The sequence below is a fragment of the Rhododendron vialii genome, chromosome 2a (assembly GCF_030253575.1).
Source record: "Rhododendron vialii isolate Sample 1 chromosome 2a, ASM3025357v1".
Taxonomy (NCBI): Eukaryota; Viridiplantae; Streptophyta; class Magnoliopsida; order Ericales; family Ericaceae; genus Rhododendron; species Rhododendron vialii.
In genome coordinates, this window is record NC_080558.1 from 5,523,286 (window position 1) to 5,583,286 (window position 60,001).

General features: G+C 39.3%; 2 protein-coding genes across 3 annotated transcripts; both read left to right on the forward strand.

Moving 5' to 3' along the window:
- The first annotated feature begins 576 nt into the window (after nt 1–576).
- Nucleotides 577–3,477, forward strand: LOC131316994 (uncharacterized). The gene is made up of 3 exons (XM_058346577.1): nt 577–1,050; nt 2,135–2,215; nt 3,379–3,477. The coding sequence occupies exons 1-3, from the start codon at nt 577–579 to the stop codon at nt 3,475–3,477; spliced, it is 654 nt and encodes a 217-aa protein (XP_058202560.1).
- A 15,458-nt stretch (nt 3,478–18,935) lies between these two features.
- On the forward strand, nt 18,936–50,648 carry LOC131317616 (uncharacterized). 2 transcript variants are annotated; one of them, XM_058347149.1, is made up of 4 exons: nt 46,454–46,614; nt 47,494–47,974; nt 48,865–48,942; nt 50,159–50,648. In XM_058347149.1, the coding sequence occupies exons 2-4, from the start codon at nt 47,663–47,665 to the stop codon at nt 50,267–50,269; spliced, it is 501 nt and encodes a 166-aa protein (XP_058203132.1). In that variant the 5' UTR covers nt 46,454–46,614; nt 47,494–47,662; the 3' UTR covers nt 50,270–50,648. The 2 variants fall into 2 exon arrangements, with proteins under 2 accessions (XP_058203131.1, XP_058203132.1); XM_058347148.1 differs by lacking the exons at nt 46,454–46,614; nt 47,494–47,974 and adding an exon at nt 18,936–19,742.
- Nucleotides 50,649–60,001: the final 9,353 nt, after the last annotated feature.

Consider the following 60,001-nt stretch of genomic DNA (forward strand, 5'->3'; position numbering starts at 1 on the left):
TTAGCCTGGTGATCAAAGTCTGTGACTTTAGAAATTTGCTCATACTAGCCTGTTTTGATCAATATATTACGCGCATTGGCATGAGAAGCAAGTTCAATCAAAATGTCAAATGTTTATGTATTATTTGACATCCTATCTCTCATGTCAAATCTGACATTGATGTCAAAATTTATCTTTGATTAATTTACTCTCCAAAACTTCCGGAAATAAAAAATTTGACATTTTGGTTGAAGTCGGCATCTTGAAGATGCCAAATTCAACATGTCAAATTGTCACATAATCTTCAAAAAATATTGGCATCATCAAATTTGAAGCTAAAGTTGGAGATGCTCTAAAGTCTCAGATACAAAACTTATCATTTTCTATTAGCTTCTATAGGGCTGATTTATTCGGGCCCGACTCTGATTAATTAAGCCTCCTCCTCCTGGATGGCTGGATAGGACTCCTGAAATTAATTGGCGCCTGGAATATATTGATCAAAACAGCCTTTGAATAATTGAGATATCCAAAAAAAAAAAAAAACTCTTCAAAATAATCGGAGCTGAATTTTGTTTCTCATTTTTTGTTTAGGCCATAATGGAGGATTTGGTCAAGACTGCTAGACTCTACTACAGTAAAAGCTCACCAGACATCAAACAAGCAGCACACAATTTTTTCAATTCACTCGACAACAACAACGACGGGAAGGTGAGTCTCCATGAATTTCTATGGTTTATGCGGCAGGAAGGCCACACGAAAATGAGCAATCGCCATTTCTTCAACGAACTGGACAAAGACGGGAGTGGAAACCTAGAATTCATGGAAGTTATGGCTCTTTACTACGTAATCAAAAGTGGGAGGCCATTTTGTAGTGGGTGCGATAAGTTTATTCCGGGAATGTATTTCGCTTGCAAAAAATGCTTCGAAAATGGCCACAACTCGTTTTGCGTTTGTCCAGAGTGTTACGATGATGAACTTTTTCTTCATGAGCATGTCCAGTTCTTGGATAACTATGCTTTGTTGGAAGCCAGGAGAATGCAAGGGATTGCTACTTATTCGAACCAGCACAAGGTAATATTTGAAGCAAGGAATTAAAGGTTAATTATTCAATAGTACTGCCCCATCGAGTATCCTGTGGCAATGTTGTTCGCAAATCACGTAACGAACATTTGTAGGCGAGAAACAATTAATAACCCTTTTGTGATGAAATTAAGTAGAAGCATGGGCGGAGCCAGAATTTATGAAAATTTATGGACAATGGGATCAACAAACTGCTTGTAACCGGAGGGAGTCCCTGACACGTATGGTCGAGTTTAATATAGATAAGAAAAATGCTAGAAACACATCAATGTGTCATACCTCATAATTTTGATGGGTTCTTAAGAGAAATTTCAGATATTTTATGTGGTTAACTATGTCAAAAATCAATACTCACTCCGTCCTATTTTCATTGTCAATTATTCTGTTTGTCTCTTTTATATATTTTGTCTATATATTTTAGTGTGCATTTTGAAAAATATGCAATATGAATCTTCTTTAATAGATATCGATGAGTTTATATAATACAAAGTTTTTAAAATTATAAAAAATATTATAGATTAAAAAATATATAAATAATAAAAGAATGGGATGGAGGGGGTAAAATCTTTGGACATTTTAAGCAATTTTTCAATTTAATAGGGTCAAAGACTCAAGTGGCCCACTTTAGAGTACCTACTGCCTGTATCCTTCCGTGAAAGAATAGGAGTGATTCCAGAGGCGGCTCTGGACTCAAAAAATACACTAAAATTTGGTAGTATTTTTTTTTACATACAAAAATCATGGTGATTCACATTTTGCATGCTATCATGCTATGGTTTTTCATCTACCGGGGGTTACCACAAATATAGTAGGAGTAGTATTTCTGGACTACTCAAATAACTTTCCAGAAATTAAAACACATATCTAATGCTCCATTCAGAAAGTCGAAATTTCTTTTTTTTTTTTTCTTAATGTCTTGTTATTTTTCTAATGGTTTTCTCATTATTGGAGCCAAATAATGAATTTGTAGATCTATTAAATTTTGTATTTCATTATGTCAATGTATCTGTGTATATATAGCTTTGTTCAGGGATTTTGGCCTTTACAGTGGTTGTTTGATTGTGTTTTGTTGCAGCCAAGCTCATCTGTTACCATTACTGAACTTGATCCAACATCCACAACAAATGCTGTTGTTCGTTATGAACGACCCAAACCAGTGAGTACCCTTTTGCCAACTCGGAGTGTTTTTCCTTTTGGGCTTGTTAATTTGGCTTAGGCCCTGAACATTACATTGTACCAATGTTCTGAATAAGTACCGTACTAGTAAAAGTACCGTTTCTTTTATTGGTACAGTATGCTTCGGTACCGGAATAATCCCGGGTACTGTTTCGGATCTTGCGTTATAAGCATGAGTGTTATACTAGTAGAAACCTGACGCGTCACTGATTTTATAACAATTTATATCACCTTATTTACTAACGAATGGTGTTAAAACACTACGCCATTCTCAAAATATTATACACGACACTTTAAATGACAAGATGTCTTCAATACTATTTTTACAATAACTTTTTTTTTTTTTAAATCTAAATTCTACAATAACTTTGACAATACTCTTTTTTTTTTTTTTTTTGCACTATATAATGCGTTTAGGAGTAGAATTTCGATTATTGAAGTTGGCGCTACTTGAATGTAACGATAATGCCAACTCTATCTTGTACGGGTTAAGAGAAATTGCTTTGATAATTGAACAATAGAGAGCGAAAATCTGAAGGGTGCAATGGTCTTTGATGAATTTGATCTCAGTTTCTTTCTTGTTCTTATTGCTGCCATCAGCTATTCTGCTTAGGATGTGATTTCCTGATGATCGGGCTGGATGTGGCAGATGGTGTCTGTACATTTTAGCTTTGTTTCCTTGCTGTTTTTCCTGTGGTCTATGTATACTTTGTGCAGCTTATGTTTTTCACTTTTTCCTTTGTGTTGGCCCCTTCGTAACCTCTTTATCTCTAGGACAGGGCTGGCACACATGTGAATGTTCGAGGCTTAGGTGCATGCCGACCTAGTCGGGATGTTTGCCTTGGGCAGTTGTGATGCCATTAATTGTTGTCTTTGTTCTCGTTATATTTGTTCCTGTTTCGTTCTATTATTAACCAAAACTCATCTTCACTTTTCCAAATATATGAAAGAGAAATTGTCCAAATTGTTAGTTTAAAAGTCATGGCTCCTATTTTTCATGCATTAATGGCACATTAATACGTTCATTTGTGAAATTTCCGCTGGTGTATTTTTCAAAAAAAATCTGGTCTCAAGCTTCATATTCATTGTTGCAATTTCTTGCAGTGTTGCATGTTCGTAATGCTTATGTGATTATATTTTCAGAAATTGGGGCATTTTGCGTACAAAGCGGCTGAAATGGGGTTGAACCTGTTTAACACTGCATTGAACGCATCTTCACGGCTCAGCTGTACCATTATGTGACAAGAAGTGCCGGGTGTTAGAATGGTAAACTTGATTGGAGCATAGATGAGTTCGAAGTCATTCGAAATACTCAAATCTAAAGAATTAATGCATCATAGAACTCACGTGTATGGGACAAATTCGGATTCTTCGGTATCCAATTATTTGCATTCCGAGGAATTATTTTTATAGGAATTATTTATATTTGAGAGAAGACATCGACTCCACCGCCGAAGCCATTCACTCAGTGCCAAAGTTTATTGTCTTCAACCTCGATAATTTGAACTTTTAAGACTGTTATAATAAAATGATATGTAGTACGATTGTATGCCACGTGTCCCGAGCGTGTTAATTTGGTGTGCAAAAGAAGGATCCTATAGGGATTTAAAAATTGACTGCTACATAACGTAATATGTCGGATACGTAACAGTTTTTGCCTTCCAATACCGTTACATCCAGATGTGCTCATGGAAGGAAAATAAGCATACATGCATATGAGCTCGTTCAGATTACCTATCGGTCTCTTCATTCCTTAATGTTAGTTCTTGTCACGCTCTAAATTTTCAAAAAAAAAAAAGAAAGATAACATTTCTAAATGAAAATTCATCGCGAATATATATCATAATACCCCAAAAGCTTTTCTATAATACACTAAGAGTACGATCAAGTTTAAAAGTATACAATAATGGCACTCAGGCCCCAAATTCTTAGATAATAGTTCAAAGGGAGTAAGTTTAGAGATTGCATGTTCACAAGTCAAAAGAATATAATTGAAATTACGATTACATCTTCAAAAAGATTTTACAAAAGATGTCATGATAATTCTTTCGTGTTAGTTTTCAAAAGTATGGTCAAATGCGCATGCTCAGTAGAGAAATCTATGCTCAAGCTATGTATAAATGGGATGATAGAAACACCGGAAAGAACATAAGCAATGACAAATTTCCCACAAGGACAAGAGCAAGAATATAAGATCTTGAAACCAACACTGTTCATATACAAATAGCTTAACAATCTCTAACGTTCTTCAATTTCATTATGTCGTGTGTTTCGATCTCATTTCCGGACATTAAGGATCCCGTGCATCCGTATTCATTTCGGCATCAAACTTTAAAGTGAATCCATGCCTTTCTAGTGCACTTCTGAGCATTAGGTACCCTGTGCGTCCCATTTCCAGCATCACACCGTAAGGTGGATCCGTGGCTTTCTTTATATCGTTCTCAATCATGCTATCCGTTTCACATTTCCTAATAACATCATGCTCCACATACAACTAGTTCATAACATTCATCATAACATGCCACAATGTCCACATAAACGTTTACATGCAAAGACGATGGACGGACACCACACACACACATTGAATTCGACACGTTTCTTTATTACAATGAGGGCCAAAGGAGATGGAAATGATCAATGAGTCCTTTAAGTACGAGCAATCAAGTATAAAGGTGGTTTGAAGACGTATGAAAGTGTTAGAAGTAATTGGGAATCAAAACAATCGAAGTGGGAACAACGTGGGCAAAACTGTCCCATAAGCTCCTGGTATCGATACAACAAAAAAGTTGTATTGACACAGCAATCAAATCAAAACTTTTGATGCTACTGGATTCAGGATAAGGAAATGGTATCGATACAACGAAAAAGCTTGTATCGATGCGGTGACATTACGAGCAGCGATTTTTTCAGATTTTCAAGGATCAACCCAACAACAAAACACAACAATCTAGGGCACAAACAAGGCACAAAATCATCACAGAAACACATAGATAAGGCAAGAAATCTCTACCTCAACTTAGAGAACAAAACCGAACGAGATTGATCAAGCCCTAGCTTTTGAATTCGAAATCCTCCAAGAATACTCCTCTCCGAGCTCTATCCAATGAACCATAAGCTTGAAATCACATCTAGAGAGTGGAATGGAGGTTGATTGCCATGAGTTTTGAGCTTTAAGGGTGGGTTTTGGTATATGAGAGAGTGAGAGAGATAGAGGTGCCGAGAGAGAGGGAGAGGCGTCGGGAGAGAGAGAGAGATAGGAGATGGGAGATTTATCTCCTACAACACACATACACACCCTGTAACGCCCCAAGCAGACCGCTGGCCCAGTACCTTGATTTTGATCCACAGGCCATACCACATGGCCCAAAAGCTTAAGCACAAAGTACTAGTAGTAGCCTACAAGGTTTGTTATATGCCCAAGATCATCCATGTAGACTTCCAATGTGGGATGGGGTGTTACAATGGCCACACCACATGACCCAAAAACTTAAGCACAAGGTACTAGTAGTAGCCCACAAGGTTTGTTATATGCCCAAGATCATCCATGTAGACTTCCGATGTGGGACGGGGTGTTACACACCCCTTATATACTAGCTTATATGTCAATTGCACAAATACTCCTTCAAATAACAATCCTAACACATTAACCCCAAATCAATTAATTCAATAAATCTCTCATTTATTTCATATTCCAACATTAATGAAACCTTTAAACAAATTTTGAAAATACGGGTCTCTACATCCTACCTTCCTTAAAGAAATTTCTTCCTTGAAATTTGATAGTCATAATCAATCAAAATATGCATCACATAAACATGTCCAAGTCACAACAACAATAATTATGCAATAACGATAATGACTTAAAAGTTTAAACTTAGACACTCACATTGGTTTCTACGCCGGAAACAAGTGCAAATATTTCTCTCTAACCTCGTCTTCTCGGTCCCAAGTCGACTCTAGCTTACCTTAGTTACTCCACAAGACACGCATTAATGGTATTGTCTTACCCCTCAACGCTTGATTGCGCGAATCTAGGATACGTATCGGTTCTTCCCCATAAGATGCGTCAGCTTCCAACTCTAGTTCGGGCCCCTCTAAGACATGAGATGGATTCGGTTCGTATTTCCTCAACATCGACACGTGGAACACATCATGCACTCCCGAAAGTTTTGGTGGCAAAGCCAAGCGATACGCGACTTTCCTAATCTTCTCGATGATGTCAAACGGCCCAATATAATGCGGTAAAAGCTTCCCCTTTTTTCCAAAATAAGATAAGCCCCGACACGGTGATACCTTAAGAAAAATGTGAACCCCTTCTTCAAACGATAACGATCGGCGACGATGATCGGCATAATTTTTTTGCCTACTTTGCGCGGTCAACAATCTTCGGCGAATCACTTTAACTTGTTCGATTGTTCTCTCTTGAGCTTGATAAGTGCCAAAATATACATATTTTGGCCCTTCAATCTACATTTATTAGTCCTTTATTTTTGTTAACTGTTTTTTTATTATGTGTTTTTATGTTTATAGGTTGCTCGAGTCCGTTATCTAAGACTTTGGCTAAAAAGAAGATTTTAAAGAAGTTTGGGATTCAAATGCGAAGTGATTCAAAACTGAATGGTTCATATGTTATTTTATGAAATCCAAAGGACCTTTGTGTGATTTAAATCCTCAATCCCTTTATAAGCAATTGACCTACTGCTTCAGTAGGTAGCAGCCCGTGGAGAAAAAAAGGAAAAAAAGCGGTCTTCTGGCAGAAAAGAAAAGCTGCGCATGAAGCAGTGGCGGTACGACAGCAGTTTCGGTTTTTACTTGACAGCTTTAGATTTCTGTTCTTCTTTTCAGAGCTCTTTTTTTACCTTAAGTCTTGAAGCTTTATTCAAATTACTCGCACTTTGGTAATTAATTTTAATTTTCGTTCTTCATTAAAGTTATTCGATTGTTTTTGTTTGGTTTGGATCTCCTGTTTATTTTTCATTTCGAGTAATTGAAGCATGTCTCAAATTAGGGTTTCTTTTGTTTCTTTTTTTAATAATGAGTGAGTAGACATATGGGTAGGGTTGCGGGGTGATTAGCACACCATAGCCAGTTCGGACACTGCTTCTATTTTCAAACAATGTAAAAATGATTTAACATAGGAGAAATACTTCCCGCGGACGAACTCGGGCATTGTCGGAGCCTATGTGAACGGGAGAATGGGGGTCCAAAACTCATTCTCCGTTGCGCATGGATAAACGGCGACCATAGGGTTTCGCATCTTGCGGGGTATCTTTTCTAATCTTAAATTGAACATTTTTAAGAACATCGAATGGAGCAGGTTATTCTGGACTGGTTGCGAGTGCTATGAACCCTACAACCGTACCTTTCTTTTAATTATTTGAAAAGTACAATCAATTTTTAGATTTTTGTAATCTCAATCAAATCAACAAGGGGTGGCTACCTGAGAGCCTATTTAAATTATAACAACCCGAATTTTTAGTCAGCACACATTACCGTCTTTGTGGATTCGACTCCGGACTTACCGGATATTATGCTGCATCGGTCTCCGCCCTACGCTTGGGGCAACCCATTATTTTAGGTCTAGGAAATTGGTCAAGCATTTTTGGCGCCGTTGCCGGGGACGGAGAAAAAGGGTTTCGAACGAAACAGGAAAAACAAGAAAAAAAGCTGCTGCTTCTGACTGCCGTGGAACATAATTAAGGGAGGCGATCGGTTTCGGCACTGGGGCTCCCATCTTTTGGTTCGCATTTTGTTCATTTTTCTTCTGCGTATTTTTCCTTTTCAAGTTTTGTTTAGATCTTCGCACTCCGGTAATTCGTATTGATTTCTGTTTTTTTTATTAAAGTTGTTCGTTGATCCTTATTTAAATTATAACAACCCGAATTTTTAGTCAGCACACATTACCGTCTTTGTGGATTCGACTCCGGACTTACCGGATATTATGCTGCATCGGTCTCCGCCCTACGCTTGGGGCAACCCATTATTTTAGGTCTAGAAATCGGTCAAGCATTTTTGGCGCCGTTGCCGGGGACGGTAGCGTGTGTTAAGAATTCGGGTAGTTATTTTTTTTTATTTTTTTTTTTAATTTTTTTTTATTTTTTATCGTTGAAAAGCAAAAAAAAAAAAAAAAAATGGCCCATTTTGCGGGGAGGTATGGAGGTTATGCAAAACAATTTGATTGTTCAGTGTCGCTTCCTATATTTTATGGTTTTGCATCAGAAAATCATTTTTCGCATGTTCATAAACTTGAGGAAGCTTTTGCTAGTGATGAAGTGGCTCTTTTACATGTATTCCCAGCATCTTTGCGTGATAGTGCTCTAGATTGGTTTAATTGTTTGAGTCCAAGATTGACATGGGGTGAGATTGTAATACAATTTTTCAATCATTTCAATCCCTCATATGAGACTCACATGCTTTTACAAGAACTATCAGATTTCTCTCAACATGATGATGAGTCTTTGTCACAGTGTTGGGAGCGATTTAAATTTGTTGTATTCTCTTGGACGTTTAATTGTGAGCTTGGCAGTCTTCTGGTTATCTTTTGCCGTGGTTTAAACTTTAAGTCATGCGAGGTGGATTTTAGGTCCACTGACGAATTTCTGGATAAAACCCCTGAAGACGCTTGGGATTTCTTAGATGAATTAACCCAAAAGCTCCAATTTAGTGAGTTGACCAAAAGTTCTGAGGATACCAATTTTGATGCCAGAGAAAGAGAGGAAATAGAGTCACTTCCTGAGGATATTAATTCTGATGCGGGGGAAAAAGAAGAAATAGAGTCACTTCCTAAGAATTCTGATGCGAGAGAAAAAGAGAAAATAGAGCTGCTTGTCATTAGTGAAGGCTATATGCCTTTTGAGGAGTCATTGCCTATAGTTGCACTAGATTATATGCCTTTTGAGGAGACATTGTCAATAGTTGCACGGAATAATCCAGTACTCTCAGCTCTAGATTGTGCCATCCCTGTTTCTGAATCTCCACTTTTGCAAGAGTTTTTAAATGTGGAGCTGATTGATTTTCTTGGTGTTGATGAATTTAATTTAGTTTATCATCCATATCTTGTGGATTTTGTCAACAATTTGAAAATTAATCTAATTTGGGCTATACATTTGTTGGAATTTAAATGTCTAAAACGAATTCGGCAAATGTGCTACTCGAAGTATCTTATCTTATGGCATGGTCGGGTTCAATACTTGATAAAAGGTGTAGAATGGAGCGTTATGTTCATTGTCTTAGCTTTCATTGGCATGATAAATGTTCGGTACCCACGTTTGGCTGCTTATACTTTTTTTTTTTTTTTTTTGGTCTGGTATAGCCACCCGTTTCTCGCTTGAGAAATGGGAAGAAAAGTAGTACTCGTGTCTTTCGCGTGAAGAAAGTGGATGTTTTTTTGTATTTTATTTTTCTTTCTTACCTTGTTTATTTCTTTTAGTTATTTTTCTTGCTGTTTTGGAGGCTAACATTTTGCAGGTTGTTCGATTCAAGTTGGGGGGTATCCCTCACTCTCTAATTTACTCTGCTTAGCCCTCCTTTCCGAGGTGATATCTCTCCTCTCTTTTTTGTTTATGTCCGATCTTTATTTATTTTTATTTTTTTTATGCTTTCAATGCGGACATTGAATAGTTCAAGTTGGGGGGAGGAATCACTTTGTTCTTTATCTTGTTAATAAAAAAAAATTTAAAAATTAAAAATACTTGTTGGATCTTTTCTACTTGAGACTTGAAGATTGCAATGTTTACTTGTTGGTTGCTAGTGTTGAGAATTGTTGGGCATTACTTGAATATGATATTGCATGTTAGTTCTTTTTGCTAACTTGGCGATAGAAATTTATTCTGGCATACATTCTTAGCATCTTTGCATTGCACGTTTGTTGGACCTTGACTGTTTGTGAGTTGTGACTTGAGTGCTTTCAATGGCTAGATTAGTGGAGACTTACGCCCATGTGAGCTTTAGTGCCTTATCTTTCTTTGGAGTGGTGTCACATAAACTCTTCGTTTGTCGTAAAAAAAAAAAAGAAAGAGAAAGAAGCTTAATCGTTATCGATCTCATTATCTTTGTCGTCAAGTATTGGGACTTAATGCATGCCTATTATATCTTCTTTTGGGAATGGAAAGTTATATGGTTGTATTGCCCCTAAGAGATGATAATAGGCCATCTTTGCTGATTGAGCCGGTTCGTTTCTTTTTCTTAAATACTTATCTTTGCGAGCCACATTGAGCCTCTTGCATGAGCCTTTTTCTTGTTAAGCTTTACCAACCAAATTGTGTCTTGAGAATGGCGAGCTAATCATGTGAAGATTAATTTTTGAAGAGAATGGAGGAAGTGTATTTGAGAGAGTTGTGCTTGAAATGTGGTGTATTCTTTCCCATAGCTAAAAATAAAAAAAATTGAGAAAATAGAAATAAAGAAAAAAAAATAGAACTTGAATGAAAAAAGGGAAGACACCCTTGCATTTGTTTGAAAAAAGAAACGTGTGAATTTCACTGGGGAATTGTGTGAAGGGTGAAAAATAAGAGAGATGTGGCGGAGTTGAAAAGAATGATAAGAGGGTACACATTGTTACACTTGCCCTATGTTGTTATAGCCGATTCTCGGACACTTCTTTATGATTTATCCTAACCTTTGAAGCACTTTTCCTTACCCAATGATATGACCGAATAAAAGTCCTATTTGATCTTTGGGGCAATGGGTTATGGATCGATGGATAGATAGTCTTTAATGCTTGACATTCCTTTCATGAAGATCATGTGTCTACCTTAAAAAGCTTTCTATTCGTGTCTAAGTGTGCTGGGTACTTTGATTCTTTATTGCAAAACTTTCGCCCGCACACATTGAGAGTTTATTAAATGCACCTTGTTTCGAGTGTTTTCTTTTGTTGAGTGCATGACACGGTGAGAATTGAAGTCGAGACTCGGTCCGGAGAGAGTACTTGGTTGTGGTTCACTTGTGGTTAAGGTCTTTGCTCACACACGCTAAGGTTTGGTGTCATGAATTATTTCTATGTTTTGATAGCCTCTAGAACTATTTTCGCATATGCTATATTCTTGGCATTGGCGTATCAAAGAGTTGCATTGCAGTTCCTTTTTGAGTTCCAAGTAAAAGGATCCACGGTGTTTTGTGGATGATCACTGCTGAAAATCCTCACGAGACTTCACTCGTCCTACCGGGGCCACCCGGGGGTTTAAAAGATCTATCCCTTAGTCAGTTGTTTTATTTATTTATTTATTTTCTTTGCTCGAGGACTAGCAAAGTGTAAGTTGGGGGGTGTGATAAGTGCCAAAATATACATATTTTGGCCCTTCAATCTACATTTATTAGTCCTTTATTTTTGTTAACTGTTTTTTTATTATGTGTTTTTATGTTTATAGGTTGCTCGAGTCCGTTATCTAAGACTTTGGCTAAAAAGAAGATTTTAAAGAAGTTTGGGATTCAAATGCGAAGTGATTCAAAACTGAATGGTTCATATGTTATTTTATGAAATCCAAAGGACCTTTGTGTGATTTAAATCCTCAATCCCTTTATAAGCAATTGACCTACTGCTTCAGTAGGTAGCAGCCCGTGGAGAAAAAAAGGAAAAAAAGCGGTCTTCTGGCAGAAAAGAAAAGCTGCGCATGAAGCAGTGGCGGTACGACAGCAGTTTCGGTTTTTACTTGACAGCTTTAGATTTCTGTTCTTCTTTTCAGAGCTCTTTTTTTACCTTAAGTCTTGAAGCTTTATTCAAATTACTCGCACTTTGGTAATTAATTTTAATTTTCGTTCTTCATTAAAGTTATTCGATTGTTTTTGTTTGGTTTGGATCTCCTGTTTATTTTTCATTTCGAGTAATTGAAGCATGTCTCAAATTAGGGTTTCTTTTGTTTCTTTTTTTAATAATGAGTGAGTAGACATATGGGTAGGGTTGCGGGGTGATTAGCACACCATAGCCAGTTCGGACACTGCTTCTATTTTCAAACAATGTAAAAATGATTTAACATAGGAGAAATACTTCCCGCGGACGAACTCGGGCATTGTCGGAGCCTATGTGAACGGGAGAATGGGGGTCCAAAACTCATTCTCCGTTGCGCATGGATAAACGGCGACCATAGGGTTTCGCATCTTGCGGGGTATCTTTTCTAATCTTAAATTGAACATTTTTAAGAACATCGAATGGAGCAGGTTATTCTGGACTGGTTGCGAGTGCTATGAACCCTACAACCGTACCTTTCTTTTAATTATTTGAAAAGTACAATCAATTTTTAGATTTTTGTAATCTCAATCAAATCAACAAGGGGTGGCTACCTGAGAGCCTATTTAAATTATAACAACCCGAATTTTTAGTCAGCACACATTACCGTCTTTGTGGATTCGACTCCGGACTTACCGGATATTATGCTGCATCGGTCTCCGCCCTACGCTTGGGGCAACCCATTATTTTAGGTCTAGGAAATTGGTCAAGCATTTTTGGCGCCGTTGCCGGGGACGGAGAAAAAGGGTTTCGAACGAAACAGGAAAAACAAGAAAAAAAGCTGCTGCTTCTGACTGCCGTGGAACATAATTAAGGGAGGCGATCGGTTTCGGCACTGGGGCTCCCATCTTTTGGTTCGCATTTTGTTCATTTTTCTTCTGCGTATTTTTCCTTTTCAAGTTTTGTTTAGATCTTCGCACTCCGGTAATTCGTATTGATTTCTGTTTTTTTTATTAAAGTTGTTCGTTGATCCTTATTTAACTTAGATCTTTTATTTATTTTTTTACTTCCAGTGAAAAGCTTGATGCAAGTTAAGGTTTATTTTACTTTTTGTTTAATAATGTGTGAGTAGTCTTATAGGTAGGGTCGCGGGGTGATTAGCACACCGTGGCTGATTCGGGCACTGCTCCTTTTATCAAACTATTAAATTAAACGATTTTCGATTGAAAAATACTTCCTGCGGACGAATCCGGGCATCGTCGGAGCCCATGTGAACGGGGGTATGGGGGTCCAAAACCCATTCTTCGCTGCGCATGGGTATACGGCGACCATAGGGTCTCGCATCTTGCGGGGTATCTTTTTCAATCTAAAATTAAACGTTTTTAAGAACTCCAAACAGAGCAGGTTAACCCGGATTAGTTACAAGTGCTATGAACCCTACGATTTTACCTCCTTTTAATTTTCTTAAAAAGCACATTCAATTTTCTTGTTTTAGTTAATCTCTCAATCAAATCGAAAAAGGGTGGCTACCTAAGAGCCCATTAAACTAGTTAAGCCCCGACACGGTGATACCTTAAGAAAAATGTGAACCCCTTCTTCAAACGATAACGATCGGCGACGATGATCGGCATAATTTTTTTGCCTACTTTGCGCGGTCAACAATCTTCGGCGAATCACTTTAACTTGTTCGATTGTTCTCTCTTGAGCTTCCAAAAGGCGTTGGCGAATTGCTTTTATACGCTCGGATGTCTACTTAATCATATATGGCCTTACTAACGTAGTCTATCCTAATTCAGTCCAACACATGGTTGATCTACACGATCTCCCATACAAAGCTTCATACGATGCCATCTCGATACTCGATTGATAACTATTATTATTCGCGAATTCAACTAACGGCAAGTGATCGTCCCAACTACCCCGAAAATCCATGATGCAAGCCCGAAGCATGTCTTCCAAAACTTGAATCGTTCGCTCGGATTTTCCATCCGTTTGAGAATGATACGCAGTGCTAAACAAAATATTGGTGCCAAGAGCCACCTGTAAACTCTGCCAAAAGCACGCGGTAAACCTCAGATCTCGTTCGGATACAATAGAAATGGGGATTCCATGAAGACGGATAATCTCTTGAATGTACAAACGACTAAGTGTGTCAATCGAATCGGTAACTTGAATAGGTAAGAAATGAGCGGTTTAGTTAAATGGTCCACCATCACCCATGTAGCATCATGCCCTCTCGACGACCTAGATAAACCCGTAACGAAATCAATTGTCACGCTTTCTCATTTCCACTCGGCCACTGGTAACGATTGTTACTCTCCCAAGGGTCGTTAATGTTTGACTTTCATATGTTGGCACATGAGACACTTAATTAGACAAAAAAATAACGACGTCCCTCTTCATTTCGAACCACTAAAATTACTTATGCAAATCGTGATACATTTTTGTTCCTCTCAGATGAACGGCTAACGGAGAATGCTGGAACTCTCGCAAGATTTCCTCCCGACACGAAACGGGTACGAACAACTTCCCTTGATAATGTAAGCTGCGTTCGGCGTGAATCATCCACCCTTTTTCAGCATTTCCACTAAGAAACTTGGCACGAAGCCCTTCTGCTTCTTCATCGTGTTGTTGCGCTTCAATAACTTGGCTCAATAGAGTAAATTGAATGGTCAAATTATACAAGGTAACTCCATCCTGAACTTCCTCAAGGTGCATGGCATAGAAATACAAATCGTTCATCATTTTCCACTTGTGAATTCCTAGACTCGCAAGGTTTGTCGATTTTCTACTTAACGCGTCGGCTACCACATTCACCGTCTCTGGATAATATTGCAAATTGAAGTCATAGTCCTCTAAGTGTTCCATCCAAAGTCCTTGTCGCAAGTTAAGTTCTTTTCGGGAGAAAAGGTATTTAAGACTCTTATGATCGAAAAAGACCTCGAATCTCTTACTGTACAGGTAATGATGCCAACTCTTCAATGCAAAGACGACGGCCACAAGTTCTAAGTTGTGAGTAGGATAATTCCACTCGGGAGTTTTCAATTGCCGCAACCCATATGCTACCACTCGCCCCAATTGCATCAAAATGCACCCAAGCCCTTCTTTCGAAGCATCACAATAAACGGAGTAGCCAACTCCACGTTCGGGCACAACCGAAACTGCCGCGGTAGTTAATCACTTCTTCAATTCTTTGAACGCCAACTCGCATGCATCACTCCAAATAAAATGTGTCCTTTTCCGTGTCAACCTAGTCATAGGTGCCGCTAGACGTGAAAAGTCTTAGATGAAACGGCAATAGTATCCGGCTAAACCTAAGAAGCTACGAAGTTTGAACACAATCTTTGGCCGTTGCCAATTCATAACGGATTCCACCTTCCCCGAATCAACGAACACTCCACCCTTCGAAACCACATGACCTAAGAATTTGAACTTGGACAACCAAAACTCGCACTTACTAAGTTTAGTGTACAAGTGATGCTCTCTCAAGAGTTCAAGATTGATAGTGAGATAAGATTGGTGTTCCTCCTCCGAAGGTGAATAGATAAGAATGTCATCTACGAATACAACCACAAAGCGGTTGAGATAAGCACAAAAGATACGGTTCATCTGGTCCATGAATGTTGTCGGAGCATTTGTCAACCCAAAAGGCATAACGGAGCGAACTCATAATGGCCATAACAAGTACGAAAAGTGATTTTTGGAATATCCACTCTTCAGACTCTTAATTGGTAATAACCGGACCTCAAATCAATCTTAGAGAAACAAGTCGTACTCTAGGGTTGGTCAAACAAGTCGTCGATTCTAGGCATAGGATACTTATTCTTAACGGTGACACGGAAAAGCTTACGATAATCGATACATAAACGGAGTGAACCATCTTTCTTCTGCGCAAAAAGTGTCGGTGTCCCCACGGAGATGTGCTCGGACGGATAAACCCCAAATTTTCCAACTCTTGCATTTGAACCTTTAATTCCCCAAGTTCGGCGGAGGCGAAATGATAAGGAGGTGCAGAGATTAACGCTGTACCAGAAAGTAACTCGATAGTGAATTCAACTTCTCTCTCGGGAGGTAGACCGTGTAACTCCTTCAGAAATACATCCGGAAAATTGTAAACAACAAAGGGCAATTCCCTACGCACGGACATATCCTCATCTAAAGTCAAACTCGCCAACAAAGAATAAAAGAACTCCCACTCTCGAGACCCACACAAATGCGGCTCTGACAGTTCCCGACGTTCCTCGAAGAACTTAAAGCAAGCACCATCAGGTGGACAAATACGAACTCGACGTTTGAAACAATCAATGGTGGCATGGAACATAAATAACCAATCCATTTCCACAATCAGATCAAAGCCTGACATTCCCAATACAATGAAATCAAAGGTGAATCGGCGATCATGAATAAGAAGTTCACAGTCTCAACAAATATGATCCAAAGGTGTCCTACCCCCTAAGGGTGTTTCAACAAACAACGGTCGATTCAGACTTTCAGTTTCCAATTCCACAGCACACACGAACGATGCAACAATAAATGAATGAAATGCTCTAAAATCAAATAGTACTTTAGCAAATGAATTGAACAAAAGAAATGTACCCCTCACAACCAAATCCTCTGGAGCTTGTGAAGTAACATGGTGCAGGGAGGCATGTTGAAATAGAAGAACGTGCAACAAGGCCAATCACGAATAAGTTTGAACTAGAAATACTCTCTCTACGAACAAACGATTTTGAGAAACTTCTCAAATTTTTATAAGTCATAAAACAACTAATTTGCCCTAAGGCTTACAACCTTATTTATACTAATAGAATTCCTAAACCTAGCTTTCTTAAAATCTAGAAAGGAAAACAAACATAAGGAAATAAAATCAATCCTAATTTTCCTTAACCAAGAAACCTATTCAAAATAGGAATACTAGATCAAATCAAACTAGGAAAACTAAATACTTATAAATTATCTTGACTAAAATAAAATATTCCTACTAAAATGCTAAACTCAAAATAATAAATTAAGATTCTTATATTTCTAGAATAATTAAAATATCAGCCTGCATCATCCTCTCCCTCTTGAGAAAACTCGTCTTCGAGTTTCAATTGTTTCAAATAGTTTAAAACGCCTGCATTTGTCTGCATCAGTCTTATACTTCAAATTTATTTTTCCAATACGAAATTGTAAACAACCCTTTAAAAATAATAGATGAATTTACGTCAGAAAATTAAATCCATCACTAGGCTTCAGAATGGATAGTGACGGACTTTTGCTCGAGTAGTCTTCATAAGGTTCCCAGAAAGGATCTTGATTTCTGATGTTGCCATAAAGGATGCTCTTTATATGTTCTTGTGCACCTATAGTGATAATGGGGCTTTTCACATAGGATAATTTGGCTTCATTATCAACTGGATACACCAAATTTCGACCAATCAAATCCAATGGATCTTCATCATTTACTAATCCCACATCAGATGTAAGAAGAGTATAATGTTGCACCCAAACTAAACTCTCTACTGAAGGATCTTTCTTTATCACCCAATTAGAATTTTGGATGCACACTTCCTTCTCACTGCTTGTTGGAAAAAAAGGAAGGACTGCTGTGAGCCGTTGGATCTCTTCAATAATGTGTTGTCAGCTCCTTATTAAAACGGAAATGATACTCACACAACCGTTGTGTGTGTTGTGTAACCAATTCTGACCGTTCAGATGTGTTTGGACATTTTAGATTTTAAAAAAACTTTTCCAATGAAAAGTTTAACTCTTCCAAGGAAAAGTTTGAAGGAATCTTGACCATTTATTACAACAATGAACGGATGAAGATTGGTTGTGCTTGATATTTTGCACAACCGTTGTGCATGTAGCATCTTTGTAATTAAAACCCTCACACGATCCTCATAGACAAATCCTCACAAAATTAAGATCCGGATCCTCTTACATGAGGCATTGATTCATAATCGTATTGAAAGAGCTTACGAACCCACCTCCGCTTATAAGGCCCCGATGTGAAACATTTTGTCTTGGTTTGGCAACACAATTCACACCCCCGATGAGTTTTGGCCAAGTCACTGTTGGGAGTATTATTTATGGATCGGTTTCGAGATGTCCATATATTATTCCCTGGAGGAGACCCAAATAATACCCCCTCCCAACCTCCATTACAGCTACAAAATAACCTTGTTCTCTCATTTTATCCCTCTTCCAAACAAAATATTATTTTATCCCTTTTTTTTTTATAACCTCATTCAAACCTACTAATTTTTTATCTACCCTCCATAAAAATCACATTAATATATGAGCTCATCCTTCATAAATAATACTCATACTATTTCGTCATCCCTTCATAAATAATATCGAGTAGATCTAAAACTCATCCCGCATCCAATAATCCCTTCATAAATAATATCGAGTAGATCTAAAACTCATCCCGCATCCAATAATCGGACCCCTAGCGTAATGGCGGAGGAGCCTGTCATGGCCATGTGACTATGCGGGGCGCTGAAAAGTCTCCCTATCCTCTTCCTCGGAAAAACTATTCGGTGCTCCCGATGCAATTTCTTGAACAATCACTACGTTAAATTAAACCAGCTGTATGGAATCAATTTCTTGAACAATCAGTACAAAATTAACTGCAGGTGTTAGCCTGGTGATCAAACTCTGTGACTTTAGAAATTTGCTCATACTAACCTGTTTTGATCAATCTATTACGTGTGCCGATTAATATCCGGAGTCCTATCCAGCAATCCAGTAGGAGGAGGCTTAATAAGTCAAAGCTGGGTCCAAATAAATTGGCCCTATAGGAGCTGACAGAACATGAGGTTTTGAATCTAAGACTCTAGACCATGGATAAGAAATATGACATGGCATGCCGAATGGAAGCATTGGCATGAGAAGCAAGTTCAATCAAAATGTCAAATGTTTATGTATTATTTGGCATTCCATCTCTCGTGTCAAATTTGACATTGATGTCAAAATTTATCTTTGATTACTTTACTCTCCAAAACTTCCTGAAATAAAAAATTTGACATTTTGGTTGAAGTCGGCATCTTGAAGATGCCAAATTCAACATGTCAAATAGTCACATAACCTTCAAAAAATATTGGCATCCTCAAATTTGAAGCTAAAGTTGGAGATGCTCTAAAGTCTCAGATACAAAACTTATCATGTTCTATCAGCTTCTATAGGGCTAATTTATTCGGACCCGGCTCTGATTAATTAAGCCTCCTTCTCTTGGATGGCTGGATAGGACTCCCGAAATTAATTGGCACATGGAATATATTGATCAAAACAGCCTTAGAATAATTGAGATATCCAAAAAAAAAAAAAAAAAACTCTGCAAAATAATCGGAGCTGAATTTTGTTTCTTATTTTTTGTTTAGGCCATAATGGAGGATTTGGTCAAGACTGCTAGACTCTGCTACAGAAAAAGCTCACCAGACGTCAAACAAGCAGCACAAAAATTTTCAATTCGCTCGATGACAACAAAGACGGGAAGGTGAGTCTCCATGAATTTCTATGGTTTATGCGGCAGGAAGGCCACACGAAAATGAGGAATCGCCATTTCTTCAAAGAACTGAACAAAGACGGGAGTGGAAACCTAGAATTCATGGAAGTTATGTCTCTTTACTACGTAATCAAAAGTGGGAGGCCATTTTGTAGTGGGTGCGTTAAGTTTATTCCGGGAATGTATTTCGCTTGCAAAAAATGCTTCGAAAATGGCCACAACTCGTTTTGCGTTTGTCCAGAGTGTTACGATGATGAACTTTTTCTTCATGAGCATGTCCAGTTCTTGGATAACTATGCTTTGTTGGAAGCCAGGAGAATGCAAGGGATTGCTACTTATTCGAACCAGCACAAGGTAATATTTGAAGCAAGGAATTAAAGGTTAATTATTCAATAGTACTGCCCCATCGAGTATCCTGTGGCAATGTTTGTTCGCATGTTACTACCAGCAAATCACGTAACGAACATTTGTAGGCGAGAAACAATTAATAACCCTTTCGTGATGAAAGTAGAAGCATGGGTGGAGCCAGAATTTATGAACAATGGGATCAACAAACTGCTTGTAACCGGAGTCCTTGACACGTATGGTCGAGTTTGATATACATAAGAGAAATGCTAAAGACACATCAATGCGTCACACCTCATAATTTTGATGGGTTCTTAAGAGAAATTTCAGATATTTTATGTGGTTAACTATGTCAAAAATCAATACTCCCTCCATCCTATTTTCATTGTCAATTATTCTGTTTGCCTCTTTTATATCTTTTGTCTATATCTTTTAGTGTGAATCTTGAAAAATATGCAATATATATGGATCTTATTTAATAGATCTCGATGAGTTTATATAATATAAAGTTTTCAAAATTATGAAAAATATTATAGATTGAAAAATATAAATCCATACTACTTTTAAATGTACGAAGATGTTTTCTCAGTTTTTGCTTTCCACAAATGTCCCAAACACTTGCAATTAATACCAGCCATGTCTTACGCCCCTTCTCAACCACACAATACAACGGCTCTTAAACGATACAACCTAAAACGAAGCACCGCACCACTCCCGCGCCTCCACACCAAATTAGTGAATGTCTCTGAAAACCCCCTCTAGAATCCCTTGTATTGACGACCCCCTTGCGACGATCGATAGCGCCCTCTCCTCCCTGCGCCCCAAGAAATCCTCTTATTCCCTCATTGTCCCTGAAACCTAACCCATCTCTTCTCAACTCTTGCGTCTCCAAGCCTTACCCTACACTCTACGGTCGCACCAACGGACATCAAATCCAGTGGCGTGTCTTGAACTACTCCTACGGATGACTCCAGTGCCCATCAAATCCACAAGCGTTGCGACGTCGTACACCTCCAGTGCCCACCATCTCTCACCAGCGCCCACCAAATCCATCGGCACTGTTCTTCATTTGTTGTTGCCCACTGTTCTTCAGAATCCCTCCCTACCGGAGTTCTCTCGATTTGAAATGGTAAGCATTCCTTAAATATGTTAATCTAATGCTGAGTTTAGATCATAACTGAGTTGCTCATGCCAAACAGTTACTGCACGTAAGTTGTTTGATGAATGGTTTTGAAATTTCTAAACCCCACGTTCTTTTTTTTGAGGCACTGTATTCTCTTATGGCACCTGTTTCTTTCCCTTCACCTCTCCTTTTGCGAGTGCTATATTTCGGACAATAGATTCTCATTTCTCGATGTTCCTGCCGATTGAGAAATAAACGCGCAAATGATTGGTTCTTAAAGTTTGCCGCTGATGGGGAAATCGAGGTGGTTGTCGCCGTGGACATCGATGTTGCAACGTACTCTATACTCAACATAAAGTACACCGTGCTCTTTTGTGATTCGTAAGCAATAAAACACAGTTTCATTAGATGCACTATTATTAAGAAAGACAAGGTCATTTGCCCTCACTAACTGCCCCATTCAAATGAGCTGCTCAACCAATCATAGTCTGCTCTCGAACCTCCCACAAAAAGGTAGAATTTCCAAGACTTCTGATATGGTAAATCTTGAAGTTCAAACCAACACAAGCTTTCTATGTTTTCTTTCGCCTTTTTATGGTTATGCTCACAAAGTATTTGTGCTTATCGAATCAATTACTCATGCTATGTCGCTATTGAATTCAAACTACTAACCTATTTTGCTACGTTATCAAAGTAACAAACCCCATGCCAAGTAGGAGCTAGACAAAAAACCAAAGCTGCAGTTTGAACAGTGGGCTGAAATAGCTTTCGCAACTTGGAATTTCAACCAATGCAGCTTTAGGATGTCATTAGTCACCTCTCCTATTTACCAAAGCACTGCAATAGCAACCCTCTCTGTATTTTCTCTAGAGCTCTACCTTTGGTTTAGTTGGTCAGGTTCCTTGTGTTCCTTTGCACGTCGACATAAATATTAACTAGGTTCAAAACAAACCAAAGCCCACATAAACATCAAACAGACCATTAGCTGCCAATTGAACTTGAACTTATGGGTTTCAGTAGAAACTAAAACTGCCAACTTTTGTCAGACATCCCACTCCATTTAAGCATATATGCTAAGAAATACATTCTGGTAATCTGAATAATTTTCATCTATTTAACCTTTCATCAGAGTCCTTACAGGGAACATTTGATCACCGGATTATTTTTGGAAGGACTGAGAAAGATGGGATTAATGATGGGGATAAAGGGGACATGTGCATCTATGGGATAATATATGGGATTGTATGTAGTACGATTAGTTGTACCACATTTGATTTGGAAGGGATAAATGATGTGATAAGGAATGGAGAATCGTCTTTTATCATTGGATGAAGAGGGAAATAATCCCAGTCAGGATATTGGATACTCCCTTTCATGGGATATTAAGTGGGCAACCCTCTCTCTCTCTCTCTCTCTCTCTCTCTCTCTCTCTCTCTCTCTCTCTCTCTCAGAGCCTGAGTACCTTCCGGCTCATAGAAGTTTCTTCTGACAACAAAAGGTAATTGTTCATCTTTGCCATGATATAGTTGACTTTTGACATTGACCATGTTGATTTTCCGTTTCTTCTTCCCAATGCTTTTTGTTGTTTTCAATTGCTCCCTTAAGTTTCTCTATTCTAATTTTCTCTTTTGAGATCTATTTCCTTAATTATTGTTTCAAATCCTTTTGTTGGTGTTGACAATTATTTACGCACATCCTACATATCCAAGGAGTGACAATTTTGACAACTTATGGCCAAATGTAGATCTTCTTCCTAACTCCCACTTCCAACAGAAAAGGGAGGAGAAAAGAAATTATTTTACTTTTAAGTAATAGTATTTTGTGCTATCTACCACTGATTAGAGTCTCCTCTAAAAAAGTCCTTACATTCCAATTTTTTTAATCCTTTACGAATTGTGGGTGGGCCTTTCACGTCGATAAGGTTGGTGAATTAGGTTCTTGCATTCAAAAATAGGTGTAGTAGCCCTTAAGGATGCAAGGTCACTAGAGATAGAAAGCTTATATTTGGATAGTAGCCAAGAAGTAAGTAAATGGATACTAGAGTGAAGACTTTTGGATTTGTAGTTATGTCCATTGGGCCACATTCTACTTCTTCCTTGTGCAACATGGGTTTCTTTTGCACCAAGCGTGTTTAATTGTCACGTTATGAACATGAGTTTACGATCTTGCGTGTGAACAAAAAGGCGGCGTACCCAGTCTTTTAAGTTAACATTGGATCTTTGCATTGGTAGAAATGAATTGGGAATTGGCTTCAATGATGGACAAGTCTATATTAGGGACGTGAAAAGCATATGTATGTAAAAAAAACTTATATCAATGCATGTAAAAGGTTTGAAGATGCATTTTAGTATGAGTGACGTGAAAAAAGGATGCTGGATTATGTATTTCTCCTTTCTAATTGCCCCTGTGTCTTGTTTTTTTGCCCCTGTGTCTTGTTTGAGTTGTTTCCTTTCAAAACATAATTTCCTATGCATCTGTTGATTTTTGTACCTTGAATATTGATGTACTAAATTTAATCCTAGCGGATATTTGAACTGGAACAAATGTTCCAAAACATGGTATACATTTGTTCACAGACAGTGAATTTAACTATCCAAATGATTGCCGAAATTAGGTTCTCTGGTAGATAACAAATGAAAATAACCAAAATCTAGCGCCACCAAATTCTTGGTGAAAATGGTATTAATGCTCATATCAACAGCTTTTTGCATAACAATGTGATGAACGAAAGTTAGCTTTAGTGTCTGTTTAAGAACCACATGGAAATAATCAATATCTAGCGCCACCAAATTTTGGGTGAAAATGGTGATTAATGCTCATAGCAACAACTTTTTGCATAAGAATGTGATGAACGAAAGTTAGCTTTAGTGGCTGTTTAAGAACCACAGAAACGTCCAACGGTCTGAAGTATTGAAATATGACAAGTGTCGGACACATACGCAACATGGGGCACTCTTTGGCACACTTGTGAGACACGCCTAAATATGTGTCCAATTTTTGTGTTTTATTTGTTAAGTCGGATACATTGTGGATACTCTAGGTCACATTTGAGGCACTTTTCGGATACATTAAGGCCACACTAGGATGTTAAGATCATTCTTTTTCTATTTTTTTAATTTAATCAGTTGGCATGAGTCATTTGTAGTGTTTGCACGTTAACCTACACCTGTTTGGCTAGATTCTTGAAATATTGGCAGTAGAACGTGTTTATTTTTGTTATGTTATTCTATTTGTATTATATGTTATATTTGATGCATATAAGTGCACACAATCCTTTTTCTTGCTAGCAATGATACACTTATTTCAGAAACCCGTCTTCATCTAATTGATTTTGTTTTTGTGTTCTTGCAGGCAAGACTTCTCCAATTATGTTATTCGGAACCGATCTGATTTTAGTGGGAATCTACTATGAAAACAACAAAATCAAAGGCTACTATTTCTGTATGGGTAAGAATTTTATAGAGTTTGAGTTCAATCACGCCTATTTTAAAGCCCTGCAAAGCTTTGATACAAGTACAAACCACAAACCACATGTATTATTAGAACTACCACACCTGAACATTTTGACAAGGGAGATTGGTTTTGTAGGGGGCTTTTGCAATAGATCTATTTAAACTAGACCATTCGAAATGTTGACTTAGACGAATTTGAGATATGATGGGCAACCTGGAGTGTACCTGGCATTCCAGCCATTTGGCCAATGGTAAAACCGAGGACTTCATATCAATGATATTGTTTGCATTGTGCTTGCTTGGGCCGCCATTCAAAAAAAAAGAAATGTGCTTGCTCGGGCCGATAGATTTCCGGAATGAGCAAGTGGAGTGGAGTGCAGTTGTTGCCTCCATTGTAGGGGGATGAAAACAATTGATGCTTCGGATCAATTGGATTGCAACGGCTTATTCGTGCCTCTTCACCGGAACCCTAGCTCGACGTCTGAACCCTAATCTGCAAAATAGACAGGGGGTGAGTGCACCTTTGCCTCTCGTGGCAAAGGCCCTCCGATGCCTTTGTTAGTATCACGTACTAGAAAACTCAACCCTAATTATCAGTAGGAAAGCAATAATAATGCAACGTATTGCGTACCTTTTACCTCTAGGTTTTCCTCTTATTTATAGATTCACGTATGCTTGCTGGCCAAGCATCCGTATTGCCCTAGGATTCCTAAATCGTATAGGAATCCTAGGATATCAAGGATTCTCGTTTCCTTTATCAGTTCATTACTTTAATCCTTGTAGGACTCTTTTCCATAACAAGCCGAACATCCCATACTCGTTGGGTATCTTTCTCAGATCCTATATTATTGGGATCTTATTCCTTTACGGGACATGACTATTCTGAATCTTCCAGAGTATTCCCTCTGCTCCTACTCTCGATTGGAGCTCCTTCTTTGTTCGGCCATCTCATGGCCGAACAGACGGCTTGGACCAGTTCCTTCACATATAACTTGGTCCAATGTAATCGGAATGTCTCTAACTGCCGAACAGTCAGTTTATAGCCATGATTTCTCATATCATTGGCCCTTAATTTGCCGAACAAACAGCATGGATCAATGACTTCTCATATCATTGGTCCATATTGCTGTTGACTATATTGCCCGGCGGTAAGTCCTGTCATACTTACCACGTGCTCCCGAATATCACGTGTTCGGCAACTAAATGTATGTGTTCGGGAATACCTCCCTACAATTGCTCCCCAGCTTCATTTATTTACCACTGTTCGGGGGAAATATATGATGCTTAGAAACAGGATTTAATTTAGACCAGACTCTTCTGATCCCGTGCAGTCATATTTTCAATATTTCATTGATGCCTTTTGGCACCTCTGTCATTATACCATTTCGGGGTAAATGACTCCACGTGGCACGTTTTCGTATGCCTAGCATTAATTTCGAACTGACGTTCTATGAAACGGTGTCAGAACGGTTTCTGCTTTCCGTTACTTTAACCTGCAACGGCGTGAGAGGAGACGTTTCGTCTCCGTCTCTTACCCTTAAACCCCTGAAAGGGCTCTTTTTGGTTTTTCATCCAAAACATTCAAACTTTCAGTTTTTCTCTTAAAGCTTTCCGCCATCGCCGCCGTCTGCAAACTCGATTGCACTCCAGGGAATCGTCACAATATTCTCGTAAGATTCTCGTTCTCACTCCCTTTCTTCTTCTTAGGTTTCCATCTGAGATCTCATTCTCAGATTTTGTGGGTCGTTTCTAGGGTTTCAATTCGTACCCATTTCCATCTTTTCTTCTTTTCTGAATATACTCATGGCGGATGACAACCCTCCTAGACCCAGTAAGTTTAGGAAGCTTTGTGATACCCCTGCTGCCATGGCGGCATTTAGAGAAAAATACAATATTTCTGAAAACGTAGGGCTTGAACTCGCCCCATTAGGAGCGGATAAGGACGCTGGATCGTGGGGTAGAATGTGTATCCCAATCGTGTCCATTGTCGAAGGCGGGGTCCGTTTCCCCCTTCATCCATTACTTCGCCAGATTTTAAGCTGGTACCGTCTTACACCCATGCAAGTTTCTACGAACGTTTTCAGATTGATAATGGGGACTATAGCCCTAAATGGGATTCTAGAGACCAATTTAGGAATCTGGGACATCCAGTGGTGGTATAGTATAGTACTAAACCCTGAGTACAATACTTACTACTTCAAAGTTAGGAGAGCAGAGAAGCGCTTCGTGCTCAATCTGCCAGATTCTGCTCGTGACCACGAGATCGACTTCCTCTATGTGACTGGAGCATTCGAGCCTTTAGGGGAAGATGGCCAAGTGCTGGGGCTCCATTGCCCCCACATATGGGGCTATCCACGTATGCTCTTGATTTTACCCTTTTACAATTCTTCATTTACTGCTTTCTCGTAGCTTTTCCATGTACTAAATTTGGTTTTTCGATTTGAATTTTGCAGCTGAAAACGTTAATCATCGTCCCAGACGTACACCAAGCAACATCCGAACAGAGGACATTAACAAAGTCCTAAAATATAAAGGCGTGCCTGGTACCCGAATAGCTGGTCGGGGTCGTGACGCTGACGTGCTTCTGGGATACGATCCTGCGTACAGAGGTGTCATCGACAGGAGGCTTGCTCACCCCAGCACCAGTGCTGCCTCCACATCAACTGCTCCTCAGCCTAGGAGCACAAGAGCCAACGCAGGAGTAACTGTAGCTGGTCAATTGGGTGAAATCCCTATTTCCGAAGGAGTTCCGTTACCTCGAGTTAGAGTTCGAAGATCCAGACAGGTCATTCCTCTTCAACCTGAACAGTCAGTGTTGAATCTTGACACCAGTCAATCATCTTCTTCAGGTTACTCTCAATTTTCTCCTAACTCAAGTACCATGACACGTCAGCCTTTAAACCTCAGCTCTCTCCTCACCGTCTCTTCTCGGGGACGGGGATCTGGTCGGGTAGCTTCCACAGGGAACGCCCCTCCTGCACCCCGTCGTAACAGAGGAGGTTCGAACCGCTCCACTTCATCTCGTGAAGTGGAGACTACCATAGAGGCCAGTGATGCTCACAGAGACAAACGGCCTAGATCAGAAGACCCAACTGGTACTGCTTCTCAAGCAGACACCGAAACACATCACCCTGTTTCACCAACTACCCAAGTACTTCCTCAAACATGGACTCCTCTATTCACTAGAGGAGACCGTCCCGTTCACGTCGGGGACAGTGCTAGTTCGTCGGAAACAGCACTTGCTCTGGCCCAAGGATTGCTACTCCCTGTTGACTTACAGAAAGAGTCTTCGTCTCCCCCTGATCGGCTTGTGTCCACTGGTCTCGTCAGTGGAATCAAGGTAACAAAAACTTCTCCTTTAAAAGCTCCAATTTTGTAATATTTACGAGAAAAGTTACTCACGTTGTGGTATTTGCTATAGTTTATCCAAAAAATGGTCGTACTGGGCCAAAAATTCCAGGAAGCTGAAGCCGAGAGGATCAGGCTTTTAAATGATAACACCAAGCTGATCCGAACAGTCACGAGATTAGAGAGGGAGAGAGATAAAGCTAAAGCTGATTTGTCTGAGTCAAAGGGCAAGCTTGAGACCACGGAGGAGAGCCTTCATCAAGTTTTGGCTGAGATGGACAGCACCAAAAAGGCATCCTTTGAAGATGGTTATCAGAAGGGTTTTGACGCCACAACATCAAGTTATGTCGAGCAGATGCCTGATATTCAAGATCAAATCTGGGTTGCTTGCTGGGAGGCGTGCCTTACAAAGGCAGGAGTTGCTGAGGATTCTCCCCTATGGGTTGAGAATGATCTACCAAGTCACCAAGTTGCAGCTCCAGCAGATGATGTTGATCAACAGATCGACGACTTTGCAGATGTTGATGAAGAAATACAAGTGGAATCACAAAATGACGTTGTACAATCATCTGTTCTGGAAGTGGCCACTGAGATTGGTATCCCAGAGGTACAAACTGCTATTGCTGTTGCTGAGGCTGATGTCCCTCCTGAGGTTCAGAACCTGGATTAAGATAGTAAACAGGTAGTTTTAAAAATCTTCCGGCTGGTCTTGCATGACCATAGCTTTCTTTACCCTGCGTGGTACCAGTACTATCAATACTTTATTTAACACAGGTATTCGGCCCTTCGTGGCATAACCTTATGTTCTGCTCGGCTTCCATGTTTGCAGCATCTGTTCGTATGCAATTTCAATCTAAGTATTTCGTACTGTTAAGCATCATTTGTTTGCATAAGTATTCGTACTTTAAGCAAATCTTTCACACATGATTTCCTGTTCTGAATTTTAAGTTTCACGTACTTAAAAGTGTTCCACCTTGAATGTTCTTAAGTTTCATGTACTTTAAACAAGGCATATAAGTGTGCTCATACTTAATCACACAAGTGTTTCATACTTGTGTTTAAGTGTCACGTACTTAACTGTTTGAAAATCACACAAGTGTTTCGTACGTGTATTAAAGTGTTATGTACTTAACTGTTTGAAAATCACACAAGTGTTTTCGTACTTGTATTAAAGTGTTACGTACTTGTGTTTAAGTATCACGTACTTAATGTTGTTAAGTTTCTCGTACTTGAACAAATGTGGCTAACATATACTCGTTATGTTTTCAAGCCATGCCAATAAACGTTTACAAGAGTCTCGTACTTGCATTCGTTAAGTTTCACGTACTCACACAACAACTTCTAAGTATCACGTACTTAGAACTACTCGTGTATTCACACAAAAACGCCTAAGTATCACGTACTTAAAGTTTTGAAAATCTTACAAGTGTTTCGTACTTGTGTTTCAGTTTCACGTACTGAACTATATACCCTGCTCCCCAATACGAATGAGGGAAACTAATCTCGTAGTTCGTATTTAAAACAAATACCAATATTCTAGATTAGAACATAACAATTATACTAAAAAAATGATTTTATGCATAATCGGTAAAACTCAAGAGGGCGTTTATTCGTACCCCTTGCAACTAAAATATAGAATAAGGGAATTATATTCGTAATTCCCACACAATCACGTAGTGCAAATCTAAAATAGAACTGAATGCTTCTTTTTAAACAAAGAACTTTCGTAGATTATGAACATTCCAAGGCCTCGAAATTGGGTCACCATCCAGATCTGCCAATTTATAGGCTCCTATGCCCACAATCTCAGTTACTCTATACGGGCCTTCCCAGTTGGCCCCCAGCTTGCCTTCGTTAGCCACCTTGGTGTTGCCGAGCACTTTTCGTAGCACAAGGTCACCAACACCAAATTCTCGAGGGTGAACATGTTTGTTGTAGCCTTTCATCAGCTGTTCTTGGTAAGAAGCAAGATGTACCAAGGCTTTTTCTCTCCTCTCCTCGGCAAGGTCAAGCTCGATTTGTAGGGCCCTGTCATTGCCTCCACTTTCAACCAAAACGGTCCTGTTGGCCGGCAGGCCGACCTCCAGAGGTATGACAGCCTCTGTTCCATAGGCCAATGAATAGGGGGTCTCTCCAGTAGACCTCCTAGGCGTTGTTCGATGAGCCCACAGGACCAATGGTAATTCGTCAGGCCACTTTCCCTTAGCTTTGTCCAGCCTCTTCTTTATCCCATCTAGGATAGTTTTATTAGATGCCTCTGCTTGCCCATTACTCTGAGGGTAGGCTGGGGTGGAATAAAAATTTCTTATTCCATATTGGGCACAAAAAGCCTTGAATTTCTTCTGGAATTGGGATCCATTGTCTGTGATCAATGAATAAGGGACCCCAAAACGAGTGATGATGCTTTTCCAAACGAACCTTTCTATCATAGTCTCGGTGATTTTGGCCAGTGGTTCTGCCTCAATCCACTTTGTAAAATAGTCAGTTGCAACAAGCAGGAATTTTCGATTTCCAGTTGCTTTGTGCAATGGACCCACGATATCCATCCCCCATTGAGCAAAAGGCCAGGGACTTGTCAAAGGCACCAGATCTTCGGCGGGTGTCCGAATCATTGGTGAGAATTTTTGACACTTCTCACAAATCTTGACATACACCTTTGCATCTTCTTGCATGTGTGGCCACCAGTAGCCTTGAGTAATTGCTCGGTGGGCAATAGATCTGCCTCCAGCATGGCTCTCACATGTTCCCTCGTGGATTTCATGAAGGAACTTCTGTACCATTTCAGGATGTACGCATAGCAAATATGGACCCGTAAAGGATTTCCTGTACAATTTTCCCTCTGGGGACAGCCAAAACCTAGCAGATTTGACCCTTATCTTGTGGGCCTCCTTTTTGTCAGAAGGGAGTATCTCGTCTCGTAAGAACTCCATGATTGGGTCCATCCAACTTGGTCCTTGGTTCACGTCCAAGACCAAGTCTACACTCCTCCCAATGCTCGGCTTTTTCAGATATTCGACTGAAACCTTTCGTTTGAATTCGGTTGGTACAGCTGCAGCCAACCAAGCTAAAGAATCTGTATGAGCATTCTGTCCAGAACTAATTTGCTCGATATATACCCTCTTGAAGGTATCAAGCAAGTCTTTGGCTACTTGCACGTAAGCCAACATCTTTTCATTTCGAGTTTCATACTCGCCGGACAGCTGATTTACCACAAGCTGGGAATCACAATACACCCTAACCCTTTCTGCTTTAAGGGTTTTTGCACTTCTTAATCCTGCCAAGAGTGCTTCATATTCAGCCACATTATTCGATGCACTGAATCCAAGCCGAACAGAGAGTTCAATCAGAACTCTTTGAGGAGGAAAGAGGACAACTCCAATTCCAGAACCAGTATTTCACGCTGATCCATCAACGAATAACTTCCATTCTTGGGGATCCTGTTCGGCTATGGGTTGATCCTTCAAGGAAGATGTCTTAGCTGCCTGTTCCTTTCTCGTAGGAGGCAAGGGAGCAACAGCGGGGGAAAACTCTGCCACAAAATCAGCCAACACCTGGCCTTTAATTGCTGTGCGTGGCTGATACTTGAGATCATACTGACTTAACTCTACGGACCATGTCGAGATCCTTCCCGAGAAATCTGCCTTTCGAAGCAGTGATTTTAATGGATACTCAGTATAAACCACAACCTTATGGCTTTGGAAGTAGTGTGGCAATTTCCTAGTTGCCGTCCTAAGTGTCAGGACAAGTTTTTCTAAAGGCAGATACCTCGTCTCTGCATCCAACAATGTCTTGCTAACATAATAAATGGGGATTTGCTCGATTCCCAAATCCCTCAACAAGACTGCACTAACTGCGTGCTCGGAAACAGCTAAGTACAGAATTAAAGACTCACCAGGCTGTGGAGTTGACAACAGTGGGGGCTCGGCCAGGTACTTCTTCAGGTCCTGGAAAGCTTGCTCACATTCTGCTCCCCATTCAAATCCCTCCTTCTTTTTCAATAGCTGAAAAAAGGGTCTGCATTTGTCACTTGACCTGCTGATGAATCTGTTAAGTGCTGCTGCCATTCCAGTCAGCCTCTGGACTTCCTTGGTAGTTTTGGGACTCTGTAATCTTTGTAAAGCATCAATCTGATCGGGATTTGCCTCTATCCCTCTCAAAGTTACCAAATGGCCCAGGAATTTTCCTGAACCAACTCCAAACGCACACTTCGAGGCGTTGAGCTTTAATTTATACTTCCTAAGGATTTCGAACACTTCCTTTAGATCAGAAATATGCCCTCCCTTTTCTCGACTCTTTACCACCATATCATCTATGTAAATTTCCAAAGTCTTCCCGATGAGCTTCTTGAACATAATGGTTGCAAGTCTTTGGTATGTAGCCCCAGCATTCCTCAGCCCAAACGGCATGACACTGTAACAGTATAACCCTCGTGGTGTGATGAACGAAGTCTTCTCTTGATCAGGTTCAAACATAGCAATCTGATGATATCCTCGATATGCATCGAGAAAACTCATTCGCTCGTAGCCAGAGGTTGCATCAACCAATTGATCAATCCTAGGCAAGGGAAAACTGTCCTTAGGACATGCCTTGTTCAGGTCTGTGAAGTCCACGCAGACACGCCACTTTCCGTTCTTCTTCTTTACCACAACAGTGTTGGATAACCACTCTGGGTAATAGACTTCACGTATTGCCTTGGCCTCCAATAAACGATCGACCTCTTCAATCACTGCATCTACATGCTGCGCGGCAGCCCTTCGTTTTTTCTGAATGATCTGCTTGTGTTGAGGGTCAATGTTTAAATGATGACAGATCACGTCTGCATCCACCCCGGGCATTTCCTCTGGCACCCATGCAAAAACATCAATGTATTCCTTTAGAAATCTTATCGACTCAGCCTTTTCGTTTGCTGGTAATGATTTCCCAATCAAAAAATATCTTTCAGGATCAATCTCGTTGATCTGAATCTTCTCCAGGCCCTCAACCACTTTTTCAGCTGGGCTTCTTCCAACATCCTCGATGGTTGGTTGATCTGGTACTTCTAGTGTGTGAACATGGTGGACCTTTGGGGCTGTTTTGATGATGGAAATCAAGCATTGCTGTGCTACCTTCTGGTTTCCTTTAAGGACTTCAATCCCATTTGACCCTGGAAATTTCACCATCTGGTGATATGTCGAGGAGACTGCCCTCATTTTATGCAACCATGTCCTCCCTATAATCGCGTTATAGGAAGATGGGACATCGACTACCAAAAAGTCTGTTCTTAACACCACAGATCCAGCCCGAACAGGTAAAGTTACCTTTCCTAGGGGCCAGACTGCTCCTGCACCGAACCCAATTAGAGGTGTTGTTGATTGTTCTAAATCTGATTGGGCCAGACCCATCTTCTTGAATGCATCATAGTACAACACCTCTGTACAACTCCCCGAGTCCACTAGAATTCTTTCGATGTTGTATTCCCCAACTCGTAGGGTTACGACCAATGCATCATTGTGGGGTATTTGGACCTCCACCAAATCATCATCACTGAATGCCATGCTCTCTTTGCATGCATCAGTCTCTCGCCCCCTCTTGTTTCCCGACCGCATCACGTGCTGATCATGCTTAACTTGCCTTTGAAATAGCCTAACCTCACTTCTCGTGTAAGGTGTGGCCAATCCATGTATCATATGGATGACGCCTTTAGGGATTTGCTCGTAACCCAGCTCCATAGCCTTCCCTTTCTCTTTAGGGTCCTCCTGGATAAACTCCTTGAGATAGCCCCGAGAGACCAAATCATCAAGGTGCCTCTTGTACACCTCACAATCCTCGGTCATATGGCCCCAATCTTTGTGATAACTGCAGTGCTGATTCGTAGCACGTTTTGCATCTTTGTCTCCACCTAGACTTGGGGGCCATTTAAAATATGGCTGATTCTTTATTCGATAAAGAATCCTGTATATTGGCTCTTTCCAAACCGTAGTGACAGAAAAGAAGGATTTGGGGTCAGGAGCTTGCTTGTCCTTGTATGCCTCCTTCTTAGCCTGCCCGTACTCCCTTCTGTCTTTGTAAGACTTGGGTTCTGGCTTATCCACCTTTTTGGCAGGTGCCTTCTGCTGTTCGGCAACCGTCCTGCCATCCTCACGGAGTATGTCATCCTCCATTCTGGCGTGTTGCTCTATCCGTTCCATCAATTTAGCCAAGGTGGCTACTGGATGTTTATTCAATGAACGGCGCAGCTCTCCCCGAACAGGCAAACCAGTTTTGAACGTAGCAATTGCATACTCTTCACTGCAACTTTCAATCTCGTTGAAAGTTTCCCAGTACTTCTTTGCGTAATCCCTGATCTGCTCGTTCTCCTCCTGCTTCATGGTGGAAAGACTCTCAAAAGTCTTTGGGGCCTTTCTGCTCGTTAAGAACCGAGCAGTGAATTCCTCTGCCAACTGCCTCCATCCTCGTATGGATCGTGGGGCCAACTTATGAAACCAGGATAAAGCCACCTTGCCAAGACTGGAGGGAAACATCTTGCACAAGATGGAATCATCCCCCTCATGCATAAACATGGCCTGTTGATAATGCTGTATATGAGCTACGGGATCCGTATTTGTCTCGTAAAGTACGAACGCACCGTGCTTCACTCTGCTCGGCAACCTAGCCTCTTGCAGCCTCTTTGTAAATGGGGAGGCCGCAATATTACTTAATGCCTTCCGTGCTGCTTCTCGTGCAGTCACTGTCCCATCCTCGAACTCCTTGGATTTGTGAGCTGTGGCTTTGGCCCAATCAGCATCAGGTCTCTCGTACCTGTCTCGATGATGCTTCCTCGTGTCCTCTTCCTCGGGGGTAGAACTCCGGTCTCTGCTCTTCCTTTTTCGTGAAGAAGTCCTTCTCTCTGGTGTTCGGCTTCTACTTTTTTTTCCCCTTTTTCGTGGAGAAGCTTCATGACGCCCTATAACAGGACTTCTGCTCCTTCTTCCTCGTGAAGGAGCTTTTCTGTATTGTACCACAGCATACCTACTGCCTCTAGAATTTCTTCGAGACAGTCCAGAATCCTCCGGATGCTCCCTAATTCTTTCCAATTCTCTAATCTCATGCTCTCGTTTTTTAATCAGACGAGCATATTCCTCGACTTCTTGCCTCTTCCTATCGAGAACGTCGTCGCTATGGTGCACACTCCTGGAGTGCGCGATCGATTCATCCCTTTGATGGGATTTACTCCTTCTCGTGGATCTCGAAGTCGTCTCTCCATCTCCTCTATTTTTGGAGTTATGATGCACGGTAAGGGGGCGGTCCTTACTCGTGTTCCTCCTGTGCCCACCCTGGGGCTTTCTCGGAGCCCCAGGTGGTGATTTGTCCCTTCCCTCATCTAACACATCTCTTGGTTCATGCGGTGTTGCTGGAGTTACTTCCACCATGGTCGTATTTTAAAAGGGAATTCTTTCGTTTCCCACAGACGGCGCCAATTGTAGGGGGATGAAAACAATTGATGCTTCGGATCAATTGGATCGCAACGGCTTATTCGTGCCTCTTCACCGGAACCCTAGCTCGACGTCTGAACCCTAATCTGCAAAATAGACAGGGGGTGAGTGCACCTTTGCCTCTCGTGGCAAACGCCCTCCGATGCCTTTGTTAGTGTCACGTACTAGAAAACTCAACCCTAATTATCAGTAGGAAAGCAATAATAATGCAACGTATTGCGTACCTTTTACCTCTAGGTTTTCCTCTTATTTATAGATTCACGTATGCTTGCTGGCCAAGCATCCGTATTGCCCTAGGATTCCTAAATCGTATAGGAATCCTAGGATATCAAGGATTCTCGTTTCCTTTATCAGTTCATTACTTTAATCCTTGTAGGACTCTTTTCCATAACAAGCCGAACATCCCATACTCGTTGGGTATCTTTCTCAGATCCTATATTCTTGGGATCTTATTCCTTTACGGGACATGACTATTCTGAATCTTTCAGAGTATTCCCTCTGCTCCTACTCTCGATTGGAGCTCCTTCTTTGTTCGGCCGTCTCATGGCCGAACAGACGGCTTGGACCAGTTCCTTCACATATAACTTGGTCCAATGTAATCGGAATGTCTCTAACTGCCGAACAGTCAGTTTATAGCCATGATTTCTCATATCATTGGCCCTTAATTTGCCGAACAAACAGCATGGATCAATGACTTCTCATATCATTGGTCCATATTGCTGTTGACTATATTGCCCGGCGGTAAGTCCTGTCATACTTACCACGTGCTCCCGAATATCACGTGTTCGGCAACTAAATGTATGTGTTCGGGAATACCTCCCTACAATTTCCATTATACTCTCATGCACATTGACAGAGTTTGATTCCTGTAAGTATCCATTCTCCTCCCCAAGTCCCTAGGATAGAGTAGATTATGATTAACGAATGATTCCTGTAAGTATCCATTTCAACCAATGTACCCTTCCGTGAAAGAATAGGAGTGATTCTAGAGGTGGCTCTGGACTCAAAAAATACACTAAAATTTGGTAGTATTTTTTTTTTACATACAAAAATCACGGTGATTCACATTTTGCATGCTATCATGCTATGGATTTTCATCTACCGGGGGTTACCACAAATATAGTAGGAGTAGTATTTCTGGACTACTCAAATAACTTTCCCGAAATTAAATCGCATATCTAATGCTCCATTCAGAAAGTCGAAATTTATTTATTTTCGTAATGTCTTCTTATTTTTCTAATGGTTTTCTCATTATTGGAGCCAAATAATGAATTTGTAGATCTATTAAATTTTGTATTTCATTATGTCAATGTATCTGTGTATATATAGCTTTGTTCAGGGATGTTGGCCTTCATAGTGGTTGTTTGATTGTGTTTTGTTGCAGCCAAGTTCATCTGCTACCATTACTGAACTTGAACCAACATCCACAACAAATGCTGTTGTTCTTTATGAACCCAAAGCGGTGAGTACCTTTTCCCAACTCGGAGTGTTTTTCCTTTTGGGCTTGTGAATTTGGCTTAGGCCCTATACATTACATTGTACCAATGTTATGAATAAGTACCGTACTAGTAAAAGTACAATTTTTCTTTTATTGGTACAGTATGCATCGGCAGCGGGATAATCCAGTTATCGTTTCGGATCTTGCGTTATAAGCATGAGTGTTATACTAGTAGAAACCTTACGCATCACTGATTTTATATATATATATATATATATATATATATATATATATATATATATATATATATATATATATAAAACCTTATCTACTGACAAATGGTGTTAGAACACTACCCCATTCTCAAAATATTGTACACGACACTCTAAATGACAAGATGTCTTGAGTACTGTTTTTACAATAACTTTTTCTTTTAAAATCTATATTTTTTTTGCTAAGCAAAAAGAATTTATTAATCTTTATAAAGGATTACAAAGATTAAAAGGATCAAGGGCACATCGGCAAAAGCCACCCGAGACCTAAAAGAAGGTAAGACGCCAATTGAACACCAAAAAAATCCACATCCAACGAACCTCAATTGCCAAAAACCCAAACAAGCCTCACACCTTGTACCTAAGCCCCAAACCGGCCAAAACAAGCCGAAAAGCCAAACAAAAAAGAAATAGCCAAAACTAAAACCACATAGCCACTAAGCAAAACCAAAATAAGCCAAACACCTCAAACCCGCCCAATCTTGAGTTCAAAAAGCCATAAAGAGGGAGGCATTCTCTTCGAAAACAACATCGTCATCCGATATATCCTCTTCCTCAAAATCATCCAGAGCATGGATCCTTTCTTTTAATTCTTCCTCTTGCATTTCAACAAATCTCTTTAAATTATAATTCCTCCCTCCTTTAAGTTCAATACCCAAAGTCTTACCAACATCCAACATCTTACAAGCTTCCTTAAAGAACACTTGAGGAATAAGAGCTCTTCTTATTATTATGCTTCAATTTATCGAACTTAGCCTCAATTTCCGCGAGGTGCTTTTTCTTTTTAATTTTCCTCTCTGATCTTCTCACTCCCCTTCTCATTTTGAGGATAGCTTCAGAGTATGATCTAATGCTGGGAATGTTACTCCCAACATTAGATTTTTGCCTAGGTAGCTCTTCAACTACTTCTACTCCCTTGCTAGAAATAACATAATTACCCTCACTGAGAGAGTCATCTCTTCTTCTTTTTTGCTCAGCAAACGAATGATTTTATAAAACTCAAAGGGGTATATCGAGGAAGTTACATCTTAGTTCAAAGCGCCAAGATACAACAGAACATACATGAACAAACATAACAACACATCCAACAAATAGTTGAATGAAGCACCTAAGGTTTAAGTTACAACTTTACTCTCTAAATACCATTTAGGAACACCTTAAAATCCTCCACAGTATATATTTTGATATTGAATTTTGCCTTCATCCACATCGCGACCCATGATTTGACTAGATCCTCCACCTCCGAAGCCTGAGTTGATGCGTTGTTAAATACATAATCGTTTCGAACCAGCCATACGGACCACATAGTAGCATAAAAGGAGTCCTCTCTTCTTTGACGATACTCCTCAAAAGACTGAGTGATACAACGAGAACTACCTTCCTTTTGGTTCAAATCTACAAGTAGATTAATTCCCTCCACTTGAGAAGCTCTTAAGGAGTTTTGAGAATCATATGTAATCCCGGTTTCCAAGATTGGGACTGCACCCTTTGCACCAATTACGCCCTCCTCACTCCCCGGAGAGGACTCCAAAGATTCAGAATCGGCCACAACCAGATTGACCCCAACAAGATTATCCCCATACAACCTTAAGTCAGCCCCACCACTTAAAAGGGTTCCATCTTTTTCGACTACATCTTTGCTTTCACAATTCCTGTCCATCTTCGAGTCAGGATTTGACGCGTGATCTCCAATTCTACAATAACTTTGACAATACTCTTTTTTTCTCACTATATAGTGCGTTTAGGAGTAGAATTTCGATTATTGAAGTTGGTGCTACTTGAATGTAACGATAATGCCAACTCTATCTTGTGGGTTAAGAGAAATTGCTTTGATAATTGAACAATAGAGAGCGAAAATCTGAAGGGTGAAATGGTCTTGATGAATTTGGTCTCAGTTTCTTTCTTGTTCTTATTGCTGCCATCTGCTATTCTGCTTAGGATGTGATTTCCTGATGATCGGGCTGGATGTGGCAGATGGTGTCTGTACATTTTAGCTTTGTTTCCTTATTGTTTTTCCTGTGGTTAAAAATGTGTTTACCATTGCATATTGAGTGTTTATATTGCTTATGTGTTTATGTTTTCAGAGAGCGTGGGATCGTAGGTTCAGAGTACTTGAGACAGCAATCAGCACAGCTGTTGGAAACTTATGCACCATTCTGTGAGGAGTAATATTGCTCAGAAGCCATTTCGATACTAATGTGTTAAGAGTCTCATGAGGAGTAATATTGCTCAGAAGCCATTCCGATACTAATGTGTTAAGAGTCTCATGATTCACACGGATCCCGTGAATATACCTTGAAACTCACTTCTATAGATTTCTTTTCGAACCCATATGTATTTAGATCTCTGTTCAAAGCATTATTTTTTATACAAGCCCTCTATCTACTACAAGCGATTCATTCACTCAGTCAGTGCCGAAGTTTGTTGCCCTGAACCTAGCTAACTATATATGTTTGGATTTCGCAATTGTTTTGGTTATCAGTCGGTACTATATATTGTATCACTCTGAATACATAATCAAATTTCTTCACTGCTAGGTAATTCTTGCAATGGCGAATGCCCAGGTGTGTTAATTTGATGTGCAAACCAAGGTCTTAGTAACAATAATAGCAAATATGAAACTAAAATTGGATGTACAGTGTAAGAAAAAGTGAATGGCCAAAAACCTTACTTTTGTTGATGTGTGCAATTAAAACATAGCCATAGTATGATTTTATATAGCTATACAAGATTTGGTAACCAAGAAACCTAAACAATTTACCAAAACATGCATTACAAGAAAATATAGGCTAACTGGGAAACAAGAATAATACCCTATACTAAACAGGGAACACAGAAAATCAAGGGAAACCTAGAAAACTTGGTAACGTAACATTCCCTAATATGATCTAACATGCCATATACACTTTTGTATTTCGCGTCACAAAAATTCGTAAACCAAAAATGATCTAACATGCCATATACACTTTTGTATTTCGAGTCACGAAAATTTGTAAACCAAAAAAGAAATCTCGTAATTGAATGCAAAAATATTGCATCTTGAACGGCGGCAGCAACTACAACATTCGGGAACCATATTGATCACGATCCCCGAATTTACAATTTACTCTTTTTTTTCCGTTGTCTACCACCTCTCTTCCATCACCTCATCATCTTCTTCCCCTTTGCTGGTCGTGTTTGCACTCCCAGAACTTTGAATATGGTGATGAACAGACGTGCATCTCTGCATATCCTCTTCAATCAACTTAACTATATATATGACACCCCACCTATCTCCACCTTAATCCTAGAATCAATCTTGGACATGATTTCTGTTGCAATAAAACTCTTCCTCTATCCAGAGAGATAAGATTGGAGGTATCTTTATCAGATTTAACAAAAGCGCGCACCCCGGCTATCTCTGATTCTCCTTAATAAATTTTGACTCCATCCATGAAGTGGGACTACATAAGACCATAGCAGCTCAACCAGGCTAGCCTTTCCCCTCCCCTGCCTCCCCTTTAAAAGGTTTTAATGTCCTGAAACCATATCTATATATCCAACCATCTTTTGTTAAACATCTTCTCTCTCTCTTCTTTACTATTGAACGTAACTAAAATAAGTCTTCCCCGTAAACCCCTAATGATCTGAATATCAAACACCCTTTCTGAATGAAAATGGTTGATCAGAGAGTCCACTTCCATCTCATTCTGAAGTTTTGCAATACCACTCTAAACAGGAGCCAATGAATGCCCACAGGTTTCATATTAAGAGTTTTTTGCATTCACCCTCACCTTCTCCTTCGCAAATTCTGTGCCTATCGCTGCTTGAGCATATGATTTTCCATCCTTCATCCCATTCTTCATAGCCAAAGCCGTTTCCTCTGTTTGCTTCCCCTGAGACTGCACCTTCTCCATGTGCATTTGATGTTATTGCACCTTCCCCAGTATCTCTGTGCCTATCACTGCACCTTCAGCAACAAGACTTGGGCTTTGAAATCAGTGGTAGCAATACGACTTGGCCATCTATGAACTGATTTTGGACTATGCCCTCAAAATAACCCTTTGCCACATCAATGAAGATTAATTAACTCCCTGAGTCCCCATCATATGCAGCAAAACAAGTACTGAGATCACCAATTAATCTGAGCTCGGAACAAATAGCAGTAGACATTAGACTGAGCAACACCGACTGAACCTGGACTAATTTGAAACAAAACTGAAGAGTTAAACTGGGACCAAAATTGAGCAGGTAGCCTATACAAACTTAGGAAACACTCTTCGACTTATGCCACATCAAAGAATACGCATTTTATTTTCATAGATTTGTTATAAAAATCCGATAAATTGATTCTATTTATGGATTTTGGTTTTACCATAAATCCGTTGTGTGGAATAAATTCATTGATCAATAACGACGAAACAAACTCCAGATCAGGTTGGCTTAGATATAAAGTTCTACCTACAATTGCCTTCCGTGCAAAAAAATAAGGGATTGATTCACAGTTTGTATGTTATGGTGTTTCATTTATCAGGAGCACCACGTAGTGATAATACATAGTACTTAGGGACTACTTAATAACCTTTCGAAAATTAATACACTTATCTAATTCTACATTTAGAAAGTTCAAACCTTTGACTTATTTTCTAATTTCTCCAGTTTTTAATGTTTTTCAATCACTATCGGAGCGTAATAATAAATTCGTACTTCTATTTAAATTTTTTTTTTCCATTATGGTCAATGTATCTGTATTGACTTTGTTCAAAGACTGTGGCCTTCATAGTGGTTGTTCGTTTGTGTTTTGTTGCAGCCTAGCTCATTTTTTACCGTTGCTGATTTTCAACCATCCATTGTAGCCGTAGGTAGTGTTCCATTAACCTCTTTCTCTATGCTAAAAAAACATCGAACATCCACAACAAATGATGTTGTTCCTTGTGAACCCCAACTGGTGAGTACGTTTGCCAACTCGATCTCTGAGTGTGTTTCCTTTTGGGTTTGTTTTCCATTATGGTCAATGTATCTTTATTGGCTTTGTGCAAAGACTGTGGCCTTCACAATGGTTTTGTTTGTTTGTGTTTTGTTGCAGCCTAGCTCATCTGTTGCCATTGCTGAACTTCCAACATCCACAACAAATGATGTTGCTCCTCGTGAACCCCAACCGGTGAGAACGTTTGCCAACTCCCTGGCCTGTGTGTTTTTCCTTTTGGGCTTGGTTGGGAAAGGTGATAAAATCTCATGTGTTAGCTAATTTAATTTTTAACCCTTTATATCACGTAATTTCCAGATCAATGGTGTTAGAAACTTCCTGTTTCCCTAAATCCTGTACGCGACACCCTAAACTGACTATAGTCCTTCTCGAGTACTATTTAAGTAATAACTTCGGTAAAATCTTAATAACCAAAACTAGAGGGGCATACCCCTACAAAAAAAGGTCACAGACAAATGAAACAACAAAAACTACAGCAACAGCCCAAAGAAACATCTAAGAACTAGAAAAAAGAACTGGAGGAAGATGCCAAGAAAGGCAGAACAATCAGTTTTGATCATCTCACTTCTTCACTTGTTCCAAATCAAGTCAGTGCGCATGATTGAAATTGTGTTTAGCACCAATGTAATATTGCATGTTCATATTTGCTGACGTGATTATGTTTTCAGCTATGGGAGCAACTTCCGCACAGAGCAGCTGAGGCAGTGGTATAAACGATCGCGTTAAAAGCGCTAGACTTTGTACTCGACACAGCCAGTGCCTACTGTACCGATGAAACATTGGATTTATCTGTAGCATCTCCCTTGCACATGATGATTTTGAATTCATCTGTAACTCATTATTTGTTTCCGAAGTAATACAGTTGTTTGAGACATCTACTGTAAGGCCAAAGCCATTCGCTCGGTGCCGAGGTTTATTAATTGCCTTGAACCTGAATAATTTGAACTTTTAACACTGTATTTGGATTTTCGGAATTGTTTTGGTTATCAATCTGTACTACTGTATCATCCTCAGTATATGCTAATTCTGGCCAAGACGTATGCCACTTGTCCCAGGCTTGTTAATTTGGTGCCCAAACGAAGGGTATTAGTAACAATGGTTAACAAAATCGTGACTGTATTTATTATTTATTATTTTTTTGGCCTCTCATACCGTTACACCATGATATATCGGGACTATTAAAAATACCAAAGGCTCACATTTTCCTGCGTCGATTGGGAACCACTTGTTGTCTTCTTCTTCTTCTCTCACTTGGAACGAGCACAAGTTGTTCTCTTTCGTAGCTCGTGGAATGATCTTTATTGTTCCCCTACCTCAATCTCACTAGACAACTTCTTGTTATTCTTTGCCCCCTCTCCTGCAGGGACCTTTTTCACAATGTTGTGGACATTGATAGACATCTGAGCCCTCTCACACATTTCAATTAAGCAGATTTGCATCGTAGGAATGGGCCGCAATAATCGACAATGGACTTCATTTTTAATTTCTTGGCATTTAATTTGCAGAGACGTGATCAGTTCGTTGAAATTTTGGCCCATCACCCATGCCCTGATACCCGATGGAAGGAGAGAGATTGATTTCACGTACTCCAGCATACAAACACATTTACAAAGTCACATATATTGTGCATATATGATACATTCCCTCCGTCCCATTTTCTTGGTTCTTTTTTGATATTTGTGTCAGTTTTCAATCGCTTAGGGCAACAGCACTAGATTCTATATATCTTACTTTTTAGGTAAAGTAGAGAACCAAGTATTGAAAACACCCCTACAGCCGCCTAGGGATTAGCTTAGGTATTATACATTTACTAAAAAACCTCGGCACTTTAAGACCCCGTTCCAGAACACCTTCTTAAAAAATAAGTACTTATTTCACATTTTCAAACTCAAAAATAATGTAAATGAAAAATAATGTTGCAATTTTTTTTGCACCGTATTAAAGATCTCAATGAGATCTATCAAACAAGATCTATATTGATAGGAAAATAATTTGCGTAAACGCATAATTTTTAAGCTTGAAATTACCTTTTTAAAAAATAAGTACTTATTCTTGTTTCCGGAACGGAGCCTAAGCGAGCCAGTGTTGCAAAGGTAAAGAATAAAGAATTATTTCTTTAACCTCTTGCAATACTTTATCTCCTTCTAAGAGCAAGTTTATCAGTCATTAGGTAAAGAAAAATGGTGAATAATCCTATTTTTTATTTTATCTATCCACATTTCTTTTAACACTACACCAATACTCTTTATTTTATATATCCCTAAATATAATATTATTAGTTCATTATGTGGTGAAGTAAGGGAAATAAGAGTAATCAATTAGGGAAGAGAGAGAAAGTGCAAAAAGGACCACAAAAAGAATAAAATAATCAAAACCTAGAGAATTGTTCTTCGGTATTTATGCCTAAGCACTGTAGCTAAATTCATTTTACCTGTGCATATACCTAAGCTGCTGCATGGGTGTTTTTGTGTGTTTGACACTCTATTTTTGTGTGTTTGACACTTTAAAATGCCTAAAAATGTACTTTGCCTACTCTGATGCACTTGCTCTAAATATGTACCCCTCCTCTCCTCTACACAAGTGGCAGCTTTTTGAAGTAGTACTACCTCTGTTTCAAAATATTTGTTCGGTCCGTAAAATGAGGACTAAAAAATAATGCATTTATTTCAAGAAAAATTTAATTTTTTTTATAAATTAAAAGAACTCATCAATATCTAGTGAATTGTTGAAAAAAAATTAAAATTTTCTTGCAAAAATTGTATTATTTTTACGTTCATATTTTGCAGACAGAACAAACATTATGGGCAGAGGAAATATTATTTTTATCAAATCGAGATAAAATGCCTACCTTTGCCGTAGAGGTGAGGAAAAAAGTGGTTGGCTAAAGTACAAACGATAGCATTTTGAATAGCCATTTTACGTTTTATTGGTGTCCATGCTCTTCTATCTTTCAACATGAATCTCCAAAAATATGTATTATAGATCTTGCTTGATAGTTCTCAATTAAGATTATAATACAAAATTTTCAAAATTATGAAAAATATTATAAATTGAGAGTTATAAACGTTTAAAGAACGACACGAATAACAAAAATGGACAAAAAAAAATGTGACGGAGGGAATAGTACCTCTTGATGTAACCATTTAAATTTTGAGCGGTCTTGGTTACGTCATTTTGAGCATTCATAATACAATCATTCTACTTTCACACCTACTTACATACTCATTTACACACCTACACTCACAATAGAGGTGGAGTGTGCGGGCTCCACCTCTATTGTGAGTATGGACGTGTATATGGGTGTGGAGTTAGAATTTTTGTTCATAATATTGGACCAACACTTGTATTAACGTATATATGAGTATGTTAGGTTTATCTCGATAATGACCTGCCCGTGATTGGATGCTTAAGAACCGTTGATGAGCAAACAAAGCTCTGTTTATATATGTTGGGAATTTCTAGGTGGCCGCTACGGTCACTTCATGTTGGGAATTTCTAGGTGGCCGCTACGGTCACTTCATGTGCTCTGGATCCAAAAATAATTTTAAAAAAATTCACGTCCCCTACAATCAATTCACGCTACGTATCATTCATATTCTCGCTACCGCTGCACAATCCGTTACCGCTATTTAAGACAATGAGACTCCCTCTCACTTGGGAGACCAATACGCGTGGACAAAGTCAACACACTCACCTCTACTTTAGATTACATATATAGGCTTGCCAGGCTAAAATGCATGCAAAAATTATATTTGTAGTACAACAAAATGGGTGCATAGCGCACATATCACGATTACAGTCTATGTATTGAGTACATCTGTTTTCCTACATATATACACACACTTGCACTTTCAATCATATACATTTCTTAACACTAATACTTATATTCTCTCCATCCGTATATATCTTCGTCCTTGTTAAAAATAGGATTTTCTCTCACCAAGCTTGCCCTCGCATAGCTAGTCTCTCACCGCCTGGAGAGCTTCCAGGTGGTGGTTTGGTTGTTTGTTTGGTCTCAACGAAGCAGTGGTGATGGCGAGCAGATCCGATCCATCTTCAGTGGTCAACAGCTAGGGTTTCTATTTTTGTTTTTTTTTTTAGGTTTGGGCATGGCCCATTAGGTTTATGGGCTTTGCTCTTTAGGTGTATAAGCTTTGTTCCAATGGGTGTGAGCTTTGTCTTAATGGGTGTTCTTGGTTGATTTCTTGTCAATCGAAGATTTAAATTTCGGACAGGATACATGATTATTCTTAGCTTAGGAATATGCCGTTTTACATGTTCCTATTAGTATTCGTAACCATTTCAGAGATTAATAAAAAAAAAAAAAATTGCCTTTCAAAAGAAAGCTTGCACTCACATACATTAAGGAGTTCACCTTTTTAGTGGTTTTGGACACACGTTAATTTGACCTCACATTTTTCTCAACACGTTTATATTGAGCCCACAACTAAGGAACAAATCTGTTGGGTGCTCACGGGCATTGTTACTCTTCTTCACCACAAAGTTGTACTGGGACCATAACTAAACATACGGATCCATATAAATGTGTTGTGGAGAAATATATTGGGACACCGCCGTGGGTGAGGCTTGGACCACTTGATAATCTCCAGATAAGGTGCATAAGAATTTCACATGAATTATAATTTTCATGTGATTGGGGTAATCTCAAGATCGATCACTTAGTTAATTATAATTTTCCTCCAGCAATTGTACGGTTCTTCGTTACATTTCTTTCATATTGTCAAGAAGATTTAATTTCCGCTACACTTTCCGATTGCAGGGTAACAAACTTTCAATCACTTCGGGAGTGGTTCGTAGTCTCGATAAACGTGTAAGTTCTATTGAATAAAAGACATGTTTTTATGCCACGATAAGTACTAGATGTACTATTCTTTTCTCGCGAAAGTGAACATGAACTATTGTTAAAACTCGATAAGAGTACATCGATAGAGGTTGACTGAGGTTGCATTGGTACTATAAATACAAATCTCTACTTGGTTGGTGTCTATACCACATTTGGAGTAAGTTATTTGTCATGACAAAAGGAATCTAACAATATAATAACAATATGTTCAGATAAGGCAATAGTAAAGACAATTGTTGGTGAACTGCTTTTTTGGTTTCGGCCGTAATTGTTTGTGTTTTAGATTATCTCGTCCAGATGGATTAATAATGAGTCATACAATATGATGGAAATCTAACAAATATTAAAAAAAGAAGAACGAGAACAACAAACCAATAATTTAGTCCACACCACATAATCAGATTATGCACTGGGTAATAAATACAAACTCAATTATAAGCTGAATTAAATTTGCAGCATTTCAATAATATTAAGACCTATTCGTAAGAGCTGTTTGTTTTGGGTTGGACTGCACACATAATAAGGAGTCACGTACGTATCCATTGTTTAGTTAAATTTTGATTGCCCTCGTTAATCAAAACACCATCGATGTATAATCTGACCAAAGTGTAAAATATACTCCAACCGTCTCATTTGGTTTGAGAGATTACACGCAACAGACCTCAAAACACATTGCAAATGATGGGGATGTTAAGGACACATAAAATCTCAAATCTCACGTTGCTTGCGTATTGCGTATGAAATGGGTAATCTCACTTCATATAAGTTAAACCTCTCCACCTAATAGCTTAAGCTTTTGGATTGGATGTTTCTACATTGAATTATGCTTCTCTATTTTTGTTTTAGGCCACGATGGAGGATTTGGTCAAGACTGCCAAACTCTACTACGATTAAAGCTCATCGGACATAAAAACAGCAGCAGGGGATCTTTTCACGTCACTCGACAACAATAACGATGGGAAAGTGAGTCTCCATGAATTTCTAGGGTTTATGTGGGGACAAAGGCCACGTAAAAATGGGCAGTAGCCAATTTTTCAAAGAACTCGACAACAACAACAATGGAACCCTAGAATTCATGGAAGTTATGGCTCTTTTCTACATAATCAAAAGCGGGAGGCCCTTTTGTGGCGGGTGTGGTGAGTTCATCCCAGACATGTATTTCACTTGCTCCGTATGCTTTGACAGCGGCAACGACTTGTTTTGCATATGTTCAAACTGTTTCCAACGCAACGACTTTAGCCATCACCATTCCCAGTTCTTGGATAACTATGCCTTGTTGGAAGCCAAGAGAATGCAAGGGATTGCTACTTGTTCGAACCAGCCCGAGGTAATTGAAGCAAGAATTAACGGTTAATTATTCAATACTGCCCGAGTATCCTGTGGCATTGTTCACATGATACTACCAGCAAATCACGTAACAAACAGATGTATGTGAGAAAAATAGCCCTAGAAGCATGGGTGGAGCCAAAATTTAAGACAATGGGATTAACTTAACTATAACTGAAGTCCCATTGTCTTAAATTTGATAGATAAAGGAACAATTTTAACTTTGCTGGGTACGTAAATATACATTTTAAGATATTTTACGGTGTTAAGAATGTCAAAAATCAGTAAAATCGATGGATATTTTAAGCAATTTTTCAATTTAGTAGGGTCAAAAGACTCAAGTGACCCACTCTAGAGAAATTAAAACGCAAATATATTGATACCACATAGTATTTCTGGACTACTCAAATACTTTCCAGAAATTAAAACAGATATCTAACACTCCATTCAGAAAGTCCGAACCTTTATTTTTTATTTTATTTTTGTAATGTCTTCTTATTTTGTAATGATTAACTAATTTTTCGCGGCCAAAAGTAACTTTATGCGGCCATGAGTAATTATTTGCGGCCAGGAGTAATTCTTCATGGCCAGGAGTAATTCTTTGCGGCCAAGAGTAATTATTAGCGGCCAAGTGTAATTCTCTGCGACCAAGAGTAATTCTTCGTGGGCGGCTGTGAGTAATTATTTACGGCTATGAGTAATTTTTCGAGACCAAGAGTAATTTTCTGCGGTCAGAAGTAATTCTTCGCGGCCATGAATACTCATTATTGGAGCCAAATAATGAATTTGTAGATCTATTAACTTTTTTATTTCATTATGTCAATGTATAAGTATAGCTTTGTTCAGAGATGGTGGCCTTCATGTGATTGTTTGTTTTGTGTTTTGTTTCAGCCAAGCTCATCTGTTACCATTACTGAAGAACCAACATCCACAACAAATGCTGTTGTTCTTCATGAACGACCCAAACCGGTGAGTACCTTTTGCCAACTCGCTGGGTGTTTTTCCTTTTCGGCTTGTTAGAGTTGCACGTAATTCGGCTTAGGCCCAGAAGATTACGTTGTACCAACGTTCCGGGTATGGTACCAATGTACAATACCGCGCAGGAAGGATTCCGGGTATTGCGTTATAAGTATCATATGCATGTAAATAGTAAAAGGAGCCCAAGGGTCGGTGTCTAGTAACTAAAATAGTAAAATTTGTGTCCCATACCACTAAGGCTCGTATTTTTTAAGTACTTACTTTTTGCTTTACGAAAATGGTAATCATTCTCTCATAATACATCACTTTTAATTCGAAAGATAATCAAAATATTTATTTTTCTTAGCGGAACGAGGCCTTAGTCTCTTTAGTTTAGCTATGATGCATATATTTTCCCTGGGCGCTCTTGTCATATACCTACTTTACCTTTTTTTTTCTTGGAGTTTTACATAAATTATCTTCGCGGATTAAATAGATAACCCTTCAGTGTCATACTAGTTGAAATCTTATGCCGTACGGTATGTAACTGTACCAATAAAATAATAAAGAAATAAAAACTCTTTTTTTCTCTCTATATATAATGCGTTTTGGAGTGGAACTTTGATTATTGAAGTTGGTAGCTACTTGAATGAAACGACAATGCCAACTCAATCGTGTCGGTTGTGAGAAATTGCTTTGATAATTGAACGATGGAGAGAGCTACAATCTGAAGGGTACAATGGTCTCGATGAAATTTTTATTTTTTTTAATCAGAATCAAATATTGCAATCAATAAAAAGTCCGGCACTTCCAATTTCCATCCAAAAATGGAGAAAATGATCTACAACCAAACCCAATACTAACGACAGTCAATAAACACAAAGAAGCGATCTTATGTCAATCTTAAACGCAAGCCTCAACCTCTATCCACACTAACAATAACGTTCGACATAATCAATAAACACAAAGAGATGGTCTTGATGAATTTGAAACTCATCTTGATATGGCAACTTTCTTTGCTGATTTAAAAAAAAAAAAAAAACCTCATCTTCGCTAGAGAAGTTGTCCAGATTGTTAGTTTCCTGCTTGCACACTATAATACTTCATTTGTGAAATTCCCGCTGGTGTATTTTGTCAAAAAAATTTGGTCTCAAGCTAGCTTCATATTCATGGTTGCAATTTCTTGCAGTATTATGTGTTCGTAATGTTTATGTGATTATATTTTCAGCAATGGAGGCATCTTGCGCCCAGAGTGGTTGAAGTATCGTTGAACGCGCTTGACTTTGCATTGAACGCAGCCAAGATCTACTGTACCAGCAACGTCTGTACTATTATGTGACAAGAAGTGCCGGCCTGCCGGGTGTTCGAGTATATGGTAAACTTGATTGGAGGCATAGATGTGTTCGGAGTCATTCGACATACATGCACGAATCTAAGGACGGTATCGTAGAACTCACGTGTACTATCAGACGACTTTGGATTCTTCGCTATCCAATTAGTATTTGTTTCCGAGGCAATATTTTTATTTGAGACATCGACTCCACGGCCGCAGCCATTCACTCAGTGCCGAAGTTTATTGCCTTTGAACCTCGATAATTTGAGCTTTTAAGACTCTTCGGATTTTGCCATATTGTTTTGGTTATAAATGACCTGTAGTACTATTGTATCACTTTCTTGATAGATAATCGAATTTCCTTACAGCTATTTATTTCTTGCCATGATGTATGCCACATGTTCCAGATATGCTAATGTGGTGTGCAAAAGAAAGGGTCCTACAAGGATTTAAAAATTGGCCGCTACATAAAGTAATATATATGGCCGATACATAACGGTTTTGGCCTTCCAAAACCGTTACGCCCAAATGTAGTGGTGGGAGGAAAAATCGCATGCATATTGGCTAATTTGTATTATGTAAGGGTCTCTTCGTTCCTTAATGCTAGCTAGTCTCTCTGCTGGAGACTAACCAGGGTTGTGGCTTTTTGGAGGAATCTCGCCGGAGAAGTGCCGGAATCGCTGTCAAATTGCATCACTTTGTGAACGCTTCAGCTCTACAACCACTTTCCGGTGAGATTCCGGCCGGTATTTGCATGCTGTTCAACTTGTCAAGTTTGATGACAAGTAATGTTCCTTTACGGGTAATCTTCCCAGTTAATTGGCTTGGAATTTATCAAGATTGATGATCTGTGATATCAAGTTTTCAGGTCAGATTCCAAGTGGGGTTTCCTCTTGGGTGAGATTAAGTTGTGTTCATGACAAGTTACAATCAATTTTCAGGCGGAATGCTGGTAGGTTTGACTAATCTTTCGCAGCGGATTACTTTAAAACCTAGAAGGTAATTTATTAACTGGAGATTTTTGCACGATGATTTTGCAGAGGATAATCGTCGTGGGAAAATCTTAACCCTTTGAATAGGAACCGACTCTCCAATTCATTTATGGCGGTGATAATTGAAATACTTGATTTTTTTAGGCTGTTTATATATTAAAAAATATGATAATAAAATTAAGTGTTCGAATTTTCAATATGTTTGAACCTATTCGAAGATCTTAATTTTTTGATCATTTTATTCCAAAGGGTCATACTTAATTTCTTGATATATAAACAGCCTAAAAATATATAAGATTGATTTTTCTCTTCCATGGTTCTTTTAGGATTTTCATTGAAAGCCTTAAAGTCAAAAAATTAATTATGACCTTTTAGAATAAAATGATCAGAAAATTAAGATCTTTGCACTGGTTCAAACGGGTTGAAAATTGAAACACTTGATTTTTTTAGGCTATGTATATTTTAAAAAATATGGTAAAAAAATTAAGTGTTCAAATTTTTAGGCCACTTGAAAATTAGGCTTCTGACTCATTCAACTAGACGGGGAAGGCCTCAATGGGAAGATGGAAGAGAATGAAATGATCAACTACAAAGAGCACTTAATCTATCTTATTATTATGGGAGATGCTGCCAAGCATCTGATGTTTGGCAGCTGTGTCGAGCGGTCGAATTGACCGCTCATCTCAACATGGAGGATTTGAAATAAGGGAATCATGACTCTTTCGTAGATAAGTCAATCTCTTGTTAGAAGTATTCCTACTAATTAGAACCAAGAAATAATTCAATGGCACTGGGGCAAGCTTATAATTAAGGTTGAACAAGGTCGATCCACACACCAGAACATCTTCACATTAATTAGCTAGAACCCCCTTAAACCATCACATCAAGAAGTCTAAAACGTGTGTTAATCATCAAACTTGCATTTAACGCGGCCGGCTTGTTCCAACTGGGCAACAAACTAGCTAGTGGGCAAACTAGAGGACAATTTTTTTAAAATCATGCCTTTAATCATTATTAAGAACATGACTTCAAAATAAGAAATAAATATATATATATATATATATATATATATATATATATATTCGGGGAGGTTCCGGGAACACCCAAAAAAACACCTAAAAAAATACCTCATAGTTCCCGATCAAATTTTTATGATCCAAGCCGTTCAATGTGATCAGAAAGTGATTTTAAGGGTACCCGTAAAAAATCGGCAAAAAAAATGACCAGGAAGGGCTTGATCCGAACAGTTTTGAACAGTTTTTTTATTGAACGGTTCAAATAAAAACTGCTCAAATCAAGTCTTTCCCGATCATTTTTTTTGCTAATTTCTTGCGAGCACCCTTAAAATCACATTCTGCACACATTGAACGGTTCGGATCATAAAAATTTGATCAGAAACTATGAGATTGAGATTTGGGGTATTTTTTTAGGTGTTTTTTTGGATGTCCCTTGAACTGTCCCGATATATATATATATATATATATATATATATATACAGTCCGTCTCCCGTAAGGACCACCTTATTTTAGTTAAAATGCGGACCTCCTCGTTTCTCCCATTTTCTGATCGAATTTCGATGATCCGAGCCGCTCAATGTGTTCAGAACGTAATTTTAAGGGTACCCGCGAGAAATCGGCAAAAAAAATGACCGGGAAGGGCTTCATCCGAGCAGTTTTTGTTTGAACCGTTCGATAAAAAACAAACAAAAACTGCTCGGATGAAGCCCTTCCCGGTCATTGAGCGGCGAGTACCCTTAAAATCACGTTCTGAACACATTGAGCGGCTCGGATCATCGAAATTCAATCGGGAAAGGGAGGTCCGCATTTTATTAAAATGAGGTGATCCTTACGGGAGACGGACTATATATATATATATATATATATATATATATATATATATATATATATATATATATATATATAGAGAGAGAGAGAGAGAGAGAGAGAGAGAGGGAGACGGACTATATATATATATATATATATATATAGAGAGAGAGAGAGAGAGAGAGAGAGAGAGAAATCTTCAGGTAAGGACCTTATATGCGGACCTCCTCATTTCTTGCCTTTCCCGATCGGATTTGAGCCGCTCAATGTGTTCAGATCGTGATTTTGAAGGTACTCTAAGGGTAACCGCGAGAAATTGACAAAAAAAAATGACTAGAAAAGGCTTGATTTGAGCAGTTTTAATTTGAACCGTTCTATAAAAATAAACAAAAACTGCTCGGATGAAGCCTTTTCCGGTCTTCTTTTTTTTGCTGATTCATCGCAGGTAATCTTAAAATCACGTTCTGAACACATTGAGCGGCTCGGATCATCGAAATTTGATCGGAAAAGGGAGGTCCGCATTTTAAAAAAATGAGGTGGTCTTTATAAGAAGTGGACTCTCGCTCTCTCTCTCTCTCTCTCTCTCTCTCTCTCTCTCTCTCTCTCTCTCTCTCTCTCTCTCTCTCTATATATATATATATATATGATCTCATAACATGTGTGGGCAACATGCCCTTAAAATTTCGGTTTTAAGATGCCGGATCGAGAGAGCGCTAGCAGAACAAGCTCTCAATTCAGAATCGTCACTTGGGGTTGAAGGTCTGACATCTAAGGAACCGAACTTGAAACACTTTCTACACTGTTTGATTTGAAAAAGTGAATGCACCAGTCCATCATAACCATATCTGGATTCAGGAGCCTGGTTACGAGAGGGAAGGATTTTAAGGCACCCATCTCGCCCAATCCAGAGATCGGTCTCTACTTTGGTATTTTGTGAAAAGATTTGAGATTCTTCTTTATTAATCAATTTTTAGCCAATTAGAATAGAAAAACAGTTAAAATGGGGATTAAAATTTTAACAATTTGCAGGATGCGATTAAATAGCATGGTTGGATGATACAATTAGCAATAAATAAGATAAAAGTCAGAATACTACTGAAAAGCCAAAACAGTGTACTGACTGGAAATTGGCATGAACAAGGACCACCTTGCATGCAATGATCTATGTGCATGCAAGACGACCTGCGCTGCCAACTTCACACCAGTGCGCGTGAATTAATCAGTCTTAATAGATTTGATTTTTATCCCCCTCTGGACTTTGGAATGACCAGTGCTCATCCAGAACAAACCAAACATTTCTATACACAATAAGTAAATATAATTACAAACAGAATAGATTTTAATTGAAATACACCTCATAAATAGTGTGGGGGATAAAACAGTGGCCAAAGGCCAATTAAGTTATCCATGCAAAGCCAAGTACTAGAAGCCAAATCACACCTGCGCGCGCAAGTCAAGGCCAAGCGCGCGCCTATTTTGACTAGACTTCCAATGTTCGGTGTTGCATACTTGAGCTCTGAGACATGTTCAGAAGCTACCCAGGGGTATTCCAAAGCAACAGTTTAATGTATTGAAAGACAACTAGCAATTTCTATGTGAAACAATAAATAGGTTTTAAACATGCTGAACAGTGTCATATATGCTATTAAAAACATAAAAATCAACACCCCTGTCCCAACACAGGTCTACGCCCGCAGCCAAGGATTGGCGCGCGCGTACTGGCGACTAACACGCGCAGGTGTAATAATCACACGGTTCTTGTAACCCTTCTAGTTTTAGGGCCAAGATATAGATTACCAGCCTTAGCCCTGTCAGCCCCCCTCTGGGAAACAATAAATGTTTATACCTTTGCTTGAGTGTTTAAAAATGATTTGAACTTGGTGTTTAGTGGATTGAAGGTGGATGTATAGTGGTTGTTTTGAGTGGTAGTAGAAGTGTATGCTTGAGCTTAAGAGAATTGTAGTAAGGATGTGTGTAATTTATTTTGAATTTTTGTAACTCTTTCAATGAACTTGAGGATGTTTTGAGTGGTAGTAGTAAGGATGTGTGTAACTCTGTGTTAGAATTGATTACTTGAAACTTGAAAACAAATTCCCATATATTAATGCATTTCTCTACTGTTTGTCTTTGTACTTGAAACAGAAGAAGGCAAAGAAGCGGGACATTCACAGCCACGGAGGCGCAAGTGATTCCCTTGCACTATACGAGGGGTTGCTGTAGAGGGTGAGGCAATTGGTGGATGAAGCAGGGTTTGGCCGGTTCGTGCAGATCTTGACACCGGTCAAGAACGACCATGCCGTCCTTGTTGCGCTTGTAGAGAGGTGGGAAGGACACTACCAACACCTTCCACCTGCTGCTCGGGGAGATGACAGTGACCCCGACGGACTTTGCGGCCATCATAGGCCTCAGAGTTTGAGGAGAGCCCATCCCATTTGATACGGGTATCCATAGAGACAAGGCGGCTCTGTAGTGGTTTCTGGGTGCAGTACCACTCCTGGAAGAGGAAATGGTAAAATACGAGCAATTCATAGACAATCAGAAGAAGATCCCGATCACTGAGTATGAGGTGGAGCAGATGACAAGGGCATACTGGTTGTACCTGTTTAGTGCTTCTCTATACCCTAGTAGACGCAGCAGGGTGCACTTGTCGTACTTGTCGGCTTTGAGGGACTTGAGGACGGCCTCACGCTTTGACTGGGTTGGAGCGGCACTTGGTGCACTCTACGGCTTTCTGAGAGATGCCTCCAGGAGGGAGAAAGTATTGGCTGGCTATTGGAGACTGTGGGAGGTATGACTTCAATTTTGTAAAGTTCAATTTCAATACATACTTGCACCCACTTTTGATTGCATAGCCTGCTGGACTGTATAATTGCATAAACTATGTCTGATGCCTTGCTTGTTTAAAATCGTGCAGTTTTGGACCTACAAGGTGCTAAAGATGTACCCTTCACAGAAGGTGTCCAGACTTGAGGACTCTTCCCTATGTGTTTGTTTGAAGCAAAGACCACATGGGAGAGAAAAAGGGGAGAGAGGACCTCAACGCATTCAGACTGTACTTGGACGACCTCCGAGCTTCGCAGGTATATCATAAAACTCCACTAGTAATTATGTATCCTTGAATGCTTTAATGCTGTCGCTGATCAATTATTATCTTGGTTGTTGTTTTGAACACAGGTTGTGGGATCCTTGAAGAGGAGTAGAGCCGAGTCTGAGTACTTGGCAAGGAGTAGGGTTGTTACAGCGAGCTTACAGCGAGCTGGGTGCTGCTAGAGTCGACTTTCGGTTGGCAGTGGTGCTTGGGCGACCGAGTGAAACGACAGTTTGGTTTGTCTGAGTTCCAAGTCTCGGGGCCATTTGCACCCCGTGCTTCACATACTAGCAATTACACGCGGGCTGAGCTGGAGGAGTTCACAAGGCCGGCCACCGATCTCACGCACTTTTTGCAACTCGAGCGGGACTAGGCCGCTTACCAGAGAGAGTATTTAGCAGGACCACTCGGAGTTCAGGTTTTCAGAGAGGTTTAAAGCCAGGCTCGAGGAGCTGCTGAGCAGAGGAAGGTAGCCACAGAGAGGCAGAAAGGAGTTGAGGTCCATCCGAGGTGGGGACTTAGTGGTCCGGTGGTAGGCGGGCCACTTGAGCTGTTGTGGAAGCAAACATGAGAAGCAATGTAATATTTCATGTTCATATCGTTGACGTGATTATGTTTTCAGCTATGGGAGCAACTTCCGCACAGAGCGACTGAGGCAGTGGTACAAGCGGTTGCGTTAAAAGCACTTGACTTTGTACTCGATGTAGCTAGGGCCTACAGTGTTGCGAGAATACTGGATTTATTCTTAATCACTTTTACTCTATTTCTTCTCTCTCAGCTTCTCTTGATCCTTTCCAATAAGTAGCACAAACAAAAGGGAAAGCCTACAATACACACCTCTTAAAAAAGTGTACCATATGCACATATTTTATGATTCATTCATAACATTTTAGAGTGTTTCGTAACTTTTGTTCTAGAATTCATAACTTTTCAGCAGTACGATTCATAACATTTTCATTATTATTCATAACATTTTGTTGTATCTCGTAACTTTTATACGATTCGTAACTTTTTAGCAATACGATTCGTAACATTTTCTCTATAATCATAACATTTTTATTTATTTTTTTTTTTTTTGGGGGGGGGGTGTGTATATGATACACACCCAAATAAGGGGTGTGTATTGTAGTCTTTTCCCAAACAAAAAGCACACACGTGTATAGCAAACCCCTTCTTGTCTCTACTCTCCCCTGCACTGGACGATTTCGAATTCATCTGTATCTCATTATTAATTTGTTTCCGCAATAATACAGTTGTTTGAGACATCTACTGTAAGGCCAAAGCCATTCGCTCGGTGCTGAGGTTTATTAGTTGCCTTCAACCTGAATAATTTCAACTTTTAAGACTGTATTTGGATTTTCGGAATTGTTTTGGTTATCAATCTGTACTACTGTATCATCCTCAGTATATGCTAATTCTGGCCAAGACGTATGCGACTTGTCCCACGCGTGTTAATTTGGTGCCCGAACGAAGGGTATTAGTAACAATGGTTAGCAAAATCGTTACTGTATTTATTATTATTACTTTTTGCCTCTGATCATACCGTTACACCATGATAAATCGGGGCTATTAAAAATACAGAAGGCTCACATTTTCTTGCGTCGATTGGGAACCACTTGTTGTCTTCTTCTCTCACTTGGAACAAGCACAAGTTGTTCTCTTTCGTAGCTCGTTCTCCTCGTGGAATGATCTTTATTGTTCCCCTACCTCAATCTCACCCGACAACTTCTTGTTATTCTTTGTCCCCTCTCCTGCAGGGACCTTTTTTACAATGTTGTGGACATTGATAGACATCTGAGCCCTCTCACACATTCAAATTAAGAAGATTTGCATCGTAGGAATGGGCCGCAATAAGTGATCAGTTATTCTTTATTGTTCTGGGCATTTAATTTGCAAAGAGGTGATCAGTTCGTTGAAATTTTGGCCCATCACCCGTGCCCTGATATCCGATGGAAGGAGAGAGATTGATCTACTGTACTCCACCACACAAACACATTTACAAAGTCACATTTCTCCTCACAATTTTTGCAGTGTCTCAAACACTCATACACATCAGTGGGGTGACCCCCTTGGAGTGGGAGATGGGGTGCTTGGCAGTTGTGCCAAGTGTTCGATTCGGCCGTTCATCTCTATAATCGACGGCTCAAATCTAAATCCCAGCGTTCTGCTCTCTCACTCTCATTTTTTCCTATCCCACTCAAATAATGATACATATGCACTCTAAATTATACTCCCTTCGTCCCCATTTAACAATCCTTTTTAAGAGTTCGTGTCATTTTTCAATTGCTTATATCTCAAAATATATAATGATTTATGTGATTTTGAAAACAAAGTCTAATAGAACTAATTGAGCTTTATCAAATAAGATCCATATTACACATAGAATTTTTATTGATTTAGTAATCTACCTCATTTTTTATCAGGTTAGAATACAACGAGGAACCAATCATCTTCCCAACATTTTAACAAAATCAACAAAGCTACTTGTATAAGCACTAACTAATTAATAAGAATGTGGGTAATGTTCATAAACTTTTAAGATATGTGAAAAGAATCCCTTCATTTTCCGTCTCCATGCTTTGTTTCTTTCTCAAACTTTCCTATCAGATCGATTGTACACAAACACACATACGCAAAGGGAAGGGGGAGACAAAATCCAATGCACTACAATAGAGCTCTGGCTAACTCACGGGAATACGACATCAAATGATGCCTCCTTAATGTGTCAGACAGCTAATCTTGACTCGGGGAGTCTTGGTCTTGGTCTGGGCCATATTTTCTAAGCTTTATTATTTTTTTTTTAGTTTAGGCAGATTATTATGTTTCCTAGTTAGTCTAGATTTCCTTATTATGCGTATTTTTCTTGTTATGCGTGGCGTACTAAGTTATGGTTTGACGACAAACAGTAATACATCATTTCTCTTTTCTTAACATGGCAAGATCAGAATGATCGAGAATGGAATGGAATTCCATGCCACCAAGTAAATGAAGGCCTTCCCAATAGGAAAGATAGATATTCCAATTAAAAGGCTTGAGGCCAACGCCTCACATGGGGACAACCAGGGGATGAGTTGGTGAAGATTAGTCCTACTTTGGGAGGCTTAATCCCGTTTAGTTTCCCTAGTAATTCTCTACCCATTTATCATCGATCTCACGAGCTAGCTAACCTTGTCAAGTTTGCATAAAATTTCCTCTTCGCCGAACAAATGAAACTAGAAAAGAACTATAGTAGAAAATTTGGAAGCTAATTAAGCTATAGCTTAATTAAGGAACTTAGAAATTCAACCTTTAATTGAGGAAGCTAAGCTATAGCCTATATCTCCTCAAAAGCCAATTATTACCGATTTCGTTTCACTCACGTCGTCCTAGACAGCCTAGACCAATAAGAAAACATCCAAAACAACGTCCAAATTCATCTCAGGATTGAAAGAAAAAAAAAAAAAAAGAGTCATCCCAATTAGTCAAAACATGTTCAAACTAGATTATTCTCTACGTTCATTTAAGCCCAAACAAACATGGGTTGACCTGATCGAGGCTAAACAAAACAGAAGTCCAAATTTCTATGCGTCGAGCTGAACCTAGACTTAGACGACTTGAGTCCCGGCTGAGCTAATTAGAAGGCAAAATGCAACAAAAATTCAGAACTGTTATATATCTTCAAAACAAACAAATCAAGGGCAGAGTTTTCCAATAACAGATTTTCAGCATTTTACATGGGCATTCAGAAAGAATAGACTGTTTGGTCACCAAATTTTGCCAAAAGGTGGTTTTGTTACCAGTTAAGAACCAAAATTTTATGCATAAATCGAAATAGAGTCACAGTTACAGTACAGCT

Coding starts and splice junctions, on each gene's coding strand:
- LOC131316994 (XM_058346577.1), top strand. CDS start 577: ATGGAGGATTTGGTCAAGACTGCTAGACTCTACTACAGTAAAAGCTCA. Junction 1,051..2,134: donor CTTATTCGAACCAGCACAAG/GTAATATTTGAA, acceptor GTTTTGTTGCAG/CCAAGCTCATCTGTTACCAT. Junction 2,216..3,378: donor GTTATGAACGACCCAAACCA/GTGAGTACCCTT, acceptor TTATATTTTCAG/AAATTGGGGCATTTTGCGTA.
- LOC131317616 (XM_058347148.1), top strand. CDS start 19,407: ATGCGGCAGGAAGGCCACACGAAAATGAGGAATCGCCATTTCTTCAAA. Junction 19,743..48,864: donor CTTATTCGAACCAGCACAAG/GTAATATTTGAA, acceptor GTTTTGTTTCAG/CCAAGCTCATCTGTTACCAT. Junction 48,943..50,158: donor TTCATGAACGACCCAAACCG/GTGAGTACCTTT, acceptor TTATATTTTCAG/CAATGGAGGCATCTTGCGCC.